The 61478-nt window shown below is 48.1% G+C and overlaps 1 protein-coding gene and 1 long non-coding RNA gene across 4 annotated transcripts; both read left to right on the top strand.

Annotated features, from left to right (window-relative positions):
- The first annotated feature begins 1325 nt into the window (after positions 1-1325).
- Positions 1326-44372, top strand: NT5M (5',3'-nucleotidase, mitochondrial). 3 transcript variants are annotated; one of them, XR_012492355.1, is made up of 6 exons: positions 1326-1743; positions 4987-5087; positions 15981-16041; positions 42140-42272; positions 42384-42497; positions 43615-43737. XR_012492355.1 is itself a non-coding variant. In XM_074320715.1 (5 exons), exons 1-5 carry the CDS (start codon positions 1474-1476, stop codon positions 43755-43757), a joined length of 708 nt encoding a protein of 235 aa, XP_074176816.1. In that variant the 5' UTR covers positions 1327-1473; the 3' UTR covers positions 43758-44372. The 3 variants fall into 3 exon arrangements, 2 of the variants coding, with proteins under 2 accessions (XP_074176816.1, XP_074176817.1); XM_074320715.1 differs by lacking the exon at positions 42384-42497 and having other exon boundaries at positions 1327-1743; positions 43615-44372; XM_074320716.1 differs by lacking the exon at positions 42384-42497 and having other exon boundaries at positions 1331-1743; positions 42140-42254; positions 43615-44372.
- A 2071-nt stretch (positions 44373-46443) lies between these two features.
- LOC141568997 (uncharacterized) lies at positions 46444-56004 on the top strand. The gene is made up of 2 exons (XR_012492356.1): positions 46444-48151; positions 49706-56004. It is a non-coding gene; the product is annotated as an uncharacterized LOC141568997 (long non-coding RNA).
- The last annotated feature ends 5474 nt before the right edge of the window (positions 56005-61478 follow it).

Raw genomic sequence — 61478 nt, 5'->3', positions numbered from 1 at the left:
GTGTTTTCTTGCTGGCCCTTGACCATCTCTCTGACCTCAGTTTGGATCACTCTACCCTTCCTTTATCATACTTTCAGAAGGATCCAGAAATGTCAGCCCATGAGCATGGGGACTTTGTTGACCACTTGGCATCCACTGCCCAGCACATAGGAGATGCTCAGCAAACATACGCCAAATACATACAAGAAGGAAAACTGGTCTCATTGGCCTTCTCGTCACTCCGAGGCTTCACTCCCTGCCTCAGACCTTTGAGTTTGCTGGTCTTGCTGTCTGGACCATTCCTCTCTTTGGTTCCTGCATACTCTTTCTCATCATTTATGTCTCTGCTCCAGCATCAGCTCCTACAAAGGGCCTTCCCTGACCACCCCGCCAATCCCTCCACTTCTCCATCAACCTAAACCAGGGTACATAACAATATATTTATTTATAGATTTTGTCATGCAGGATGTCATGCGGGGTCTCAGCTCCCGCTCCCCACATAAGAATGCAGGATATGGTGAGGCCAAAAAGGAATGCACACACGGAGCCATGGATAGGGGAGTCATACCACTATAGTCTTATTGGTGGCCAGGCGAGACACACGATCTGCAATCTGCCGCCCACTTCTTTGCCTGCCAACCAGCCAACCAACCAGCCAACCAGCCAACCAACCAGCCAACCAGCCAACCAGCCAACCAGCCAACCAACCGACCAACCAACCAGTGCACCACAGCAGTTACATCAGCAGCCAACTGACCAACCACCACTGGAGCCAACACGTCTCCACCGGAGGCCGGGAGCCTGGAAACTGCTCTCTGGGACTCCGTCCGCACAATATTTTTGAAAATCACCAGGTTTATTAAGGCCTTGTGATAGTTGAAAGTTTTCTTTTGTTTTTACTCATACCAACCTCTCCCCAGAGACACTATAAAAAAGAAGGGGTTTTCAGACTGCACACCCCCCTGTCTTGGCGCCTTCATACTACTGTCGCTCCCTAAAATGATTTTGCCTGTTTTGTAGGTACATTTGTTTTTTGTCTGTCTTCTCTCATAAAATGTAAGTTTTAGGATGGCAGGGGCCTCGTCTATTTGTTCACACAGAAAGGGCTCAATAAACGTGTGGGTGGCTACAGGCTGGCTCCATCGGCTGCCTGCGCCTCCATCGTGCGCTGCAGTGTGAGGAGGGTGCCAAGACCGGCGTCCGGCGAGAAGATGCGACTGCAGAGCCGGCGACGGTGCTGTCCCATCCCAGCGCACGGGGCAGCCCTCACACCCACGCCCTTCGGGCCCCGCCTCTGCGGGGGCGCGTGTCCCTTTAAGGGCAACGCGGCCACACGGTGCGTGGGGCGCGCGCCGCAACCTCGCTCTGGGGCCGGAGCCTGCGCGCTCGCTCCCGTCTGCCCGCGACCCCCGCGCGCTCCGGCCGGCAGGGCTTCCTCCTCCGGCGGTCATGTCTGGCGGCCCCGCCGGCCGCGGCGAGCGAGCGTGAGGCGCCATGATCCGCCTGCGCGGCTGGTGTGCTGCGCGGCCCCGCGGCTCGGCGGGCCCGGCGGGGCGGCGCGGGGCGGCCGGCGGCCCGGCCGGCGCGACGGGCGGCCGAGCCCTGCGGGTGCTGGTGGACATGGACGGCGTGCTGGCCGACTTCGAGGGCGGCTTCCTCAAGAAGTTCCGCGCGCGCTTCCCCGACCAGCCCTTCGTCGCGCTGGAGGAGCGGCGCGGCTTCTGGCTGTCGGAGCAGTACGGCCGCCTGCAGCCCGGGCTGAGCGTGAGCATCCCCCGCCCCGGCGCCGTGCCCGCCCCGGGGCCCCGCGCCCGCTGGGGCGGCTCCGCACGCCGAGGCCCGGCCGGGAGCAGTCGTGACCTTGGGTGGGTCACCGCCCCGAGCCTCGAGGGTCCGCTCACAAAACCAGGGCGCGGGGAGCGCGGGGGGCGCGGGGGGCGCGGCGCCGGGCGCAGCCCTGCGCTCAGCGTCTCAAAATTGGGGAGAACGTAGACCGTAACGTACCTAACTCTCTCTCTTCAGCTAACTTTAAAAGTTTGGGTATAGTTGGCCTCAAATCTTCTTTTTAAACATACAATACCGTTACAATGAAAGTCCCCTTTGACCTCTGCCACAGTCGCATTTCTGTTTCTCCATCCTCATGAAGTTGAGTGTCTTTACCATTCTTTTCCCCCCTTTTCCCCAAAAGCATAGCTCCCAGTGGTATTTGAAACCAGGAGAGACGGAGTGGCTTTCTGGACATCACGCAGTGAGTCCGTGGTCAAGACGGGGTGAGATCAACGCCTTGGTTTAGCTCCTTGCTCCGTGGGTCCCGCAGGACCGAGCGGAGGTCACCACGCCCCTGGGTGTGCTCCGCTCTCTGATGCTGGGGGCCCGCAGGGAATATCCGGGCAGCTTTGCAGACAGACAGCTTCGCTTGTAAATTTAAACCATTTCGTGAAAGAACAGCGTTTGTTGCCATGCGTAAACTTAACGAGGCTAGGTGTCTCCTGGCGTCCCCTGATTGGCCACCCGCGGCCACTACCGGAGGAGTTGATGATGGTGATGATTACTACATTAAAGCCTGTTCGGTAACCACAGGTTGGCCGTATTACCTCCTCTGTGAGGTAGACATTATGTCCAGCATGCAAGTGAAGAAACGTCCCAAGTGAGGAAGCTGGTAAGGGGCTCAGCCAGGATTCAGACCAGTCCGTTTGCCTCCGGGGCATGAGCACGTTTAGCTGCCCCCATCCCAAAGTGCTGTTCTCTGACATTCCTTTTGACTTACAATAGGAACCTCAGCAATAATTTGGTTTGTTGAGGGGCAGGTGTTAAAAAGAAAATTAAGTGCTATTTCTTGTCAGTAGCATCAGGCACTTCAGAAGGTGACTTTCCTAGAGCCCAGTGTGCTGACGTCTCCCAGTCCTGAGGCCTAATTAAAACTCGAAAGCAGAGGAAATACCCTAGTAATTTTTGCAACCTCAGTAATATGCACCCCTGCTCTGTGTGTGCTCATTTATAGACAGCGCACAGCACTGGCAATCTGGGAACCCTTTTTCTTCCCAGAAGTGTATTAGGGTGATGAAACTAAGCCCACCCCCAACTTTGAAAAGGAAAGTGGCTTTTCCAGTCTCATGTACAGATGTGCAGACTCCAGGTCTAAGGAGACAGTTGCCATTTTCCAATTACAAAGCAAAGAATAGAGATTCTGGGGCACTAAGGAGGGGAATGATCTGATTTCTGCTTCTGGGAACATTGCAGAAAATGGGATTTTTTTTTTAACTTCTCTTTATTTAAATGTGTTTTTGCGGGACCCATCAGCTCCAAGTCAAGTAGCTGTTTCAATCTAGTTGTGGAGGGCACAGCTCACAGTGGCCCATGTGGGGATCAAACCGGCAACCTTGTTGTTAAGAGCACCGCACTCTAACCAACTGAGCTAACTGGCCGCCCCTGGGATTTTTTTTAAATAGATGAACACATGTGCGTTATCACCAGCACAGCTCACAGCAGGACATCCTAGAGACTCCCCTTGAGCCAGCTAACCCAGCATCTGGTTAAAAACAACCAACCAACTCACCAACCCAGCTTACATATGTAGGTACTTCTTTACAAAATAACACTATCCATATTCCTTCTGAGCTTCACAGTTCCCTGAGAGGTAAGCGTGGCAGAGGTGGAAGGCAGAGTTCATTTGAACTGACTTAGAATCTCACACTGTTAGGACAGTTGAGGAATTGAGCCCAGAGAGAGGAAGTGCCTTGACCAGGGTTTCAGAGCAAGTTAATGAAGGAGGTAGGGAAGGGCGGCTGGGATGCTGATCACTGAGCTGAGACGGTTAGCCCAGGGTCACAGCAAGTGCCAGGACTTCTGATGCCCCCACTGGGCATGTTTCCCCCACTCTACATGCCTCTGTGTGAGGGGAAGCCCCAAGTTTAAGTTCTGACAGTATCACTCATAAGTGGCGTGGAAAAAATCCGTGAGCCTCAGTTTTCTCATCTATAAATTGGGATAGCAATTTTTACTCCGTGTGGGATGTGAGGGTCAAAGAGGGAATATATGTTAGCAGAAGCACTATTTGCTTAACCCCGAGTAGTTCACAAGAGTATTGCCAGTGTGATCTCAGTGCATCGCACCCGTTCATGTGTGTTGGTGGCTCTTGACCTGGAGTGTGTAGCTTCTGACCTGGCGGAGGCCCTTCCTGCACAGTACTTCTCAGAGGCGGGTTGTCTCTCCTCCCAGTGTCACTTTCCCCGTGGCCTGGCCCTGGAGAGGTGTGGCACCCTGTACACTTGGTTTTGGCTCAGCAACAGGAGGTTGGAACTCCTAGCCTGGGGTTTGGGAGATGGGGTTCTCCCCGCTTGCTCACCATTCTGTGTAACATCAGGTGAATCCCTTCCCCTCTGAGCTTTAGTTTTCTCATAGGTAAAACAAAAGTCTGAGTTTTTGACTTTCAAACTTTAAAAGCAGCAGACTTCTTTGTTTTAAACAAAGGCATCCCAACGCGTAACACAGATAAAAGAGCTGCTCTGGTTGATGTGGGTAAGGAGCCTGGAGCTCTGCCCCAGTGCCCCCCCCCCACCCCCGGGAAGCAGTGCTCTTAAGGATCTCTGAGTTCGTGCAGTTCTGGAATGTATGGACTCTAGTGCCATGGCAAGACCTGGTCCACCTTCAGAGCCTCCAGCATGCTCCTGGCCATAGAATCAAGCAAATGTGGTTCCTGAAGACTGGTCCCAGGCAGGGCCAGCTGTGCCTCCGGCAGACCAGGCCTCAGAGTTCACAGCCCCTGCTACCTTAGCTGGTCTCTGCTGGATCCTTGCAGAAGTCACATCCCTCGTGGAGAAGGGCTGGAACACAGACATCCCCTCCTGCTCTGAAATATGTCCTTGGGTGTGTGGGAAGGGGTGAGGGGAATGTGGAAGCCCCACCCTCTTCTTGTCAGTAGCCTTTTCCAAAAGCTGTGACATCCGCCCTGCCATGAGGCAGGGTGCTGAGGACCCTGGCAGTTACCTGCTTCTCTCCTCTTCTCAGGAGAAGGCCATCAGCATATGGGAGTCAGAGAATTTCTTTTTTGAGCTTGAGCCTCTACCAGGAGCTGTGGAAGCTGTGAAGCAGATGGCCAGCCTGGAAAAGTAAGTTTGTCTTTCTGCCCCAGTGCCTGCACCTTCTTGCCACCCCTCTCTTGCTTCTGCCCACTCCCTCCGCCCTCCCGTCTCTCTCCTCGCCCCCTGCACAAGGCGTGCCCATTCCATCCTTACTGGACCCGGTAAAACCCTAACTGAATAAAACAGACTCTGCTTGTAGGCTATTAAGATGTTTTGATTCAGTAACTTGAGAAAATACCAAGTCTAATTTGACATGGTTCACTGGATGTGGAAAGTTCATTTATTCCGCACATATCTGAGAACTGACCTTTAGATACTGCTGGGCACCAGTGATACAGAAGTGAACGAAACATGGTCCTTGCCCTCATGGAGCTTACAGTTCAGCCAGAGAGCAGATATTAAGCAAAGAATCATGCAAATAAAGATCATCACAGATTGTGATAAGTGCTGAAAAGAAAGAGTAAGCTGTGTACAGAGGTGTTACAGGAGACAGGATGAGAAGGTGGTAAGGAAGCAGGAGGGGCGTTGTGTGAGGTGTTACTGTTTTGTTCTGGTGACATGGCTACGTCTATGGGCTAGAGCCACTAGTCCACAACCCGCATACCATCCACTGAAATGCATTAGCAGTTACAGACGATGTGCTGCCCTGAGAACTTGATTTAAAAACGGCCTTATGGAGCTGTCATTCACATACCCCACCCCATTTAGAGTGTACAGTTCTATGGTTTGAGTATGTTCACAGTTGTGTAACTGTCATAGTCAATTTCAGAACATTTTTATCGCCTCAGAAGGAGCGCTATACCTGTCAGCAGTCACACCCTATTCCTGCCTGCCCTCTGCAGCCCTGGGCAACCACTATCTACTTTATGTCTCTGCAGATTTGCCTGTTCTGGACATTTCTTATAAATTTCAGACAATATGTGGTCTTCTGTGTCTGGCTTCTGTCACTCAGCATGGTGTCTCCAGGGTTCATCCATGTTGTAGCACAAATGAGTACTTCATTCTTTTTGTTTTTAAAAATGGAATCTGTATTTAATGAGGCGTTTAGATTGAGAACCGCGGCATTTCCAAACAGAATTCTCTCCTCTGCTGAGACATAATTTTCTGATTTGCATACCCTATGTAACTTGTTTTTAAAAATTGAGGTATAATTGACATATAACATATTTGTTTCAGGTGTATAACATCATTTGATATTTGTGTATAGTGTGATCATTCCTTTTCATTGCTAAATAGTATTCCATTGTATGGATGTGCCACATTTTGTTTATCCATTCATCAGTTGATAGAAATTTGGGTTGTTTCTACTTTTTAGATACTAAGGAAAATACTGCTGTGAACATTCATGTATAAGTCTTTTTGTAGTTGTATATTATCACTTCTCTTAGGTGTATGCCCAGGAGTGGAACTGCTGGGTCATATGGAGAATCCATGTTTAACAGCTTGAGAACTGCCAGACTATCTTCCAAAGTGACTACACCATCTTACATTACCACTAGCAATGTTTTCGTGTGTTTTTTTTAAAGATTTTATTGGGGAAAGGGAACAGGACTTTATTGAGAACAGTGTGTACTTCCAGGACTTTTTTTCCAAGTCAAGTTGTTGTCCTTTCAGTGTTAGTTGTGGAGGGCACAGCTCAGCTCCAGGTTCAGTTGCCGTTTCTAGTTGCAGGGGGCGCAGCCCACCATCCCTTGCGGGAGTCGAACCAGCAACCTTGTGGTTGAGAGGACGCGCTCCAACCAACTGAGACATCTAGGAGCTCAGTGGCGGCTCAGCTCAAGGTGCCGTTCAATCTTGGTTGCAGGGGGCAGAGCCCACCATCCCTTGCGGGACTCGAGGAATTGAACTGGCAACCTTGTGGTTGAGAGCCCACTGGCCCATGTGGGAATCGAACCGGCAGCCTTCGGAGTTAGGAGCATGGAGCTCCAACCGCCTGAGCCACCGGGCTGGCCCACCACTAGCAGTGTTTGAGGGTTCCAGTTTTTCCACATCCTTGTTGGCACTTGTTAGTGTCTTTTATATTCTAACCATCCTCATGGGTGTGAAAGGGTATTTCATTGTGTTTTTGATTTGCATTTCTCTGATAGCTAAGGTTGCTGAGCTTCTTCTTGTGTGCTTGTTATCCATTGTATATCTTTTTTGGAGAAATGTTTAAGTCCTTCGCTAAGTTTCTCACCTGGGCTATCTTTTTTATTAACTTGTAAGAATTCCATATATATTCTAGATAACAGCTCTCTTATCAGAGATATGATTTGCAAATATATTCTCTCATTCTGTGGATTGTTGTTTTACTTTCTTTCTTTCTTTTTTCTTAAGGAGGGCGCAGCTCTCAGTGGCCCATGCGGAGATCGAACCAGCACCCTTGGTATTATCAGCACCAAGCTCTAACCAACTGAGCTAACCGGCCATCCCTTGTTTTACTTTCTTGATGGCGTCCTTTGAAACACAAAAGTTTTTATTTTGATGTAGTTTAATTTCTCTACCTTTTTCTTTCGTCACTTGTGTTTTTGGTGTTGTATCTAAGGATACTTGGCCTAGTCGATGGTCACTAAGATTTGCTCCTATGTTTTCTTCTAAGAGTTTTATAGCTTTAGCTTTTACATTAAGGTCATTGATCCATTTTGACTTAATTTTTGCACATGGTGTAAGGAAGAGGTCCAACTTCATTATTTTGCTTGTGGAAATCCCGTTGTCCCAGAACCATTTGTTGAAAAGACTTTTCCTTCCTCTATTGAATTGTCCTGGCATCCTTGTCAAAAATCAGTTGAAGGGACGGCCCAGTGGCTCAGGTGGTTGGAGCACCGTGCTCCTAACACTGAGGTCGCCGGTTGGATTCCCACATGGGCCAGTGAGCTGTACCCTCTACAGTTAAGATTGTGAACAACGGCTCTCCCTGGAGCTGGGCTGCCGTGAGCAGCCATGAGCGGCTGTGAGTGGCCGACCAATGACCGGTGACCGACTGCCTCAGTGCGGGGAGCACAAGGCTCATAATACCAGCAGGGGCCAGGGAGCTGTGTCCTACACAACTAGACTGAGAAACAGTGGCTTGAACCGGACGGGTGGGGAGTGTGGCGAAAGAAGGGGGGGGAAAATCATGTGACGATGATGTTAGGATTTATTTCTAGACTTATATAACTTTTATTGGTCATAAGTTTGCTTGAATATAGCAACCTGAATGACAAATCAAACATAAGTATGATTGGCCTTCATTGTACCATATAAAAACCTCCAAAAATTATCCACTTTCAAAGTTCTAACATGATAAATAGGCATCAGAGAAACACAAACTGCTTCGAGTTTGAGTTGTATCATAGAGTTGTTTGGTCAATAATTCGCATTTAGATTTGAGTCCAGGTCCTGCAGAGTAGTATACCTTATGCTGGTTCACCATTGGAACTTGACTTATGGTAAAGTAGTGTTGTATAATTTCTTCCATCTGTCGCAAGAGCCTGGAGAGGCAAAGAAAATGTGTACTGCACTGATGCTTTTCAAAACTGTATTCTTATCTAGATCAGTGTTTCCTGGCCCACATTCACCTGGCTGTATTCTGGGGAGCTAGTAAAATAGTGGTTGAGATTAAGTCTTAACTGCAGTTAGGCTGCTCAGGCTCAGATCTGGGCTTCTCTAGACTCTGCCAAATGTTGGGCAAGTTTTTAAACTTTCTGGGTCTCAGTTTCTTTATCTGTAGAATGAGGGTAATGAGAAAGTCCTCAGTTTAGTGCCTGACATGAGCAGGTGCTCAGTGAATGTTAGCTGCTGCTGTTACCATTCTGCAGGATTTACTCGGTATGCAAACAGAAAAGGATTCTTTAACCAGAACTGGGGGGGAAACGCTGAATCAAGGTTTCTTTACTGTAGGACTCTTCAGAGCTTTTCGTTTGCTCGTGTGCATTGTGACTCTTCATTATAGAGGATGCAGCTTTCTTCAAATGTTTTCTAGCCTGGAACACTTCATAGCTTCTCTATTAAGACTTCTGCAGAAATTCTAGTCTGGGAAATGCAAGTGTGGACTACGGTGGTCCTTTACCTCCAGCTTGGCTCTTCCCTGGGGAGAAGATTTCTACAGCCAGTCAGTGCCCAAAGTTTGGACAAAGAGAGGCCGCTGGTCAGTAGCTAAGCGGACAGCTGTGTGTCTCGTGCTAAAGCAGGGCCAAGGTTGCAAACGTGACAATGAGGATGTGTCTGCTCCAGGTTAGGCCTGGACTGTAGGATAGGAGAGTTCCTGCCTTCACAGAGCGCACTAGTAAGCAAGTGACTGGAACATCACTGTGAAAGTGCTGTAGTAGATGTGTGCGTGGAGGGCGGGAGTGCAGCAGGCAGCAGCTCCCTCCCCAGGGACTGCGGGGACATTGTGCTGTGTCTAGAAGAAAGAAAAGGAATCTGCCAGGTGGAGAAGGCAAGCGGGTTTCAGGGAGGAGGGGAACCGTGTGAGCCAAGCCCTTATCTGCTCAACCAAGGGACTGGTCTCAAACAGCCTCCTTGGCGAGGGCGGAGACCCCCGGGCATCGCCTCACACCCTGAAGAGTTTGCTGGGAATATCTTCTGCAGCGACTAATTTTTAAAAAATTATTCAGTAATGTACAAGTATATTCTTATGAAAAACTCATACAATGTGAAATATGGGGAAAAACGTGAGTTGCCTATTCCCCCCCACCAGACATCCCCCTCGATCCCACTCTTTTTGCCCGAGTTAATAATTTGAGGTGTGTGCTTCCAGACCTTTTAAAATGTATTTACATACGTGTTTGTACATAGATTTGTAAATTCATATGTCCCACCCAGCAGCCAGTGATATTTTTAAGCCAAATTCCGGTGATGTGGATCCTCTCTTAAACCTCTCTCTCGGCTTCCTATTGCACTAAAATAAACCCCTAACTTAGCCACGTCCAAGCCTGTGCCACCTGGCCCTCCTGCCCTCCGACCCCTTTATACCTGCCCCGGGCACACTGGCTTGCTTTCTGCCCCGTGGACTGTGGAGCTTGTTTCTGGTCTCACAGCCTTTGTTCTGATTATATCATCTTGGAATGTTTTGCCCCAAGTTCTTCGCATGGTCACATTATTTTTATTCGTCAATTCTATGCACCTCAAATATCACCCCCTTAAAGAGGCCATCCCTGACCACTGCAGCTGATCGGCCACTGTCCCCTGGCAGTCACTGCCCATTACCCTGGGTGCGGTGTCCAAGCTGAAATTGTGTGTCTGCGTTTGTCCCTTTCTCTTCTGAATGTGAGCTCCCTGAGGTCAGGGATTGTCTTAGTTATGGCTGTGTTCTCAGTCCTTAGAGTGATACCTCGCACATGGTACACACTCTCATTTTTGATCTTTTGAATGAATGTTCACATACTAGTATTTTTTTTTTAAAGCAGTAATGAGGTCATCTATGTTATTTTGTAGGTTTCTCTTTTTCACTTAACAATATGTTGGCTATCTTTCCACATCAACACTATATAACTATCTTACTCTGTTGAACTGCTGCACACGTACACCATAATTTATTGAATGATTTCCACATAGACAGTTAAGTCATTTCTCCCTTGTTCTTGCATATCAGGGCTACAGTGAGAGCCTTGGTGCACACGGATACCAGCGATGCTTTTTATCCTTTTATAACAGACACCCCCCCCATGACAACTAACATAGTATATTCCACATAAAGTGCCCTCAGTGAGTGTGAATTGTCCTTTACACTTATTTGGAGTCAGTGCCAGCAAATAAATGCGTTATATCCAAACCTCCCTCGTGTTTAGAACAGAATGCATTTCAGTGTGTGCTGAATAAAAGACAGTCATGATTTCTAAAGCAATAAGTGCTTTCTGATGTGATTGTAACTGGTTCCCGAGGTTAGTCCTTAAGAGAAGGTTGAAAAATCCTTGCTTAAAAAGTATATAGCAGGGGCGGCCGGTTAGCTCAGCTGGTTAGAACGCGGTGCTCTTAACAACAAGGTTGCCAGTTCGATCCCCACATGGGCCAGTGTGAGCTGCGCCCTCCACAACTAGACTGAAACAACTACTTGACTTGGAGCTGATGGGTCCTGGAAAAACACACTTGAATAAATAAAACTAAAAAGAAAACAAGTATATAGCATATGTTTAATTTTGGAAAACTAAAATACAAGATAAAAAGTCATTTATAATCTTATCACTTTGAAACCACCACTCTCTGACATTTTGGTGTTTATGCTTGAGTTTTCTTTCCTATTTCTTTTTCTATAGTTGTTATCATATTGTATATAACTCCAAACATGTATTAAGCAGTAGCAGTATTTGTCAAAATAAGTCTTTGACCTCCTAGGGGACTACTTTTGAAGGAAACACCTCGTTTAGAAGGATAAGTCCAGATGTGCTTAAACCTGTGTTTAAACGTGGCTCTCATTGCTCTGTTGTAGCACCTAGAATGAGGCAATTGGTTCATTCATTTACTGAACAGATATAGTTTTGATCATTCTGTGCCTGGCACTGTGCTAGCACTGGGGATGTACTTATAAATGAGACACGTGAGGGCTCGGGCCTCAGGGGAAGGCCTTACAAGGGGGAAGACGAAAACATGTAAACAAAATAATTTCAGATTGTAATAAGCTTTGTGAAGGAAATAGACAAGGTGATGTGTTCGGGAGTAATTGGGGAAGGGGCTACTTCAGCAGGGGTGGAAAGGTGTCTCCAAGGAGGTGACATTAGACCTCAGGCCTGAAGGGTAAGAATGACCCGCAAGTGAAATACCAGGCTGGGGTCCTCCTGGCTGAGAGAAGAGCAAGAGCAGAGGCCCCGAGATGGACAAAAACGTGGCTTGTTTGAACGACATAAAGGAGACCAGTGTGGCTAGAATTAGGTCAATGTGGAGGGACGGGATGGTGGGGTGGTAGCGATGGGGCTGAAGAGAGAGTCGTGATCTGATGTACGTTTGAAAAACCTAGGCTCGGGACGATGAGTTTGGACAGATATTTCTCCAGAGAAGATGTACAAATGGCCAATAAGTGCATGAAAATTTGCCTTGACATCGTTAGTCATTAGGAAAATGCAAACCAAAACCACAATGAGAAACCACACCCACTAGAATGACTATAACAGATAAAATACGGGAGATTATAAGTGTTGGAGAGGATGTAGAGAATTTTGGAACCCTCATCATTCCTTGTGGGATTGTAAAATGGTGCAGCTACTGTGGAGAACACTCTGGAAAATATCTCCTCAAAATGTTAAATATAGAGTTACCATAGGACCCAGCAACTGCTCTCCTGGGAATGTACTCGAGAAATAAACACACGTGTCCACAGAGAAACTTGTTCCTAGCAGCACTGTTCACAGGTAGAAACGACCCAAGTGTCCATCAATGATAAATGCGTAAACAGAGTGTGGTGTGTCCTTATAATGGGGGATTACTGAGCAATAAAAAGGCGTGAAGTACTGACACGTGTTACAAGGTGGATGGCCCTTGAAAACATTATTTTGAAGGAAAGAAGCCCCTTACAAAAGACCATGTATCATAGGATTCCATTTATATGAAATTTCCAGAGTAGGCAAGTCCACAAAGACAATAACTGCTGTTGGATACAGGGTTTCTCTTTGGGGACATGAATGTATTCTGAGATTGGTGATTATCGTAAAGCACGATAAACACGCTAACATTCATTGAATTATGCAGTTAAAATGGGTTGCTCTCATGGTATGGGAATATCTCAATGAAACTATTTTATAAAATCAGTCTCCTCAATTAAGAAAAGGAACAAACTTGATACATTTAAGAACGTGAATGAATCCCCACAATAACGTTACTGGAATGAAAGAAGCCAGTCCAAAAAAGAGTACATACTCCATGATTCCATTAATCTAAAATTCCAGAAAATATCGTCCGATCTTTGGTGGCAGAAAGCAGATGAGTGGTCGCCTGGGGCCCAGGAGGTGGGGCAGGGCAGGGAGAGACGGCCGAAGGGCGCCGGGAAACTTGGGGTTGGTGGGCATGTGTATTATCTTGGTGTGGTGTCTGTGTTTCTTTCACACATGTCAAAATGTACCATATCGTGCCCTTTTAAGCATGTGTGGTTACTGCTTGTCAGTTACACCTCAGTAAAGCGATTTGGAAATAATCAGTGTAGATGCTGGGTGGGGAATGGCTTCGGGGCGCAGGAACCAGTGGGTGTTTGCCCTGAGAGCTGGCTCTGTTTTGGGCGGCGTGACGACCAGGGACAGCAGTTGAAACCTGCTTTGGGGGAGAACCCAGAGGACCTGGTGATGGATACTGGGGGTGGAGTAAAGTTAGGAAAAAGGGTAATTTTCAGTTTTTCTTGCTAGAGCAGTTAGGTATATGTAATAGTGCCATTAAGTGGGGAAGACAGGTTTGGGGGGCCGTAGGGAGAATCATCTGTTCCGTTTTGGAAATGCTGAGTCTAAGATGCCAGTGTGATGTCCAGGTGGAGATGCTCAACAGGAGGTAAGGATGTAAGCCTGGTGTTCAGGGCAGATGCGAGGTAACAGAAAATACATGTATTGGTCTCTGCCCCCGGCTCCTGGCACACGGCTCGTAACACCCTTGTGATTTCCTAAGTGATCAGAGCACTAGGAGCATCTGTTGTTCTAATGAGGAGACTCTGGGTGGGCCCCTGGGTGGCTCCTGGGTGGGGGCTGCTCACCAGGAGACCTAGCCATGATCAGAAGCTGTAATTGTCAGCCCCACCCCCCACTTCTCCAGAGGGGCGGGGGAGGGCCTGGAAATGGAGCTAATGATCGATCGTGCCTATGTGAGGAAGCTCCGTAAAATCCCAACAGCACGGGGTTCGGAGAGCTTCCAGGTCGCTGAACACAACCACGAACCAGGGGGGTGACACACCCCAACTCCACAGGGACAGAAGCCCCTGAGCTCGGGATCCCACCCCCCCAGACGTCACCCTGTGTATCTCTTCATCTGTCTGTTCAGCTGTGTCCTTTATCACAGCGTTTATAACCGTCTGGTAATAGTAAGTATTTCCCTGAGTTCCCGGAGCTGCTCTAGCAAATTAAGGGAACCCTAGGAGGGGGTCTTGGGAACCGTGAATCTATAGCCAGTTGGTCACCCGCACAGGTTTGACAGCCTGGCCTGTCAGCTGGCGTCTCAAGGGGGCAGGCTGAGCCCTGAGTCTGTGGGACTGACACTCTCCAGGTCGGCAGTGTCAGAACTGAGTCAGATTCTAGGACAGCCAGCTGGTGTCTCAGAACATTGCTTGGTGTGGGGAACCCTCCCCCCCACATCGGGCGTCAGAAGTGTTGTGAGTGGTAATAGGGTGAGCGTGTAGGAGACACACAACATGAAAAGACATGAGGGAAGAGCTGGCTGGTTTTTCGTACAAAGGAGAGAGCTGGATCGCAAAGGCAGAGTGGGGAGCGGGGGGGAACCAGCCTCTGGCCAGCGTTTAAAGACCTCGGCCTGGGTGACACCATCGAGCAGGGAGCGTAGATGGGGCACCACAGGGGTGAGAACCCCCAGAAGCTGGGAGACTAGGCTGGGCAGCTGGCTGAGGGCTGCAGTGGGTTGTCTGTCCGGACGCAGTTGCAGGGTTGAGTGGGAAATGTTAGAATGTGTTTACTGGGAGGATAGTTGGTGGTGGTCAGAGGCAAAGCATGGAATTGAGACTGTGGCAGAAGGGAGTATAAGCTCAGGGTGTGGCGGGAAGAGGCGTTGGAGACGGAGTGGAGGAAGCTGCTTTGGAGGTGAGCAGGCATAGGACCTGAGAGCCCAGGGGCTGGGTCTGCACGTGTGTGCAGTGTTGGTGTCCATGTATGGTCATGAGGATGGTGAGAGGAGTGGGCATGGAGCGGCGACGGTGAGCCCGCGACGTGGCGGAGGCAGCAGGGCAGTAACGGGCAGGTGGTAGGTGACAGCAGCAGGAAGGGTGGCGGGAATGGCCGTAGGCATGGGCTTCATGGAGGCAGGGATTTGGAAGGAGCAATGGAGACCAAGGGACACTGTCCTCACCTGGCGCCTCTGAGGCGTGTGGGGGGAGGACAAAAGGACTGTCGCTCGGAGGCAGGGGGACGGTGGGCTTCCCTGTGAGGCCAGGTGTCAGCGCAGGCAGGAGGTGAGAGTGAGAAGGAGAGGCTTCATACCCAGGCGCTGGCCGGCAGGGGGAGGGCCCCCAGCGTGGCAGTGGCAGTGCTCAGGGGTTGAGACGGGGGTCACCGGAAGGCACATGCTTTCTGCCCAGGCACAGGGCAGCCTCACGTGGCACGCTCAGGGAACGCCTTTGCCAAGGAGAGACGGAGCGGGAAACTCCTGTCTTCACAGGCCTGGTTTGATGAGCCAGTTGTCGATTCCAGGGGCAGATGCTGGCTTTATGAGGAGGTTTGGGCCCAGATGGCTCTGTCGTTGAGTGACTGGGGGCCCTTGGGGCCGTGGGGAGAAGCTGGCTCCTGGGAGGCCCTTCCGGGTCAGGTCCACATTGACTCAGCGCAGAAATACAGATTGGGGAAGGGGCGCACCTCAGCAAAGCTGCGTCCGTCTGAGGGGACTCCCAGTGCCAGGGAGCTTCGCTGGCGGATCGGGGCTCCCCCTCGCTGCTCCTCCTGCCGGAAGGCTTGGCTGGACACTTTACCTGAAGTCTTGTCCTCAGGGTTTCTTTACTTTGCATTGTACAAGGCCCCAAGTCTCCCTCAATAACTTGCCTCCCATCCTTCTAATGCCTCTCGTTTTAAGTGCTTCTGCCTCAGTAGCCCAGGTAACCCTTTGAGTCCAGTCATGCAGAATTGCCATAATTCAGATGCCACCCCTGAGCTGGTTGCCTGGGCCGGGGGTGGGGTCCCCTGGGGCTGCCCAGGGCAGTGGCACAGGGCAGATATCTGTGGTATGGAGAGCAACGCAGGGCAGTGGGCTTGCCCAGGCCAGGTGATGGGCTCAGGCTCTGAGAGGGCGGGCGATGACGACTGCATGTGCCTCACCCTCCTTCCTCTCCCGCAGTACTGCCGTCTTCATCTGCACGAGCCCCATCAAGAAGTACAAGTACTGTCCCTACGAGAAGGTAAGACGTGCGGCTTGTCAGAGCGGCCGGTGCTTTGCCTCGCTCCCCTTTACCCGTGGGTCGCAGGTAAGGGCTGCTGGCTCTCGGCACGCCCAGCGGAAAGGGCACGGACCGTCAGAGTGCAGCTGCCGCCGGCTGGGTGGCCTCGTTTCTGCGCCTTCTCCCAACAGTCCCTGTCTTGTGCCTTGGTCTCTTCTCCTGAACACCTTCTCCAGCACCGGTCTGAAACCCGTCACCTTCGCTGGATGGGGCCTGGTGAAGATGCCGGGTCATCTGGGAAGGGTGACCACCACATTTCAGGGAAGTGGTATTTGTGAAGCATAGGACAAGGAGAGGAAGTATGTCTGCGGAGGGGCTAGAGGAAACCCAAATTCAAATATTTGGGCACATGAATTTATTTACACGAAAAGTCTTACGAAGGTGCAACAGTTGAGTTTTGCTGCACATTCACCTTATCACCTTTATTGAAAATATTAGAATTACTTGCAACTGAGACTTTTCTGGAAATTGAGTACCTGTGGTTGACCAAGCCAAGAGTTGGGCATTCACACCGGAGGTGGGTTCAGGGCCCAGCCCCCTCCCCTCGGGCGTTTGCGCAGCCCTTCCCAAGCCCGGAACCTCCCTGCTCCGCGCTCAGCTCAGACCTTCAGCGTGAGTTCTCTTGGGAGTCTTCATATTACCTCTCCCGTCACCAGCTCCGTACTAGAAACAAAATGTACACAGCCAGCCAGCATTGAACGCCTTCTGTGTGCTTTACAGGGAGCGGGGCCTCACACTTACCGAGTAGTTGTTAGGTATAATGCGAGCCACTTGGCGTCCGTCACGGCATTGCCTGCGCATAGCCCCACTCCGTGGTTACCCTTACACCCTTTTAACGTGAAAAACACGACTTTAGTTAGACTCGGGGGTTCATGACTTACCACAGTCAGTAAGTGTGGGGTTAGGACGGAGGGCCGGGTCCACTTTCTAGCAGAGCAAGGATCCGAAGTCAGGTCCCCAGACCAGGATCTGCACCCCCAGGACACTTGAATAGAAGTGGATGCTTTTTGGCCTCTCCCGAGACCTGAATAGAATCTCTGGGAGTAGCCAGGTGTATTAAACAAGCCCGCCGGGTGCACCCTTAATTTTGAGAAATGCTGGCTAGAGTAGCTATTCCAGCCGAGGTTGTACGGGCGGTCAGGATGATTGTCCAGTACGTACTGGAGGAAGACTGGTAAGATGGCTGTCATTCATCCGTCCCCATGGATTTATTGTCATCTTGATACCTGCCATCCCACCCAGGGCTCTCCTCTGAACTCTGGACAACTCAAACCTGCTAGGACTGTCCTGGGCACTGATGTCCCCATCCCATGTCTGTCCCTCCCCTCTCGGGCTGGGAGCAGGGGCCCATCCTGGTGACACCCTTCTTCTTCCCCCTCAGACCCAGCGCATCAGCGAGTCATAGTTCCTATTGATGTGTTTCTAAAATATATCTGGCATCGGCTTCTGTGTCATTCCATTACCATCACCTCAACCTTCTTTCCAGAATGAAGATAGCCTCCTAAACTGTCTTCATTTCAATTCCATACAGAGCCAGAGGAGGTCTTCATAAGCAGATCATGTGAACCTCCTACTTCAAAACATTTTAATAGTTTCCCACTGCCCTTACACTAGAATTAAGGGGAAAAAATACATATGCGAGTACACGCGTATACACATATCCTTTCCATAAGCTACAAGGCCTTGCCTGGCCCCCTCTCCCACCACCTCAGTTCCTGTGCTCTCCCTTCCTCATGCTCCGTATTCCTGTTTCCTGAGCTGCCGGCATTCTTGCCTTGTGCCCTTACACGTGCCGGGCCCTCCGCCTGCCTGGTTCCTCCTCACCCATCAGGCCTCAGCTCAGCTCCTCCCCACAGGTTCCTACCACGTGTAAAGGACATTCTTCCTTCGCCGTGTTGTTCCATCTCTCAGCCCCTCTGCCTGTGTGAACACTTACCACCATTTGAAATGGGGTATTTCTCTGTCTGTGCCTCGTTGTCTGTTTGTCTCCTTCACTAGACTGCAGGGTCTGTGAGGGCAGGGACTGTCTCGCCTGCTGTTGACCCAGCGCCTGCACAGGGCTGCGTGCTGTAAGCTCTCAGCACGTGTTGTTGGATGAAGAGATTCTCTCGTTCAACAGCTATCAAATGTTTTCAGTAATACTGTTCACCATTTATTTGATGCCCTGAATATGCCGGGCACGATGTTTTGTTATCATTTTTAAGGCTTACAGGAACTCCCTGTGAAATGGGAGCAACTCGGGAGTTAGGAGCACCCCCTAGCCTCACCCCGCAGTTGAAAATCTGCATATAACTTTATTTTTCTAAAAATAAAACACAAGTTTCATTTTCCATGTAATATTAACATCTTGATGTCTAAGATTCTCTACTTTCACACCTGTCTTTCATTTTCTCTTGTTTTTTTTGCCCTGTGCCTCCGGTTGTTTGGCCCATTAGTTTCCTCCACGTTCAGCTTCTCTGCTCCTCGTGCTGCTCACCCTTTGCAGTAAAGCACCTGATAACCTGCTCCCTTTTAGCACCATGTGGCCCTCTCACTCCACCCATGAGCTCTCCACACTCCATTCTGCGTTCTGGAGGTGCCTGTTGATTCAAGTATGGGTTTAACTGCTCTTGGGTTCTCACTGCTTGTCCTATATTTTAATCATCGTTTTTTGAGTCCTACTTCATGTTAGCCAACACCACATGGCATAAGAGTGTACCCCCAACCCTAACCCCAGTACTGACTCTCACTCATGCAGATGATTTTTTCTCACATTAATCACCAGATTAATCACCAGCAAACATCTTCTCTGATTTCATCATTCCCCTCTTCAGAAATTTTCAGTGACTCCCCATTGCTGTCTAAATCAATCACAGACCCTCAAGGCATGGCCCTCACTTATGTTCTATTTTTTTTCCAGTTACACTCGGGTAGAGCTCACTGTTTTCTGAACATCCCCTTGTGACGTCCACCTAAAAAGTATTTTCCCTGTTGCTACCTGTTAACATCCTACCCACCCTCCAGTGCCCGTCTCAGATGCTGCTTCCATGATTATCCTGTCTGTGCATGTCCTTGTCTGGTTTTGAATCCCAAGAGCACTCAGCAAGAGTCCTTTAAAGTCTTTACTACCGTGTTTCCCCGAATAAGACAAGGTCTTTATTAATTTTTGCTCCAAAAGACGCATTAGAGCTGATTGTCTGGCTAGGTCTTATTTTCGGGGAAATTGTACCTACATTTCAGAGTTTATTTCCCTCCCTGCCCCAAGACTGTCACTTTCTTGAAAATATGGTCCAAATCTTATTCATCTTTGTACCTTGCTCTACCTGACATAGTAAAACTCAATAAATATTGGGTTAGTTAAGTTCCTGGAAGTCATTGTTGTTACATCTCTATTTTCATCTCAGTTATTAAATAATATACCAATGTTACATCACTTAAGAAAAACCAATAACCACTCTTTTTTTTTTTTTTTTTTTTTTTTAAAGATTTTATTGGGGAAGGGGAACAGGACTTTATTGGGGAACAGTGTGTACTTCAGGACTTTTTTTTTTCCAAGTCAAGTTGCTGTCCTTTCAGTCTTAGCTGTGGAGGGCGCAGCTCAGCTCCAGGTCCAGTTGCCATTGCTAGTTGCAGGGGGCGCAGTCCACGATCCCTTGTGGGAGTCGAACTGGCAACCTTGTGGTTGAGAGGACGCGCTCCAACCAACTGAGCCATCCGGGAGGCAGCTCAGCTCAAGGTGCCGTGTTCAATCTTACTTGCAGGGGGCACAGCCCACCATCCCTTGCGGGACTCGAGGAATTGAACTAGCAACCTTGTGGTTGAGAGCCCACTGGCCCATGTGGGAATTGAACCGCAGCCTTCGGAGTTAGGAGCACGGAGCTCTAACAGCCTGAGCCACCGGGCCGGCCCCCAATAATCACTCTTGATATTGTTTCTGAGAATGATATTTAAAAAGAAATAAGGAGCATGTATACATGTGTTAACTGTTAACCAAGAGATTTCATATATTTTATCTCATTTGATCCTAAAACACTCTGGTAAGGTGGGTATGAGCCCCCTGTTTTGTTTTGTTTTCTTAAATTTTTATTAGAAATATAGCTAAAGTACAATGTTATATTGTTTCAGGGGCGCACCATAGTTATGTACCTAAGGAAGGGATCCCCATAAGCGCAGCAGCCATCTGACACTCCCACACTATCAGTGTTACTGACTACATTCCCTACGCTGTACATCACATCCTCATGACTTACTTGTTTTATGTCTGGAAATTTGGATCTCTTATTCCCCTTCACCTTTTCCCTCTTCCTTAATTTTTCAATGATAGTTGACATTCAATATTATTTTGTATTAATTTCAGGTGTATACATAGTGGTTAGATATTTATATAATTTAAGAAGTGATCCCCCCGATTAGTGTAGTACCCACCTGGCACTATATATAGTTATTACCATACTATTGACTATATTCCTTATGCTACACCGTACATCCCCATAACTACTGTGTAACAACCAATTTGTACTTCATAATCCCTTCCCTTCTTTCACCCACACCCCCAGCCCCACTCCCGTCTGGCAACCATCAAAATGTTTTCTGTATCTATGAGTTTGTTTCCCTTTTGTTTGTTTACTTATTTTTTTTCTTTTTTTTTTAGATTCTAGATATAAGTGAAATGACATTGCATCTGTCTTTCTCTGTCCTACACTCCATTCAACACCATACCCTCCAGGTCCATCGATGCCACTGCAGTTGGCAAGAACCCATTCCCTTCCATGGCCGAGCAGTAGCCCATTGCATATACAAGTATGCACCACCTCCTCTTTATCCATTATTCTATCTACAGACACCCAGGCGGCCCCCACATCTTGGCCATTGTAAACAGTGCTGCAGTGAACACATGGATGAACATGTCCCCTCGAAGTAGCGTTTGGGTTTCTTCAGATAAATACCAGGAAGTGGGATTACTGGGTCCTTCTTTGTCTCTTGTTATAGCCTTTGTTTTAAAGTCTATTTTGTCTGGTGTAAGTATTGCTGCTCCAGATTTTTTTTTTTTCGTTTCCGTTTTCATGAAATAATCTTTTTCTATCCCTTTGCTTTCCATCTGTGTGTGTGTTTCAATTTAAAGTGAGTCTCTTGTAGGCAGCATATGTAAGGGTTTTGTTTTATTCTCCATTCTCCTATGTCTTTTGGTTGGAGCATTTAATCTATTTACATTGAAAGTAATTGTTGATAGATATGTAGCTATTGCCATTTGATTATTTGTAATTTTGATCTTTTTATTTTTTTCTGTCTTAAAGAAGTCCCTCTAAGAGTCCTTGTAATACTGGTTTGGTGGTGATGAACTCCTTTAGCTTTTTCTTGTCTGGGAAGCTCTTTATCTCTCCTTCAATTTTAAATGTTAGCTTTGCTGGGTAGAGTACCCTTGGTTGTAGGTCCTTGCTTTTCATCACGTTGAATATTTTGTGCCAATCCCTTCTGGCTTGCAAAGTTTCTGTTGAGAAATCAACTGACAGTCGTACAGGAGCTCCCTTATAAGTTACTGGTTGCCTTTCTCTTGCTGCTTTTAGGATTCTCTTTGTCTTTAACCTTTGTCATTTTAATTATAATGTGTTTTGGTGTGGGCCTGTGTGGGTTCATCTTGTTTGGGACTCTGTGCTTTCTGGACTTGTATGTCTATTTCCTTCTCAAGTTAGGAAAGTTTTCAGTCACTATTTCTTCAAATAGATTCTCAATCCCTTGCTTTCTCTCTTTTCCTTCTGACACCCATATGATGTAAATGTTGTTGCACTTGGTGTTGTGTCAGAGATCTCTTAAACTATCCTTATTTTTTGGATTCTTTTTTCTTTTTGCTGTTCCTATTGGGTGTTTTCTGTTACCTTGTCTTCCAAACGCTGTGTCAATTTTCTATGCTTCATCTAGTCTGTTGGTGATTCCTTCTAGTGCATTCTTCATTTAAATTATTCTCCACTTCTGACTGGTTCTTTCTTATGGTTTCCATGTCCTTTTTTATGCTTGGTGTCTCTTCATTGAAGTTCTCACTAAGTTCCTTGAGTATCCTTATACCCATTGTTTTGAACTCTGTTTCTGGTATGTTGCCTGCCTCCATTTTGCTGAGTTTTTTCTTTCTGGAGTTTTCTCTTGTTCTTTCATTTGGGACATATTTGTTTCTTCAGTTTTGATGCCTCTCTGTTTGTTTCTACATGTTCGGTAGCTCTGCTACGTCTCTTGCTAGGTGGCCTTATGTATAGGTGCCCCGTGGGCCCAGTGGCATAGTCTCCCTGGTCACTTGAGCTGGGTACTCTAGGAGTGTCTCTTGTGTGGGATTTGTGTGCCCTCCTGTTATATTTGAGCCTTGATTGCTATTGGCACGTGATTGATCCTCAGGCAAACTGGCTGTGGGGTTTGGCCACATCCACAGCGTATGGGCTGCTGTGTGGGGGCTTACTCTACTGAGTGGGCTTTGCCCCAGTGGGCTCTGGTGCCTGTTGAGACCACCCATTGCGTGTGCCACTTGTGGGGCTAATTGGGCAGTACTCTGCTGTGGTCTGAACCCAACCTCCACGTGTGTTGGTTCTGGGTCCGCTTGGGAGGGGCTCCAGTGCAGGCCCAGGTCACCCACTGCCTGTGACCAGCCAGAGACGACCTGGTAGGAGATACAAAGTGGTACGCAGATGTTCGCTGCCTGTGCTAACTCTGGAGGTGGGTGGGAGAGGCCACACTGTGAACTGAGAATGGCTGTCACCAGTACCAGGCCTGGAGTAGCTCTGCAAAAAGCTATGAGGCCTGCTGTCACCTGCTAGTTCCCTTATAGTTCAGCCACTGATAAAACCTTGTGTGGTATGCAAGTTAGGTGAGGCAGGATATCAGAGAGTCACTAGAGTGGGAAGAGGTGTGGTCACCAGGTTAATATAGGTTCTGGTTTAGTGCCAGTGCCGAGCCTGGTGCTACTCAGCAAAAGTCTCAGAGCTCACAGAGGCCAGTCACCACCCACCTGGGGCCCTCAGACGCCTATAGTTTTCCAAGAAAGAGTGCAGTGTGGGCGGGGCTGGCTGCTCACTGAGAAAGTGCCTCTGGCACTTTCTGGGGAAGTTGGGTGGGGAGGGGTCCTAGAGAGTCAGCAGGGTGGAGCTGTGGAGCTCACCAGACCAATCAGATTCAGATTTGGCCTGTGGGGGAGGGCTCAACACAGGAAAGATGGTGCCTGCCTGCTGGCTGCATGTGAGCAGGACCCCACACAGGGAAAATGGCGATTGTCTTTCAGCCCTTGTCCTAAAGCCACACACTAGTCTGCCCACTATGTGCCTGCAATGCCCCATGCCCCAAGTTAGTGTCCCTCTACCAGAGCTCAGCGTGAGTTCCTGTGAGTGAGTGACTCGGTGTGTGGGCCCTTTAAGAGATCGCTTGGGTTTCCCGCAGCCTTCTGTCCCACCTGGATGGTTGAATCCCCACTGTTTTTCACAGCCAGATGTTGTAAGGGCTCTTCTTCCCAGCACCAGTGCTCTGGGCTGGGGAGCCTGGTGTGGTGCTAGGGTCCCTCACTCCTCTAGGGGAAATCTCCGTGGCTGAGATATTCTTCCTGATTCTCAACTGCCACATGGAGGTCTGGGGCCAGCCCGTTTCACGTCTCCACCCCTCCTACCCGTCTCTACATGGCTTCTTCTTTATATCCTTAGTTATAAAACTTCTATTCAGCCAGACTTCAGATGCTTTTCCAGGTTGACTGTTCTATAATTTTAATGTGATCATGGGAGCAGGCAAGCACAGTGTTTATCTACTCTGCCACCTTAGATCTCTCTCTTGCGTATAACTTTTGACTCCCTCAAAACTTAAGTTGTCCCTTGGTATCTGCAGGGGATTGGTTCCAAGACCCCCCTGCAGACACCCAAATCCACAAATGCTCAAGTCCCCCTATATAAAATGGCATAGGTCAATACATACAGTCAGCCCTCCGCATCCATGGACTTTGAACCACGGATCAAAAACAGTGCAGGTATTTATTGAAAAAGTCCATGTGTAAGTGGAACCGGGCCATTCAAACCCAGGTTGTTCAAGTTGCAGCTGTGATCTTCAGATGAAGAAAGAGGCGGAGTGAAGTGAGGCAGCTCATCCCCCTGGTCTAATGATCACACAGGCAGTGGGTCTGTGTGTCCTGGGGCCCACGCCTTCAGCCACTCCTGCAGCGAGGTGCCCCCTCAGCTATTGAGGGTTCGGAATACAGTGACTGTGTAAGAAGAGGGTGTTAGTTAAGACTCTTGAGTCACAAGCAACATCAACAGCATCTAGATAACTTACAGCAAAACTAGAATTTATTAGAAGGATGTTGCTTTGCTCAGAGAATCTGAAGAAGTGGGCCTTCGATCAGCGGCTTGGGAGCCAGAGCTGCAGCTGGTCTTTATTGCTTTGCTTGCACAGCACTGCGTTCTCCAGCCTGGATTTCTTTGCCCAAGATTCATGTTCCCAGGAGAGAGAGGGAAGCAGCTGAGCTCAGGTCACGTACCTGCCCGTGGCTAGGGGAAGGTGGGCATCCTGGCGGTCGTGTTAAGGATGAGGTGGCTCCCCAGAAAACAGCTGAGGTGCTCACTCCAGAGGAAGGGGCACAGTGATGGTGGAAGCCTTGATTAAAATAAACGAAGGAAAAAAGCAACAAAACCCCACTTCTTTGATGCTTCCACCTAGTGATAGAAGCACTGTTAAAATTTGGATATGTTTCTTTCTACCCCAGAATTGAACCCCTTCGTTTAACCTCAAATAAAAAACGTAGGCCTTTTTTTTTTTTAATTTAAGGAGCTAATAAATTTATTAATTTAGCAAACGTTTACTGTTCACCTGCTATAATTAAAAAACACTTCATCCCTGCTTTCAGGAGCTGATGACAGTGTGGTAGTCAGCTGGTTATCACTGTGTCACAGGCTCCGTGGTCACAGGAGGAGGAAGCCAGGCAGACGTCTTGGGGAAAGGAAGACGTGAGTCAGTTTATGGGAATGAGTAGGCAAAGAAGTGGGGAGACTGAGTTCTGGGTGTTGGAAATAGCATGTGCAAACACAAAGAGGCCTAACGGAGACCTTTTGGGGTGGGGGTGGCAAGAGGTGGGAGAGGCTGGAGATGAGCTGGATAAGCAGGCAGGGCCTTTCGTGATCAGGAGTTTGCAGTCCAAGCCTTCGCCGGGTTTTTAAGCAAAGCTGTGTAACTCCACTGGTGTTTCGGAAAACTCCCTGCAGCCGTGTGGGGGTTCACTTGGTGGACTCCACCCCAGCCTGCAGGCCGCATGGAGCCTCCTGCAGTGATCCAGGTGGAATATAGCGAGGACCTAAACCAAGACAGTGACAAAGGCCCAAATGGGCTGAGCACGCATCATGGGGACGACTCCTTACACCCATGGGAACGGTGAACACGCCGTAGAGAAAGGGGCATGGATGTGAATAGAAAGTCCCCTGAAAGTACAAAACCACAGACAGTGAACAGATGCACAGATTACTTAACTTTGTTAGTAAAGACATGAGACTTGAAATGATTTTACCTATTAGAACAATAACCATTTTAAAATTACATAACTACTGTCAGTAAAGATTTGGAGAAACCAGCATGTTCAGACATGGCTGGTGGAAATAAATAAACTGATAAAACCTTTCTGGTTAGCAATTTGGCAGAACACTCAAAAGCCTTAAAAAGTGCCCTTATTGCTTTTTGGTATCAGGTTTATGAAGACGTAATGTAGACTCAGTGAAGCTGAGCTCCTTAAAGCCTAAGCACCACTAATCAAGACAGAACATTCCCACACCCCAAAGCACTCTCTGTGGGCCCAGTCATGGGTCCCCCACACTTTTTATGAGTTTTACTTTCAGGAGCTCCATCAGGTTCTCACAGTAAAGTTTAGGAAAAGAATCAAATTGTGCTTCTAGCAGCAGGAGGAAAAAAGTAACTATTTTGAAATATGCCAGAATATTCTATTCTTCTTAACAAGGCCCGCCTTCAAGAGAAGCAATTGTATCAGAGCCTAACTTGCTAGGGTTTTTCAGAGGCTAAGTGACCTAGGGGAAGGGAAATGCCCAGCTCTAGCCCCCCTAGCCATCCTGTCCCACCTGAGGCGGGGAAACGCCTGAGAAGCACTGAGGAAGTTCACAGACCAGAAGCGTTGGCTCAGTAAGAAACAGACCTGCACAGCAAAGGGGACCATCAACAAATGAAAAGGCAACAAATACAATGGGAGAAGGGATTTGTAAATCATGTATCTGGTGAGGGGTCATTACCCAAAATACATAAAGAATTTATATGACTCAATAGCAAAAAAAAAAAAAAAAAGAATCAAATAATCCAATTTAAAAAATGGGCAGACGTTCTGAATAGACATTTTTCCAACGAAGACATACAAATGACCAACAGGTACATGAAAAGGTGCTCAACATCACTAATAATCGGGGAATGCAAATGAAAACCACAGTGAGATACCACCTCACACCTTTTGAATGGCTGTTATCAAAAAGACAAGAAATAACAAGTGCTGGTGAGGATGTGGAGAAAAGGGAACCTTGTGCACTGTTGGTGGGATGGTGAGTTGGTGCAACCACTGTGGAAAACAGTATGGAGGTTCCTCAAAAATATTAAAAATAGAACTACCTTATGATCCAGCAATTCCACTTCTGAGTATTTATCCAAAGAAAAGCACTAACTTGAAAAGATATATGCCCCCCTATGTGCACTGCAGCGTTATTTACAATAGCCAAGATATGGGAGCAACCTAAGTGTCCATACTGGATGCATATAAAGAAAATGTGGTGTGTGTGTGTGCGCGCACGCATGTATATACGCGCACACACCCCCAGAAATATTATCCAGCCATAGAAAAAAAGGCAATCTTAACATTTGCAACAACATGGATGGACTGTGAGGGCATTATTGAAATAAGTCAGACAGAGAAAGACAGATATCGTATGATCTCACTTATATGTGCAATCTAAACAAACAGACAGACAAAAAAAAACAACACAACCCTTTAACTTGTGGATACAGAGGAAAAATTTGTGGTTACCAGAGGTGCGGGTTGGTGTTAGGGATGGCTGAAATGGGTGAAGGGGGTCAAAAGGTACAAACTTCCAGTTATAAAATAAATAAGTCCTGGGGATGTAATGTACAGTTTGGTGACTATAGTTAATGATACTGTATTGTGCAAAATAGAGTAGATCTTAAAAGTTTTCATCACAAGAAAAACATTTGTACTATACTCATATATAGTGATGTATGTTAACTAGACTTATTGTGGTGATCATTTCTCAGTGTATACAAATATTGAATCATAATGTTGGACACCTGAAACTATAATGTTGTATGTCAATTATACCTAAGTAGAAAAAATAGTAGTACATATAGATAGACGGTAAAAAAAAAAGTCTTAGGCAATAAGTAGATTGTCCAAAATAATATAATTAATAAACAGTGAAATGAGTAATGGCATATTTATTTTTATTTCACTAAAGCCCTTGCTATTTTTGACGTAAGTCAAGATATGACTTGAGACAGGCCATAAGGACCTGGACGTTTGTGAGTACAGCCATAACTCATTTTTTTGTGCTTCACTTTATTGTGTGTCACAGATGTTGCATTTTTTTTTACAAACTGAAGGCAAGACCCTCCACTAACAAAAAAAATTGCAACTCGTTTTATTGTGATAATTGTTTTATTGTTGTGGTCTGGATCTGAACGGCAATATCTTTGAGATATACTGTATAATACCAACCTTTTTATGTCATGGAAAAATATTTGCCAGAACAAGTTCCTCAGCAATAAAAATAAAGTAAGAGCTAACACTTAAAGAGTTAATTACTATGAGCCAGGTACTATTTTAAACATATCATATTAATTCATTCATTTAATCCTCATGAAAACCCCAAAAGGGTGAATGCCTGCATTTTACGAATAAGGCTTCCACGTCACCTGGTATTACGCCTTTTGGAACAGATCCTTGGTTGGAGAGGTCCCCAGGCCAACCCCACATTGTTGCAGTCAGGATGGTCATACACTTTAGGTAAGTGAGGTTTCAGAGATGGCTTCCCTTCATACAGCCTCGGTAGTCTTGACCTGTGAAATGTAAATTTTCATATAGTTATGTTATAATGTATTAGACTTTATCTTTTTCCCTATTTCAAAAACCAAAAGCTCTCCCAGTCCATAGCTCAAATATTTTCTTGTGCAGTTTCATGTCATACAAAAATGTTTTCTTCAACTTTCTGATTTTGAAATAAAAAACATGCCCATTCACATAATTACTACTAATAATTTAAAAATCTAAATTTTGATTCTATAGAATAAGTCCATTTCACTTTTTTTCAATCCAAGCTTTCATCCAGTAAAACATTAGTCTTGAGAAATATAGAGACACTTCAATATCAGACCAAAATGAGAAAAAAAGACTGAGACCTAATCATAGGCCTATAGAACACATGCCCTCTTCACACACCTCACCATCACACTACTTTTACCTGGTACATTGTGTACAAGCATCAAGAAAAAATTACAAGGCAAACCAAAAGGCAAAAAACACAGTTTGAAGAGACAAGCATCAGAATCAGACATGGCAAAGTTGGAATTATTAGACTATAATTAATTATTAATTATAATATAATTAGATGATAATTAATATGCTGAGAACTCTAATGGAAAAAGTAGACAGCTTACAAGAACAGATGGATAATGTAGTAGAGAGATAGAAATTCTAAGCAAGAATCAAGAAGAAATGCTAGAGATCTAAAACACTAGTAACAGAAACGAAGAATGCCTTTGATGGGTTCATTAAGTAGATTGGACATGGTTGAGGAAAGAATCTCTGAGCTTGAAGATACCACAATAAAAACTTCCAAAACTGAAAAGCAAAAAGAAAAGAAGACTGAAAAACAAACAACTACAAAAGACATACCATATATGTAATATGAATACCAGAAGGATTAAAAAAAAAAAGAAACAGAGAAATTGCTGAAGCAATGACTGAGGATTTCCCCCAAATTAATGTCAGACACCAAATCACAAGTCCAGGAAGCTCAGAGAACACCAAGTAAAAAAACACCTTACCAATAACAAAGATAAGAGTTACATCTGACTTCTCAGAAACCATGCAAGCAAGAAAGTAGAGTGAAATATTTAAAATGTTGAGAGAAAAACCCCACCTATCTACAATTCTGTATCCTGTGGAATTATTCTTCAACATAGACTTTCTCAGACAAACAGAAATTGAAGGCATCTGTTGCCAGTAGACCTGCCTTGCAAGAAAGGTTAAAAAAAAAAAAAAAAGTTCTTCAGAGGGATGGAGAAAGATACAAGTCAGAAACTCAGATCTATAGAAAAACAGGAAGAACATTAGAGAAGAAATAAGTGAAGGTAAAATAAAAACTTTTATTTTTCTTACTTTTAATTGATCTAACAGTTTGGTCAGAATATTAGCAACAATATATTTGATGATTAAAACTTCTATGTAAGTGAAATGAGTGACCTCAGTGACACAAGGGATGGGAGGGAGAAATTAGGAATACTCTGTTATTATAAGGTACTTGCACTACTTGGGAAGCAGTGTACTGTAATTTGAAAGTGGACTTGGATTAATTGTACATGTATATTGTAAACTCTAGGGCAACCACTAAAAAGAGTTTTTAAAAAGTAAATGCTTCTTGACATGCTAAGAAAGGATAGAAAGTGGAATCATGTAAAATGCTTAATTAAAACCACAAAAGGTAGAGAAAGAGTGGAAGATAAAAATAGGAACAGATAGCAAGGGCAACAAATAGAAATCAGTAACAAATACGGTAGATATTAATCCAACTATATCAATAATCACTTCAATGTCAATGGTCCAGATACGCCAAGTAAAAGATAGAGATTGTTGGTGTGGATCAAAAAAACAAGACCAAATATATGTTGTCTGTAACAAACACGCTTTACATATAAAGACACATATGGATTGAAAGTAAAGGATGTGAAAAAGATATACTATGCTAACAACGGTCAAAAGAAAGTGAGAGTAGCCATGTTAATTTCTGAACAGACTTCAGACCAAGGAAAATTATCAGGGATAAAGGACATTATATAAAATGATTAAGGGGTCAGTTTTCCAAGAAGACGTGACAGTCCTTAATGGGTATGTGCCTAACAACAGAACACAAAAATATATGAGGCAAAAACTGTTAGAACTGGGCCGGCCAGGTGGCTCAGGCGGTTGGAGCTCCGTGCTCCTAACTCCGAAGGCTGCCGGTTCGATTCCCACATGGGCCAGTGGGCTCTCAACCACAAGGTTGCCAGTTCACAAGGGATGGTGGGCTCTGCCCCTTGCAACTAAGATTGAATACGGCACTTTGAGCTGAGCTGCCGCTGAGCTCCCAGATGGCTCAGTTGGTTGGAGCGCGTCCTCTCAACCATAAGGTTGCCGGTTCAACTCCCGCAAGGGATGGTGGGCTGTGCCCCCTGCAACTAGCAACGGCAACTGGACCTGGAGCTGAGCTGCGCCCTCCACAACTAAGACTGAAAGGACAACAACTTGAAGCTGAATGGCACCCTCCACAACTAAGATTGAAAGGACAACAACTTGACTTGGAAAAAAGTCCTGGAAGCACACACTGTTCCCCAATAAAGTCCTGTTCCCCTTCCCCAATAAAATCTTTTTTAAAAAACAAAGCACACAAAAAAACACAAAACTGTTAGAACTGCAAGGAGAAATAGATGAAGCCACTATTACAATTGGAGACTACAACACTCCTCTATCAGAAATGGACAGACTTAAAAATAAGGACATGGTTGAACTCAACAGTACCATCTGGGTATAATTCACATCTAATGACTATTCAACAATAGCAGAATACAAATTCCTCTTAAGCTCGCCTGGGACATTCACTAAGACTGACCATTTTCTGGGCCATAAAACACAATAAATTTAAAATAATAGAAATCATACGATGTATGTTCTCACACCACAACGAAATTGATCTATACATCAATAATAGAAAGATATCTGGAAAACCCAAAAATTACTTGGTGATTAAACAACACACTTCTAAATAACACATGGGTCAAAGAAGCATCCCAGCAGGAAATGTGAAACACCTAGAAGTAAATAAAAATGAAAATACAACTAACTTATCAACACATATGGGATGCAATAAAAGTAGTGCTTTGAGGGTAACTTATAGCATTGAATGCATATATTAAAAAATAAGAAAGATCTAAAATCAATGATCTAAGCTTCCATGTTAGGAAACTAGAAAAAGAAGAGTAAATTAAATCTAATGTGAGCAGAAGAAAGGAAATAATACAAATTAGAGCAAAACTCAATTAAATTGAAAACAAGAAATCAATAGAGAAAAACAACAAAAGCAAAAGCTGGTTCTTTGAAAAGAGCAATAAAATCAGTAAGCCTCTAGCCAGACTAAGAAAAAAAAGACACAAACTGCTAATATTAGAAATGAAAGAAGAGACATCACAATAGATCCTGTGGATATTAAAAGAATAATAAAGGAATACTATGAACAACTCTGTGCTCCCAAATTTGATAACCTAGATGAAATCTACCAATTCTTTGAAAGACACCATCAGCTAAAATTCACACAAGAATAAATGGACAATATCACTAGGCCTATACAGATGTTTCCTGGTTACAGTGGTTTGACTTATGATTTTTTGACTTTATGATGGTAAAGCAATACATATTTAGTAGGAACTTTACTTCAAATTTTGATCTTTGCCCGGGCTAGCAGTCTGTGGTATGATACTCTCTCATGATGCTGGGCAGTGGAGCTCTCAGCTATGTGATCACAAGAGTAAACAACCACTGCTCTACACCTTAAATGTATTTTTGTAGTATTAGATGCATTTTGACTTAAGAATGCACTTAAGATTTTCAACTTAAAATGGGTTTATCTAGACATAACCCCATGATAAGGAGTAATTGTATCTATTAAAGAGATCAATAATTAATAACTTTCCAAAACAAAGCACCAGGCCTAGATTGGATTTACTGGTGAATTCCACCAAACGTTTAACAAATAAATTATACCAATTTTCTACAATCTCTTCCAGAAGATAGATGTAAAGGGAATACTTCCCAACTTACCTGTCATAGGTGTAAAAATCCTCAACAAAATATTAGCAAGTTGGATCCAACAATGTACTGTATTTCCTCGAAAATAGTACCAGGTCTTATATTAATTTTTGCTCCAAAAGGTGCATTAGGGCTTATTTTCAGGGGATGTCTTATTTTTTTCATGCCCAGCTTTCTACATTTATTCATTTATTCATGTACAAAAATCTGCATTTATTCAAATACAGTCATGTCATCTTCTTCTGGAACATTGTCATAACTCTCCAAACCCCGAATTCTGGCTTGAATTTCTTGCGACTCCATTTCCTGTAGAACCATTGGCCCCAATCTCTCATGTCCAGCAATAGAGCTCTCCTTAAATGAGCACTTCTTGTCCATGTAGCCTGCTTGTAGTGCATTGGCAACATAGCTGTCAGTGATTTTATCCCATGAATTCTTCTCCTGAGTCACGACCACTTGCAGACTAGGCTTCACAAAGTTTCCACGCTGATTTCTCTCCATTCTATTTTCAGGGTAGTCATTGATTTCCGTGCACAAGTGGCTCTTGAATGGATTGTATTGCAATGTCAAGAGTCTGGAGATAGGCAGTCATTCCTGCAGGAATCATTATTTGATCTATTCTTCTGTCTGCAAGGAAGTTCTTCATGTCTTCACTGCGATGAGTGCTGGCTGAATCCCAGACTAGCAGACCTCTTTGGCCACCTCGCAAAACAAGTGGCAGCATTAAATCGACCCACTTCCTTATAACTGCTTGTATGCACTAGGCTATTTCGATTTCAAGAACATAAATGCCTGAACACGTTCAACCTTACCTTTCTTGCCTTTAGTGATGATTAGAGGTGGGGCTTTCTTTCCATCCAGATGAATTGCTAAAATACAGGTAACACGTGCACTTTCGTAACCAGTGGAGGGAATGTAGATTGACGGGGTACCTCTCATCAATTGTCCTTTGAGATCCTTGGCCCATAAACTCTGCAGTTTCATCCATAGCAATTATGTTGGAGAGTGGTATTTAGAAAAGTTGATGCATCAACAAAGGACTTGAATGCAAGTGCACGTTTAATAACTTCAGTATCTTCCAGCTTGAACAGTGTTGTCGATCTTAGAGACAGTTCATATTGCTGAAGGAAGCCATCCAGCCAATGTTGTGATGCATTGAATTCTTCTGAGGATATTTCTAACTGTGGTGCCATTGCGAGGGCAAATGCTTAAATATCAGCCCTGCGCACAACCAACGCCTCTGCTCTCCTGTCAGCAATCCATTCACAGATGATGTCTTCCAGCTCAGGAAATAATGGTTGCCGACTTGATCCATACTTGCTCTTCTTAGCATTTCCCTCATCCACCTGTTGGCTGAGGTTATGTACACTGCTCGCCATTTCCAGACCATTTGGAGATCCAACTTCTCTTTGCAGAAAGCCGTGAGATTCTTGCCCCAGGACTCCTCCACGATTCCTTTCTTGTACTCGATGGAATAGCTCTTTCTTTTTGCACTCATCTTGTCTGGGGGTCAAAATATTATTCCCTTTAAATCTACCATTAGATCAAGTGTTAATTGAAGACTTATGAGACCGGAGTGTCAAAAAAAGTGATGACAGTTAAGAATGATGGTCCACACAAAAGCGATGAAAAATTGCAGGCACCAAAATTCAGAAAACGTTTTTTTATTTCACACGAGTGCATTAAATACGTCCATTACAACACGCGACGTATTAATTATGAAGATTTGTATTAGACACAACCACATGCATTCATTATCGTCTGTACTCTGATTGGTCATTTGGTGATAAGTCTCGAGTTCATCTGTTTACATAGGCGTTTACCTCTCATCCAGAGGCGTCCGCTTGGGTATTTACAAATATTTAGTTATAATTTGTATTATCGTTTATTTTAAGTATTAATGTCAATATTTATTTGTTTAATTGTATATTAATATTATTATTTTATAATTCAGTACTTCCATTGTGTGTTGCAATGGATGTACTAAATGCGTCTGTCTGGCTGACGATCTTAATGGGCTTATTTTTGAGGTAGGGCTTATATTACGTGCATTCTGAAAAATCATGCTAGGGCTTGTTTTCAGATTAGGTGTTATTTCGGGGAAATATGGTATAAAAAATAATTATACACCATGACCAAGTGGGATTTATCCCAGGCATGTAAGAACATTTGAAAATCAATTAATGTAATCATGCTGGAGGTGAAAAAAATCGCATGATCTTACCAATAGATGCAGAAAAGCATTTGATGAAGTTCAATACCCATCATGATAAAACTATCAGCAAACTAGGAATAGAGAGGAATTTTCTCAATTTGATAAAGGATATCTACAAACAACCTACGGCTAACATTGTAACTTAATAGAAGTGTTTCTGCTAAGATCAGCAGTGACGCAAGGATGTCCCCTCTCACCACTCCTTGTCAACCCTGTATTGGAAGTCCTGGCTAATGAAATAAGACAAGAAAAGGAAGTGAAAAATATACCGATTCTGAAAGACACAAAACTTTGTTTGTAGATGACATGATCATCTATGTAGAAATCTGAGAGAATTTACCTGAAAGAAAGAAAGAAAGAAAGAAAGAAAGAAAGAAAGAAAGAAAGAAAGAAAGAAAGAAAGAAAGATCTCTCCTAGAATTAACTGGCGATTATAACAAGGTTGCAGGATACAAGATCAACATGTAAGTCGATCACTTTTCCTGTATACCATCAATGAACAAGCGGATTTGAAGTTAAAAACGATGCCATTTACATTAGCATCCCCAGAATGAAATACTCACATATAAATCGAAGAATATCTGTACAAGATCTATATGAGCAAAACTACAAAACTCTGATTAAGGAAATCAAATAATAACCAAATAAATGGAGAGATTTTCCATGGATAGGAAGACTGTATTGTCAAGATGTCAGTTCTTCCCACCCTGATCCAGTTCAGTCAAAATTCCAGCGAGTTATTTTGTGGATATTGACAAACTGATTCTAAAGTTTATATGGAAAGGCAAAAAAACCAGACTAGCCAACACAATATTGAATGCGAAGAGCAAAGTTGGAGGACGGACGCTACCTGCCTTTGACTTCCTATAAAGCTATAGTAATCAAGACAGTGGTATTAGTGAAAGAATAGGCAAATAGATCAATGGAACAGAATAGAGAGTACAGATAAAGACCAACACAAATCTGATCACCGGATCTTTGATAAGGGTTGAAGGCAATACAATGAAGCAAAATAGACACTTCAACAAGTGGTGCTGGAACAACTGTACATCCATGTGCAAAAAAGAATCCAGACACAAACCTTACACATCTTATACCTTTCACAAAAACCAACTCAAAAGAGATCATAGATAGACCTAAATGTAAAACACAAAACAAAGTTCCTCCAAGATAACATAGGAGAAAACCTAGATGGCCTAGTGATGATTTTTTTAGATAGAATACCAAAGGCACAACCCATGAAAGAATTCATAAACTGAACTTCTTTAAAATTAAAATCTTTTGCTCTGTAAAAGGCATTGTCAAGAGAATGTGAAGACAAGCCATAGATTGGGAGAAAGTATTTGCAAAAGACACAACTGATAGAGGACCGTTATCCAAGATTTACAAAGAATTCTTAGAACACAACAGTAAGAAAATGGACAGCTTGATTAAAAAATGGGCTAAAGATCTGAACAGACACCTCACCAAAGACGATATACGGGTGGCATATAAGTCTATGAAAGGGTGCTCAGCATATGTCAGTAGGGAAACGCCAATTAAAACAACAATGAAATGCTACTCTACACCTATTAGAACGGCCCAAACCCAGGACACTCATGGCACCAAATGTCGGCGAGGATGTGGAGTAACAGGAACCCTCATTTACTGCCGGTGGGGATGCCAAATGGTGCAGCCACTCGGGAATATAGTTTGGCAATTTCTTACAAATCTAAACATACTCTTTCCATAGGGTCCAGTAATCACGCTCCTTGGCATTTATCCAAACGAGTTGAAAACTTATGTTCATACAAAAACCTGCACAAGGATATTTATAGCAACTTTATTCATGATTGGCAGAACTTGGAAACAACTAGACGTCCTTCAGTAGGTGATGGGTAAGTAAACTGGTCCATCTAGACAGTGGACTATTATTCAGCACTGAAAAGAAATGAGCCATCAAGCCACAAAAAGAAATGGAGGAACCTTCGATGCCTATTTCTAAGTGAAAGAAGCCAATCTGAAAAGGCCACATGCTGTATCATTCCAACTGCATGGCATTCTGGAAAAGGCAGAATTGTGGAGACAGTAAAAAGATCCACGGTGTCAGGGATGAATGGGCAGAGCACAGAGGCCTTTTAGGGCAGTGAGACTAGTCTGTGTGAGACTGTAATGGTGGGTACGTGTCATTACAGGCTGACCTCAGAGAGATTGCGGGCTCAGTTCCAGGCCACCCACAATAAAGCGAGTTGTAATCTTTTTGCTGGTGGAGGGTCTTGCCTTCAGTTTGTAATGAACACGACATCTGTGAAGTGCAGTAAAGTACGCCTGTATACGTTTGTCCAAACCCATAGCGTGTACAACACCAAGAGTGAGCCCTAAAGTGAACTATAGACTTGGGCTGATGATGCTATGTCATTGCAGGTTCATTGAATGTAGCCAATGCCCCATTGTTTCAGGATGTCAACAATGGGGGAGGTTGTGCATGTTTGGGGGTGGGAGGCCTATGGGAACTCTCTGTGCTTTTGCAGTGAACCTAAAACTGTTCTGACAAATGAAGTCTGTTTTTAAAAAAGCACTCCTTTGTGTCCCTTTGCAGTCAGGTCCTCCCCCCACCCCCTTGCAGGGTGTGGTTGGTATGGGTGAACTACTGATACCGTCTCCGTTCCTATAGTTCTGCCTTTTCCAGAATGTATAAATGGAAGCAGACAGTATGCAGCCTTTTGTGTCTGGCTTTCACTTAGCATAATACTTTGGAGGTTCATCCATGTCGTTGCATGTATCAGTAGTTTATTCCTTGTTACTACTGAGTAGCATTCTGCCATATGGCTGCATGTACACAATTTGTTCATCCATTTGCCAGTTGATGGACATTTGGGTTGTTTCTAGCTTTTGGCTTTTGTGGAAAAGTTCCTGTAAACGTTCATGTCTATGTGGTTAGGTGGACACAGGCTTTCTCATTTCTCTAGCACTACCTAGAGTGGGATGGCTGGGTTGTGTAGTAGGTGTGTATTTAACTGGTCAAGTTATAAGCAACTGGCAAACTTTTTAAAAGCGGAGACCCCACCTGGCGCTCCCACGGACGGTGTATGAGCTGTGTGTTTGCTGCACATTCTTTTCTGCATCTGGTGTTGTCAGTCCTGTTCATTTTAGCTCTTCTGGTTGGTACCTACTTACATCTCACTGTAGTTTGATTTGCATTTTCCTAATGACTGATGATGTTAAACGTCTCATATGTGCTTATTTGCCCTCTATATACCTTCTTTGATCGAAGTACTCACATTTTCGGAATAATTTTTCATTGGGTTGTTTGTCCTAGTACGGAGTTGTGAGAGTTCTTTATATATTGTAGATATAAGTCCTTTATTAGATAACGGGTTTTGCAAATATTTTCTCCCGGGCTGTGGCTTGTCTTTTCATTTTCTTAACAGTGTATTTTGGAGAGCAGCAGTTAGTTTTAATTTTTGTATTTAGGTTATTATCCTATTTGAGTTCATCTTTATACATGGTAGGAGTTAAAACCAGAGGCTTTTCTGTTTCCCCGCCCCCATGGATGTCCAGTTCTTCTGTTGGAAAGCCCATCCTTCTGCCGTTGAGATTACCTTGGCACCTGGTGTCTGTTTCTTAAGTATATTCTGTTCCTTTGATCTAAATATCCTTATGTGAATACCACATTGTCTTGGTTACTGTAATTTTATAGTAAGTCTTTTTAACATAGTTTTTATAGTAATTCATTTGAGTTCTCCCAACGTTAGTCTTCATTTAAAAAATTGTTTTGGCTATTGTAGGTCCTTTGTATTTCTATATAAATTTTAGAATCAGCTTGTCAATTTCTACAAAAGCCTGGTTGGAATTTGATCGGGATTCATGGTAACTGCAGAGCCGAACAACTGAATCTTCTGATCCATGAACATGTATACATTTTCATTTATTCAGGTTTTAAAATTTTTCTCTCAGCAATTATTTGTAGTTTTTAGTATACAGGTCTTGCACATATTTTGTTGAATTTACTCCTAGTTCATGGTTTTTTTTTTGCATAGATAGAGCTTATTTTAAAATTATTTTTAAATGTTTAAAGATTATAGTAAAGTACACATAGCAAAATTTACCATCTTAACCATTTCTAAGTGTACAGTCAGCCCGTTTCATATTTTTGACACTATTAAAAATGTATTGTTTGTTTCATTTCAATCTCCAACTGTATAGAAATACTAGTGAGTTTTGTATATTGACCTTGTATCCTGCTACTTTGTAAATTTATTAGTTCAAGTAGCTTTTATATGTTGTTTGAAGCTATGGAAGTTTAGCTATAGTATTTATTGAGTACTGACTATGTGCCCGGCATTACTCTGAGTGTCATACATTTAATGAGACCCACAGCACTGTGAGGACGCTGAGTCTTAGAGAGCTAAATGGCTCGTCCAAGGTCCTGCAGCTCAGATGCATCAGACCCGCAGGAGAGGAGCGCAAGACCGAAAGCTAGAGCTCCTGTCCGGCACTTTCCTGAGCGCTTTCTGCATGCCAGGCGCCGCGCCGAGACTTACACGTACATTTTCCCACTTAATCCCTACAGAAGTGCCATGAGGGATCTCTGTTATGCTGAGGCCTGGCTACTTGCTGAAGAAGAGACTCAATGATGAGAAGCCAGCACTGCCTTCAAGTGGCCATACTAGGTTGCAGCCTGCAGGCCTGCATGGGAGGGGGCGGCCTGGGGGTCGGAAAGGCAGGGGGCGCAGGGTGGGGGGGGCGGGGGGCTGTGAGACAGGGCCTGGGCAGTGGCTAGAGGCACAAACCCAGTGTTCATAGAGGCTCTGTCCCTTGCTGAACCTCGCTGAACCTCGCTGAACCTCGCTGTCTCGGCTGTTTTATCTGTACGGAATCTCTGCGCCCCTGTCACCCTTTAAAGATGTAAGTCTAGTTGTGTCATTCCCTGAACAAAACCAGTTGTTTGGAGCTGCTCCACTTGCCTACAGACAGGTGCTGGCCCAAGGCAGAGATGCAGAAACTGGGTGTGTGTGATTGGGACTTGGGGGCCGTTTGACACGGATGCAGCATCCAAGCACATGGCTGGATTGGAGCTCTTACAGAAATATCGGTCCATGAGCAATTGGAAACTTAAAAAAAGAAAACAAGTGGCCCTTCTCCATAGACAGTTTGTGAAACCTGACTCCTAACGGCCCGGCCCGGCGCTGCCCTCCGCCCGCCCTCCTCCCCTGCTCTCTGCTCCAGCCACACACACAAACACCAAAGCGTGTTCCTGCGTCGCAGCACCCTGGGATTTGTTGTTCCCTCTGAATGCGACGTTCTTCTCTCAGACCTTTAACGCCAGGCTCTGCCGTGTCACGCAGCTCCAGTCACAGGCGTGTCTTCTCAGAGTGGCCTTCTCTCACCGCCCTGTGTCTTAGCTCCTTGTTTTATTACCTCTGAGCCCTTGTCCCACAGGAAATTGCTTATCTGTCTGTCTGTTGTGTGTCTTCTCCCACTGAAATATGGATTCCATCTCTCGTACGCACCATCATCTCTCCACTTCTAGAATGAACCTCACGCAGTGGGTGCTCAGTAAATATTTGTTGAATAACGGAAAGAATAGATTGTTGTGACGCTTAAATGAGCTGATGGCAGATGAGTGCCCAGGGAGCAGCCAGGCCGGAAACGTTAGCCTGAGGCCGTTCCAGCTTCCGCACCGTAACGCACGCCCATCCCGCGTGCCTGGCCTGGTCCTCCTGTGCCCTTCCTCCTGGAATGCTGCCTGGGAAGGTCCATGCCCTTGCCCATGCAGGTGAGCGGCTCGTCCACTGTCCACCCACCTGGGGCACAGTGACTTGAGCCACACTAGGCTGTTCTGTGCACTGATGGAACCCCGTTATTTTATAAAAACTGCTGACATCCTGATGGTCTTCCTGAGAGGATGGCTAGCATGGGGTCCTTTGTCTGCTGGGGGAGTCACTGAGGAGAAGGATGTTTGGGGAAGTGGGCCATAGAGAGGCAGAGGGGGCACACCTGGTAGCCAGCAGGTGGCTGAGGGGCCACTCTGCGAACTTGGCCATGCGGCCTTCAGAATCCGAGCAGCCTCTCCCTGGGCAGGGCTGGTGGGAACTCACCCATTCCTCCCCATCATGTGCCTGTTATTTGGTTTGTTGGGTCATTCAGCAAGTATTCATTGAAACATGGTCCCTGACCGACCTCAAGGAATTCACAGTCAAGTGAGGCAGATAGAGGTGAAACAAATAATTATACAAATACATAGCTACAGCCGCAACCCCTGCTAGGAAGGGCAGTGAGAGTGCGGTAAGTCAGGGAGGGCTGAGGAAGTGGCAGCTTTAGAAGGATGAAGAGCTCACTCGCCTGGGAGAACGAGTGTGTGTGCACTTGTGTGCGTGTGTGTGCGTGTGTGCACGTGTACATGTGGCAGGAAGTGTTCCGGTCAGAGGGACTATCCTGTGTGAAGCTGCTAGGCGGGAAAAAGCGTAACAGTCGAGAAATCAAAAGGAGGGGACCTAGAAAGGGAGGGGGTGACAGGAAGTTGGAGCTGGAACAGCAGGCAGGGCCACTCTGAGCGCTGCTGCCCCCGGCAGGCATGGCAGGGGCTCTGTGGCACTGTGTGCCCACCGGTGTCTCCACTTTGCCCTCAGTAGCTGGACCCTCTTTGAAGGAGACTTTATAGGGCTGTTGTGGGGCTTAGCACAGTCACACTTTCAGCAGACAGAGGCAGTGCCTAGCAGTTGTGGCCTTATCCCTCACTTCACACATGGGGGGCCCACGGAGGCCTTGTTGCGGCTCCCTCTGAAGCCTGGGGCCCCCTCCCAGCTGTGCTGTGGCTTCTAGTTGTTCTCCAGCCGGAACAAGAGGGAGACTTTGGAAAAAAGCACTCTCTTCCCTCCACTGCTTGAAATCCGTCTCTGGTTAAATAGTCCTAACGGGGGCTTGTTTGCAAATGGCAGGAATTAAGAAAGACATTGAAGTTCATGCTGGGGAGCTCCCTGCTGCGGGCTGGCGGGGAGGGGTGCTTGTCTCTATCCTCGAGGCTCCCTCATGGTGTTCGCTGACCCACAAAGCCTGGTGGTGGGGTTCAGGCAGCCTGCCCTCTGCTTGGCTGCAGTGACGTGGTGAGAGGTAGGAGGGCCTGCAGGAAGCAGCCAGGATTCATTTCTGCTTCTGCTATGGGAGGTCATCCCCCCCATCAAGACCACACCCCACAGGGAAAGGGAGAGGATGTGGACAGCCCGACAGCAGCAGCCGAGCCGGCTCTGTGCCCCACAGGTCACTGCGCCCCTCAGGTCACTACGCCCCAGGTCACCTACTTTCTGTCAGCTCCCAAGACACACCTGCCCCTTAGGCCTTAGCAACTACACTCGTCTGCCATCTGCTTTAGATGCTGTCCCTGTGGCCTTATAGAATCAGTTTACAAGCGGCTTCTGAAGAAAGCTCACCCTGGCAGGATAGGTGGGCCGGCTAGATCAGGGCCTGCAGACAGTGCCTGGGGGCACTTCCCAAGTGTCAGTTACAGAACTGTTTCAGTGTGCCTTTGAGCTTTGTCCCCGCCCGCCGTTCCTGTGTCCCCAGAGTCTATGCAGGCACACGTGCGAGGGCTGCATGGAGGGAGGAGGCCACTGGTCGTGTGTCCAGGGGGTGCTGTGCAGGACCGGAGCTGGGGGCATCTGCTGCTTCCTAGCACTGCGACGCGGACAGGTCACACTGTCTCCCTGAGAGTCGGTTTCCTCCGCGGCCAGTGGGATAATCGCTCCCTCGTGGGGCCCCGGCTGGGTCTGTGCCCAGGCCTGATGGCACTTTCCCCCCTCTGCCTGCTCACTGTGCAGTACGCCTGGGTGGAGAAGCACTTTGGCCCTCACTTCCTGGAGCAGGTCGTGCTGACCAGAGACAAGACCGTGGTCTCCGCCGACCTTCTCATAGACGACCGGCCAGACATCACAGGCAAGTGGCCTGCGGCAGGTGAGGAGCGAGTGCAGACGGCCCAGTGCCGCTTGGACAGACAGCTCGTGGGGCTTGGCCTCACCCGCCCCATCCTGCGTGGCTCCCACTTAACCACCTGATACGTGTCAGGTGACCGGCGCTGAGACTCTTCCCCGTTGGGAAGACAAGGCTCTTCTCAGCATTCACCTGGGAGCCCGGAGAAGTGGCTCCCAGCTCCGGGCAGAACTTGCAGGGTGACCTTGGGTGAGTCCCTTACACCTGAAAGCTTTGCCTTCCTCATGTTAAAGGAGGCCCCAACTATGGCTTCACAGTGTTTGTTTTTAGCAGAAAGACCTCCTTTTTCCCCCTAAAAGCAGTTTGAACTGAACCTAATATATAAAATAGAAAAGTGAAGCATAATTTCTCTAGTTGAAGGTGGTTTGGGAGCTGTATTTGTCCCTTTTGCTAATGGATGCCTCCTCACCCAAACAAACAAACAACAAAAATCCCCCAAAACCCTTGAACTGGCTTTAAAGGAGAGGGGAAATTCATTGGTGCCCCTAACTGAAAAGGCAGGACAAGAGGCCTTCAGGCATGGCTGAATCTAGGAGTCCAAATAATGTCGGTCAAAATTCAGTTTCTTTCTCTCCTTGTTTTGCTCTGGTTTGCTTTTATACTTAGGCAGCCTCTTTCCTCCTGGTAACCACCTGTAGTTTCAGGGTTAAATCCTAATCTTTTGGACCCCTCAGTGGCACAATACAGACTATTTCTTCACTCACGACAGGTGGTTTGGGAAACATGCCCATCTGTCTACTAGTCACTGTGTCCAAAGGGTAGAGTCCATGGCATGCCCACTCTGGCCTCCCAAACCATGCGGTTTCTCAAGGAGAGTCAGGGCTCAGTGCCAGGGGGACTGTGACCCTGAGGGTCCCAGAGACCCACTCGGCTTCCATCTCCAGCCAGGGAAGAGGCCGCTGCAGGAGGAGCGCGGCTGGCCGTAACCCGAGGGCCAGTGCCAGTGTGGACATGTGCACACGAGGGGGCATGTGGGTCCCGGGCCAGCAGCTGGTGAGCTGCAGAGCTGATGCCAGCCCATGCAGGATGCCTGGCGTGGGAGTGAGGAAGGGCAGGGCGTGAGCACGGCACGGCTCCACCGTGACCGGGCTGGTCACAGCCTCCGCAGTCACTGCTTGCTGAGCACTGCATGCTGGGCCACTGCTTCACGGGGGCTCGTGAGACAGGTGCTGGGGCAGTCACTGCTTTACTGAAGGGGAAACCGAGTCTCAGAGTGAGTTGCTTGACTGAGGACACTTGGGAATTGGTCCCAGGTGGCCTCTCCAGGCTCCTGACACAGGACTGACTGCTGCTTTCCTGCCCACAGGGGCCGAGCCCAACCCCAGCTGGGAACACGTCCTCTTCACAGCCTGCCACAATCGGCACGTGCAGCTGCAGCCCCCCAGCCGCAGGCTGCACTCCTGGGCGGACGACTGGAAGGCCCTTCTGGACAGCAAGCGGCTCCGCTGAGCCGGACTGTGCTCTGGGCTCCTCTGCGGGGCTCCTGACCTCAGGGCCCCCAGCCCAGGGCCTGGGGGGCTGGTGCTCTGGCCTGAGGGCTTCCTCTCAGGTGCCCCAGGCCCACTGCGTGTCTTCTCCCTTCCCCAGCCCTGCCAGGCCTTACACTGATCTCGGGGCAGGACTGGCCTTGGACCCTGGACTGGGCCCACGCAGCCAGGCGGCGGAGGCTGACCTCAGGCCGAGGCTCCAGTCGGACGGGAGGAGCAAGGCCGTGGGCCTCCCCCTCAGGGAAGTCCCCTTCCCTGGCTTGTGCCTCATCCGGGAGGAGGCAGCAGCAAGATGGCTGAGGTGCTCCCGGTCTGAGAGGGTGATGAGCTGGCCCAGGTGGGGTGAGCCCGTCCGTTCCCAGCCCGGTGTCCCCAGTGTCCTGCCGCGCGTTGCACACTCGCTCACCGAGTTCCAGCACGTGCCAGGCTGTGCTGGGCGGGTGCCGCACACGGCCCTGCCTCTGACCCGCGTACTTGGTTCTGGTACCTTGTGCTCGGGCCCTGGTCAGGGCTCAGCAGAGTCATCAGGCTTGAAGGTTGATGGAAGGCATGGAAAATAAACGCTGTTTACGTGTCACCTCAGGCTGTGGCCTCCTCTAGCCCCCACCCTGGGCACCAGCTGCACATCTTGTAAGTACCTGGCCCAACCCCCCTGCACTGATGAGAAGCTGAGGAGAGCGCAGCTTCTCCCGCCCCAAGCACCGGGCCCCGGTGGGGGCGGGCCGGGCTGGCCCCCACCCCACAGCCCACACTGATGGCGAAGTTGGGCAAATGCTCTCCACTCAGGCGCCTCTTCCCCACGCCTGCCCCTGGTTCTCCAGCCCTTCCTGGCCCACAGGGTTCCCCACCCTCTGCTCCTCTCCCATGGCTCAGTGTCTGTAGGATCCCAGGAGCCGTGTGGAGGTAGCAGGTTGATGTTATAGTCTCAGCATTTGTTCCTTTTGACCCACTGGGAAGTAAGTGGCAGCTTGAACAACCACCTCCCTGTGTTTCTCAAGAGGTCTCTTCACTCTTCCTGCTCCCCCGCTGTCCTCCCCATCATTGCCCTTGCAAGGAACCCCCTAATTTGGGGCCTGGCAGAACTTTCAGCCCCCTGTGGCAGGCCCTGCTGCGCTACCCGGGGGTAAGTCAGCTGGGAGAAAAGATAAGGGCAGGTGCCTGAGGCTCAGGGCTGGCATTCGCGACCTGCTGTTCTGGCTCTGGGCCTCTGGAGCTTGGGCTTGGTCACTCCAGATTAGGAAGGAAGGACTCGGCTTGTCCAAAGGCTGGCAGAGTCGTGGGCTTTGCACTCCTGACGAGGAGTGTGGTATTTGGGGTTGTATCACATGACCCAGAGGCCACCTGGCCCAAGCAGGGGAGTGTCCAGGTCCCAGCCGTCCTGACCTGAGGCCCTGGAAGGAAGCCAGACCCGGGTGTGCTGGCTTCCTGGCTGCTCCCCGAGACCCTCTGCACTGCTCACAAGAGGACACAGCCGCTGTCTAAGGGCCAGGAGACTGTGTCACATGCACGATGCAGTCCTGCCCTTTCCTGCAGCTCGTTCACGCTGCCCTCTTCCACCTGGTCCCCAGCAGCGCCTGCCCTTCTGGTCTAACATACCCTCTTCGAAGAGCCTCCCAGGCTTAGGGTTGTCAGGTCGAGACTTACCCAGCTCTTCCGAGAGCCCGGCTCTGGACTGCCTGGGGCCCGGCAGCCTCTGGCCCAGTGGAGTTAGCCTCCCGGGGCAGGAAGAGGACGCGCCAGTGCCCGCCACATGCAGGATTTGTGCTAGCCCCAGGCCACACCGCAAACCGGGCCCACCGGCCTTGCCCTCAGAACAGTGTAGACTTTGCAGACCTTAATACAGGGGAGCAGAAAACACCGTAGTTCGTTTCTATCTGGGGGGCCTCATTCTGCTGACAAACGTAATCCCACCTGGTCCCCTCTGGGTGGACCCCTTGGGGGTCCCCTTGGGAGTGTCCCAAGCTGGGGGGCTGACTTCCTTCGTGCAGGGATGTCAGTGCTGAGGGCATCTGGTCTCTCATGGTCCTTATCCTCACACTGGTGTCTGCGGACCAGTGGGACAACCTGTTCCCTGCGGTCAGCTTTGGGACCCCACATCTGGTGGATGGCCCCCTCAGCCCATCCACGGGAGACAGCTGCTCCAAAGGGGGCGGTGACATCCCTCTGCCTGCTCACCTCCTGCAGTCATTCCTTCCTGCCCACCTGGCCCCTGGTGAAGTCGGGGCTCTAGGGCCTTGGGCATGAGCAGGGTGGGGCAGGAGGCCAGGGCACAGAGCCCCACTCAGGGACAGTCCCGCTTCACGTCTGCCAACTCAGGCTGCCCGCTCCCAGCCCATGGGAGGCCTGACTCTAACAAAGCTAGAGCAAGGTTGTTCTGCCCTAGGTCCTCAAGGGGCTGATCCGCTAAAACCTTGAAACGGTTTGCTGCTGTAAGTTTTACAAGCCAGTCTAGAAACTCTGATGCTTCCCTGTTTCTCCGAAAATAAGACCTAGCCAATCAGCTCTAATGCGTCTTTTGGAGCAAAAATTAGTAGAAGACCCGGTATTATATTATATTATATTATATTATATTATATTATATTATATTATATTATATTATATTATATTATATTATATACCTCGTCTTATAGTAAAACAAGACCCGGTCTTATAGTAAAATAAGACCAGGTCTTATATTATTTTTTGCTCCCAAAGACGCATTAGAGCTGATTGTCTGGCTAGGTCTTAATTTCGGGGAAACGGTATGATGTTCTCTGCTCAGCTCGAATCACTCACCCTGAGGTAGCAGCCATTTCAGCTGCGTATAATTTAAAGGAGAAAACAATAATTGCGGGGGTGTCGTGCGGGGAGTCCGATGGGGTCTCTGCTCCCGCTCCCCACATAACGCAGGATATGGTGAGGCCAAAAAGGAACACCCACGGAGCCATAGGTAGGGGAGTCATACCACTATATTCTCTCTGGCGGCACTATACTCTCACTAGAGGCTGGATCCACACTGTCCGCAAACCGCCATCCACACTTGCCAGCCCAGCCGCCATCTTCCTGCTAGCCCCCATCTTTTTTTTTTCTCTGCTAGCATAGCCACAGCAGTTATATTGTGGCCAATGGCTCACTGGTTACAGCTGACGGCCAACTAGCCACAGCTGATGGCCATCCAATCACAGTTGATGGCCATTTACTACCTGAGCCAGCACCTGTCTATGTGAGGCCGAGAGCCTGGAAACTACTTTCTGAGGCTCTGCCCCCACAGGGGGTGAAGATGCTTCAGAATGCGGCGCAGCAGGCAAGCGGTCAATCACTAATTATGAGGAGAGCCAAGGACGTCCAGGGACTGGGAGCAGGCAGAGTGGGGTCCAGGACGGCCCTCCCCGTGGATGGCCTGGACTGAGGCCTGGGGAAAGGAGGGAGAGCCCTCCTGGCTGAGGGAAGGCCGTGCAGAGGCCCCGGGGCAGGACGGGGCTGCTGAGGACCTAGGAGGGAAGAAGGCAGCAGGACCGGCAGCCAGAGGAAAGGCGGGAGGTGGGAGGTGAGTTCTGCCCCCGGGCACTGCACTGTGGGCCGCACTGCCCTCATGCTGGGAAGGGAGGGATGCCTGAAAGAGCCCATGAGGCTGGTCGGGCCACAGATCTTTGACTTTCTTTTTGTCAAACAGGGTACACCCAATTGAAATGAAGGTGACTTTCTTCAAAGCTTGAGAAGCATATGTTTTGCTTCAGAACCGTTTAATGCACCACAGAAAAGGAAGTCACCTCCCAGTAGGACAGCCGTCTTGTCCTGCCCCAAGATGAAGTGACATGTCAGCTTGGTCCCTCGTCGTCTTCACTGGCTGGCGTCAAAATGCCTTAGCTCTTGTCGAAAGTGAAGACTTGCCCTGTGAAAATACTGGAAATATTCAGGGCTTCAGGACTGGAGCCCCTGGAAGGAGTGGTGGTGGCCTCCAGCTTAGCCAGCGGTTTTAGGCAGAAAGACTTCGTATAGCTTCTTCACTTTTCTGGCTTAGGGTTTCCCAGTTGAGAGCCATTCCAATATCACAACAATAACAACCATTTTCTTCTCACTTACAGTGTTCTGGACACCGATGAGCAATTTACAGGCCTCATAACCACGCTCTTGTGGTCGCTCCCACTTAACCAGTGAGTCTGTTTGCCTGGCAGGGTCGGGACCTGACCGAGGGCATGCAGGTCAGTGGTGCCAGGATTTTAGCTGGATAGCCACGCCTGGGGGCTTACGCTTGTGACCTCCACACAATCCTGACCGCTCAGGTGTCCATGGGGAAAGCAGCCTCGCTCGGCCGGGATGGGCCTCCATCTGAAAGTGGCTGTTCAGGCTCCCAGCCTCCAGCAGAAGCAGGCAAAGGTAGGAAACCGTTGGGTGATTCCTAGAAACCAGAGGTCTGGCTGGCATGGCATCCCTAGGAGGGAATGGGAGGAGGGACGCTCGCTGATTCCCTGTGGGCCAGGTATAGGGAGGACGTGTGTCATGCAGACCACGATGCTCTGTAAATGCTCCCTGTTCCCCCCAATTTGCCACTGTCCTCCCCTGCACTCCTGCCATTCAGACAATAAGTCTCAGCACCGCCAAGGAACGGTATAGGGCAGATGCCACCTAGAGCAGGAAGCCTGTGGGCTGAGGAAGAAGAGAATGGCGTGGGTAGGTCCCCAGGAGGAGGCCACTCCACAGCAGGGGAGCCGTGAGCATGAGGGGGTATGCCCCAAGACCCCGCCTCTCCCGCTGGCACCGAAAGGAAAGGATTCAGAGGCCCTGCAGCCTGTGGAGATGGGTGAGGACACTGGCCAGGAGCTCAGGAGGTGGCCACCAAGGAGGGGCAGAACGACCCTAGGGCCGAGGGCTGCGGGGGCGGCCCGATCTGGCTGGGCTGAGAGCAGACCTCGTCCGTTACCCCTGCTGCAGAAGCTCACCAGTGAAAGCAGGTAGGGCAGAGGCTGCTCCTGCCCACCCCCACCCCACCCCACACCCAAAACTGGGCCATGTGACCAGTGCACCAAGCAGAAGCCGCCTCCTGGATGCAGATGTCCCCTTGGCAGGGACAAAAACGAGGGAGAGTGAGGGGATATCAGCCCCTCCAGGGAGTGGAGACTCTGAGCTAAGTGAGTCTACTAGGTTGGTGCAAAAGTAATTGCAGTTCAAAAAGTTAAAAATAATTGCAAAAACCGCAATTACTTTTGCGCCAACGTAATAGAGCCTGGGTTAGAGACCAAAGATGACCATTTTAGGTGGAAAGAGACTCAGTTTTAATTGGAAATTTAAGAAAAAATACTGTAGTGATAAGTTATTAGTGACCAGTTCTAGTTAATAAACACATACCTGGTCTTTCCCACATTCTGCAGAAAGCCAGGGCTCAGAGCGGTACACTGACAAGCCCCAGGCCACCAGCAAGCAGGGCTGGGTTTGGAACTCAGCTCCCAAAGCCTACAGGGAAGATCCAGAAGGCAGCGGGGCAGTGGGGAGGGACTCAGAACAGGGAGCTGGAGTGGGGCCCACGTCTGCCACGGCTTGCTGCGTGACCTTGCCTGTTTCCAGAATTGATCAGCTTCCATGAGAAAGGGTTGCAGGAAACGAAGTCGTTTATTTAGTTCAGAACCTTGCTGCGCAGTGGAAGAAACTGACTTGCTCTGTGAGACATGGTGGTGGGCTCGTCAGCACTGCATCGGGGAGGAGCGTGGGCTTTGCAAGGTCTGATGGGAGCCAGGGGCTCCTGTCCAGGTCTGGCCGCCAGGTGGCAGCACAGCCCACTTGAAAGGCAGTGTGCCGCTGATAGAGGCAGAGGGACAGGGGAGGGGGCGTGCTGGTGATTGGTGAGGGCACAGGCAACGGCAGGGGAGGAGGGAAGACCGAGTTCCCTAAGCTCCCTCTGGCGCTCCTGGACCAGCTTTCTGCCCCTCTTCCCAGGCTGCCGTGACAGGTGTCAGCCAGGCTGATGATGCACACCCAGCCTGCCTGGCCAGCACAACACCTTGTCTCCAGCCACAAACCTCAAACACCCACCAGCCTCAAGATCTGAAGTTGTCCTGAGGAGAAGTCATTTTACTTCTGAGTTGGGAGTTTGTGCAGGTCCCAGGCTGGCCCTGGCCTGTACCTAACCCGTCCCTGGCTCCCTGTTGCACTGAAGATGATACGGAGACTTCTCAGCACGCACGCAGGAGGGTCCTTCACGACCTGCCCCGCTCCCAGCCCTCAGACGCCCTGGTCTCCTTGCAGTTCCTTGAATGCGTCTTACCTGTGGCTGCACATGCTGTTTGCTTCCATTGCCAGAGGGTGTTCTTTCTGCACCAACCCCGACCTCTGACCTCCTGGTGGGGAGTCAGGTTGCTGTCTCCCCAAGCCCTGTGCCATCCCAGGAATCAGGGCTGGTCTGTGGCAGCAACTGCATTTGCAGGGGTTTTTTGTCCAGAGCTGCCCAGGCTTTGGGGCTGGGCCTTGCAGAGGTAGAGGCCGGCCTGAATCACAAAGCAGCAGTCCTCAAAAGGCTAGGTGGGGTTGTGATGAAATGACTCTGAAGGATAGAAATAGGGGCCAGATTACCTGTCTAGTGAACACCTAGGCCCTGTTGGCAATTTGGATGCAACAAAATTTTAAAATCTTTGATTAGATTCAGCAAAACTGGTTTGGGTGCACAGGATGAAACCTAAAGGGGGCCAGAAGTGGTCAGGGGGTTCAAAATGTAGAAGCTGGGAGACAAGTGGGGCTGAGACGCAGCCTGTGATGCAAACATTGTTCTGACCCTCCCAGGCCGCACTTGGTGAAAAGACCGGTAACGGTGATGCAGGCTGCGCGGTGGGAGCTGCAGTTCACATGTATGGCCACAGGATGACAGCAGAGGACCAGTTCTGGCTGCTAGCCGCCTCCCTGGGGCCCTGGAGCCCTGGAGCCCATAGTCACCCTCCTGGACCAGACTGGCCTTGTGTTCTGGTCCCATACTGGTGGTCCCAACCGCTAGCATCTCTGACCCCCTGTACATTCTGGAAACTCCTGTGGGCAGGGCTTGGGCCACGGCTACTCATTGCTGAGTTAATGGGTGAACCACATTAGCCTTAACCCCCAGCTAAACGACAGAATGTGTGTGGGCACTTCGGGCTCCAGGGACAGACCCAGAGGGGCTGTAGTTGGTGGGCCTGGCTAGGGGAGAAGGCAGGCACTGAAAGCCCCGTGGGTCCCTGTTCTCATGGAGATGCCATTGCCGTGGGGTCCCATCCATGCTTCCTGTCTCCCCTCCTTCACAAGGGACTCCATACAAACCAGAGGTGCAAACTGGAGCCCTCAGACAGATTCTATCAGGTGATAGTGTTTTTTCAGGGGGACTTTTATATCCTGCCACTGCAAACGCCCAGGAGTCTGGCCGGGAGACAGCTGACGGCTGTTCTGCTTGGGCAGTGCTGAATGGGGCCTTTGGGTCGGTGTCCTGCGTGCCTGCTGGCACACCCCTCCATGGCGCAGGCCTGTTCATGCGTTCGTGTTACTTCCTGAACCCTGGTGACATTTTAGTCCCCGACCTCTGACCTTAAACAAGACATACTATCGTACTGTTTATTGTTTGCTTCGACAGTCCCCACACTCCACTGCCCTGTTCCTCTGCCCAGCCCACCCCAGCCGGCAGTCCCCCGTTTCCTCTCCGCATAGCTCACCCCTGCTTGCCTCTGTCTTCCAGAGAGTTCTCCCAGGTTGCCCCAGCCCCAGGCCATCTCCCTTCCCGACCTCCTCAGCACTAACTGCCTGGCCTGCTAACTCCATGCTCAGACGTCCCGGGCAGGCTCTTCCCAGCTAAGTGAATGGACGGAGAATGGGAGAAAAGGGGAAGGACCCTACATTTATTGAGCATGTGCCAGACCCTTGATTATGTAATAATATTCCCACGTGACTAGGAGGTGAGGTAAAGATAAGCTCATTTTAATTTTGTGAAAATTGAAACTGAGAAAGTGGAGCCTGGGCTCTATTTGAGTCCCAAGACTTTTTTGTGCTTCAAAGCCGCCGTGAGGCTGCAAAAACGAAGAAGCCCAGAGGCACCAAAACGGGTGTCAGGTGGGACGCTGGCTTGCACTGAAGCCTCCCTCACTGTCCCCAGGCCCAACCGCATTGACAAAAATGGTGCTGCTCGTGACCAGGGACTGTGCCTTAAAGGTGGAAGGCAGCTGGGCAGGATGGAAGGAGAGAGTTGTGGGAGGCAGTAGCTCTTGCGAAACGTGACAGGGAAGGGAGGCCTGGAGGGGTGGGGCCAGGGACTCAGCGTGGGTAATTGTTCAGGTACCTCAATAAGGAGCTGCCAGGTGAGTTGAACCCTCTTCCATACCACATCCACGTGTGCACACACACGTGCGCACGCACACACACACACACACACACACCTGGGCCACGCAGAGAACGCAGGTTTCTGTGTTTTGGGGTGTGGGAGGGATGAGTGAGGGAGCTACAGCTGTCGTGTCCAGGAAGGCTAGTGACACCCATAGAGAAGGGAGAGCCCCAAGCACAGGACACGGGCTTGTCTATTGGTGCCATCTACTCCCCCCTAATGAGGGAGGCAGGCAGGGGAAAGTGGGAAACGGATTGGATACTTGCAGCTAAATGAACCTCAGCTACCAAGGGAGCCCGTGACTGATGGCCATCAAACTCCTAAAGGAGAGAATTGACACCCAAGGAGAGGGAGTTAGTGTAATCCGAGCAAGACTTTAGAACATGTTTGATCAATGTCCTTAGATGTCATAGAATATTGGATCCTCAAAAAGAGCAACTAGAGAATTTGGAAAATCAAAATCTGGCCCTTGGGGGAGAAATAATAAAAGGGCTGAATAGCAGAATAGACATAGCTGAAGAGCAAATAAATGATTTGGAAGATTAAGCTGATGAGTCATCAAATGCAGCACAAAAGGACAAAGAGATGGAAAGTACAAAATCAAAAGGGACGTGGAGGACAAAAGTTTGTTTCCTAGTCTACGAGGAGAAAGAATGCAGGGGAGAGATTTTTCAGAGCTGAGCTGGAAAACGTCCCAGAATTCTGATTAAAAGAGACCACCAGTGCCAGCCAAGATGCATGAAAAGAGATGCACTATTGTACAGTGTTGAAATTTTAGAACACGGGATAAAAAGTTCAAAATATTACCGACAAAATCCAGACGACTTGCAAAAGAAGGTAATACTAGAAGTAGGAAGAAATTGAAGTACTTCAAATCCTGAGGGAAAATGATTTTAAACACAGAATTCTACACCTAGCCAAATGTAAGGATGAAAACATATCCCAAAGGTATGTTGTGTCTCAGAATGCTTAGCATTGAAAAAAAATCTGTTTTGAAAATATTAACTGGCATGTTCTAACAAGAAGAAAATTTAATCCAAGAAATGGAATACAAGAAACAGTGGTGAGCAAAGAACCAATGAAACATTAAATCCAAGTAAGTGCTGATTGCTTAACAATCTGGAACTAAAATCGTAGATATTAACAAAGGAGTTAGGAGTTTGCGGAATAGAGGAGAGTAAAAGTGTGCTACAGCTCTTGTCTTGTGGGAGGGGAATGTAGATTCTGATTAATTTTAGTATTGCTAGAATAAGACTAAGTATGTGTGTGAAAATGTTAAGGGAAATTTCCGTACACATAGAAGTAGAATGTACACTATGAACTATTAGAAGAAAAAACCAAAACGGAAAAAATAAAACCAAAACAAATCCAACTTTTCTTTCTAGTAGAGAAGAAAAACAAAGTATAGGAAATAGAAAACAAAAGTAACATATCAGGAATAAGTTCAAACATTTCAATAATTGCAATAAATGTGAAAGGGTTAAATTCACCTATTCAGGAGAAAATTTCCACAAACAAAAAATAAAATCCTGTCTTTAAGAGACCTATAAGTGATCCCCAGAAGGCTCTAAATAGAAGAATGGGGAAAGAGACATTGTTGCTAAAAGAGAAAATCTACCAGCAAAATAAAAGTTATGAAGTTTTATGCCCCTAATAACATAGTTTCAAAATTGTTAAACACCCAAGCTAAACTATAAAAAGAAATAGGCCATTTTTTCCAGAAATTGACAAAGAGACAAAAATAAGACACACACACACCGTGCCAAAAAAAATGTATACACATTTTAAGAAAGGAAAACTGTTAAAATTGTTATACTCAATATATACCGATAACAAAAGATGAATACAAGTGACATTTGACTTCTGCAGTTATAAGAGGTGCTCAGAGTGGTTACCATCAGCGTCCAGACACTTCTGATTATGGCAAAATACTGCTTGAGCAACGTTGACGAAAGTGTCCACTTGCATACATTTTTTGGCACCCCTGGTCTAATCCTTGAGGTGGGTGCTATTAATACACCTATTTCACAGATGAGAGCCCTGAGATGTACACAGGCCTAGAACATTCTAGCAGGGCCAGGATTTGGACTTGAGTCCATCTGATGCCAACACTTCCATTAACCTCTAAACAAGGTAGAGAATGTAAATCACCTTGCTCTGGGTCCCTTCTAGGGACAGTCTTACCAGTTTTATCCAATTCTCAAAGACGTCCATGATCCAGAGAATATTAAGAATCCCTGACTCAAATGTTGGGATATTTTCCGTGATTGGAAATGAGGGACTCTGGAAGCCTGGCGTGGGGGAGGTGCTGGCTCCACAGTCCCTGGAGCCATTGGAAGCCCGGGTGAGAGGTCCTGGGATAGACTGAGCTGGCCGTTCCGATGCTCCCACGAGTCATGACAGGACATCTGGTTTCACTCAAGCTCTCAGAGAAAGAACAGACAGACTGTCCTTAGATCATCTCTCTGGTCCAACCCTGCTGTTTTACAGAAAAGACCTGAAACCCAGAGGTTGTCCAAGTCACCATGGTCCTACAGCTGGTTGGTGGCTGATGACCGGAGATGTGGAGCAGCCAACACCCTCTTGAAATGGCCCAGCCTCTCTGTCCACAGCGCGACTCCCAGGGCTGAAGGAAGAGCCCGGTCCCCCCGGCCCCCAGGAGCCTTTGAGGCAACAGGGGACCAGAAACTTTCAGTCTATGGCCAGATGGTGTAACTTGGGTGGATTTTTTTTTTCAGTTATGGTAAAATACACACAACATATTACCATTTTAACCACTTTTAAATGTACAATCCAGTGGCATTAAGTACATTCACAGTATTGCGTGACCAGCACCGCTATGTGGTTCCAGAATTTCTTCATCACCCCAAACCCAGTTGCAGTCGTTCTCCATTCTCCCCTCCCCCGGCCCCTGGAAACCACCAATTTGCTTTCCATTTCTGTGGATTTGCCTGTTCTGGATATTTCATATGAATAGAATCAGACACTTGCCTTCTGTGTCTGTTCCTTTTTCACTTAGCATAATGTCACCAAGGTTCATCCCTGCTGTGGCATGTTGCAGGACTTCATTCTTTTTTATGGCCAAATAATACTCCATTGTGTGGAGAGACCACATTTTAGTGGTTTCCCATCCATCTGTTGATGGACATCTGGGTCATTTGCACCTTTTGGCTGTTGGGAATAGGGCTGCTGTGAACAGCGGTATACAAGTTCCTATCTGAACACCTGCTTTCTGTCTTTTCGGGTATATACTTAGGAGCAGAATTGCTGAGACATATGGTAATTCTGTCTTTAATGCAAGGAGCCGCCAAACTGCTTTCCACAGCACAGAGCAGGTTTTATTGGCTCTTCCTGTCTGCATGGAGCACATCCCCCCAGACGTCACTCCCTCCAGCTGCACCCAGATCTTTACTGCAGTCCCACCTGCTGTCCTGAGTTCCAGACCTACAGCTGCACCTGTGTGACCCTTGGGGCCTCCCAACGCAGTCTGTTCCTCCAGCCATGCCACTGTGCCTGCCCCTTCGCTCTGACACTGACACGCCTCCACTCAGAGCCTGCAGTGTGGGTCCCAGCAGATGACGAGCCTCCACCTCAGGCTGGCACCTGGGCCACAGGTCATGAGGGTGACGGTGATACACCTACTGTGTGTTGCAGGTCTAACTACAGTTATGTGCTGTGTAATGACATTTCAATCAATGACAGACTGCATATACGATGGTCCCATAAGATTATAATGGAGCTGAAAAATTCCTATTGCCTAGTGACATCGTAGCCATTGTAATGTCATAGCACAACGCATTACGTGTTTGTGGTGATGCTGGTGTAAACACCCTATTGCACTGCCTGTCATATAAAAGTACGGCACATGCAGTTATGTACAGTACATAAGACAATAATGATAACGGACCTGTGTCACCGGTTTATGTATTTACTATAATGTACTGTTACCGTTTTAGAGTGTGCTTTTTCTACTTATAAAAAGTTTGCTGTAAAACAGTATGCCAAGTGATGCCAGGAGCAGCCGCCTGCATCTTCTGTTCACCATGCCTCTTGATGGCATCATTTTCTCTGTGCTTGATCTAGTTTCATATTGTTTTGTACAGTGACATGCTGTACAGGCTGTAGCCCGGGAGCAAGAGGCCGTACCATGTAGGTTTGTTAAGTGCACATTATGACGCTCACCCAAGGATGAAATCGCCTAACGATGCATTTCTCAGAACATATCCCTGTCCTTAAATGGCATGTGACCTTACACATATTATCCCATTTAATCCTCGTAGCAAGCCCAAGAGGCAGTTACTAATATTGTCCCCATTTTTTGGATGTGGAAACAATGGCTCAGAGAGGTTCATTGATTTTCCCAAGACCACACAGCTAGTGACTGGTGGAGTGAAGGTTTGAAACAGTCTGCTTGGGGGTTAAGACATATCCTTGGGCTCCTGGGAACAACAGAACCCCCCACCTCGGCTTTGAGAAAAGAAGGTCAGCGGTTAAGACTTGGGCTCTAGAACAGACAGATGTAGGACAGATGGTGGCTCTCGGGACAAGCGACTCTCAGAGGTGACGTCAGACTGAAGGTCCCTTCGGGGGTGGTAGTGATCCAATCCTGCATTTCCTGGCTTCTGAGGGCCTGCTGAGCCTGGGGGAGTTGACAGACAGACGCTGGTGCAGGAAGCACTTTGGAGCTGAAGGATGGCTCAGAGATTATGGTGGTGTTCCCATGCCGTTCATCAACTTGAAATTTCTTAGTGACGTGGTTTGGGATTGGCAGGCTGGGAGCAGAGGGGTGCACCCAGGCCCAGGGTATAATCTGCAGCTTGATTGTACCTCCTGGCGGTGGGCAGAGCCCATAAGCCCACGTGCCACGATGAACTAGGCTCCAGGGGCCAGCAAGGATGGCTCCTGTGTCCCCAGGGCAGAGACAGCCCCTTGGATGGCCTCCTGCCCTAGCCAGGTCCCTGTGGGCTGCACCGCCCTCCTTCTTGAGCAAGGCCTGGCAGGAAGCCTGGTGTCCCCTGCGGCTGCATTAGGGCCGAGCGAGGCCTTGCAGTGCCTCTTTGCCTCTGGTTCGAGCTGACCTCTGAGGGCAGAAGGCAGAGGGGTCATCGGTGAGCCAGGACACTCCAGGTGCAGGGCCGTGCTGGGAGGCCAGGCCCCGTGTCTACCTTCCTGATCAGGGGCCACACAAGCAAAAAAGAAGATGGGCACAGGCTGTGAGGACCCCCACTCTCCTGCGTGGATTCCAAGTCGGCTGTACCAACTCTCAGACCCTGGGCGCCTCAGGCCAGCAAAGAATGGATGCCCGACTCGCACCTGAGCAGGTCAGCTGTTGGGGGACTTCGGCTTTCCTTGTGGGTGCACTGGTCTCCTGGTTCCTGCCCCTGAGCCCCTTCCCGACTGGGGCCTCTAGAAGACAATTTCTGGGTTCACGAAGCTGAAGATCAGGTTTCTAATGGTGAAGACCTTGCTGAGTAGCCAGTGTTCTGTGAACCCTGGGAGGGAGAGACATTTCAACTGGGACAAGAAGGAAGAGTAGGAATTAGCTAGGCAGTGAGGTGGTAGGGGTGGTCGGAATAGGAACAATGTGTGAAGTCCCCAAGGCAGGAGGGAGATGGCCTTGGATGGCTGGTCAGTCGCGATGGCTGCAAGTGGAGGCAGGGACGCGGAGCAGGTGTGGGAGGAGACAGAGGTGGCCTCAGCTTGTTACGGCACCAGGGGCCATCAGCCTGCTGTCACAGTGACCTGCGCATACCCTGGTCCCCTGGGTGACTAAGTGTCTACAAGGTCACAGCCTGCCTTTTTCAGCTTCATCTGTACCCAGCATAGGGATTGGTTGGCACCCAGTGAGTGTCTGCAGGATGGGTAAATAAATAGATGTGCAAATCAACCAACCAGTCTCAGAGCCACAACAGCCAGGGTTAAGTGAGGTCTGTGGACCTGTGTGCAGCCCTGCTTTAGCCCCGAACTCCCAGGAGGGGTAAGGCAGCCCCCTGAGTGGGGCTTCCAGAAGGCAAAGGATGTACTTAAAGGGGCCAGACAGGAAGAAAGGGAAACTAGGTATCCATAACTCTCCTGGGAGGTAAAGCACCCTCTTGAAAACTTGGAGGGCTTCCTGGAAGAGGCAAACGCAAGGTAGCTGGCTCGTCCCACTCCACTGGGGGCTTCTGACCCATTTCTCCTGGAACCCAGAGACCTAGCCCATTCCCCTTCCAGCAGGGACTCTCCTCCCCTGGTCCTCAAGCGTGGGAGCAAGCCACAGGAAGTGGGGCCGAGGCAGCTGACCTTGCTCAGGGACACTGGCTCATGAATTCATCAGGCTTTGCCACTTTCCCAAGCTCTGCACCGTCCGCGGAATATTCAGGCCAGCTCCTGGCTCATCCCCGCCTGCGTCTGTGCAGCTCTATTTTTATAGCCCTGGGGATGACTGGTGAAAACATTTAAAAAGACACACACACAAAGATAAAATAAAAAAATAAAAATGAAAGCTTGGTGCCAGCTGTTTTGTTCAGAAAGCAGGATGACATCTGCGTTCTGTCTCATTGATCTGCCCCTGCCCTTCCCCCCCAGAACTGGCTCCCCCTTTCCTGCTTACTGCCTGTGTGACTTTGGCCAAGCCCCTTTCCTGTCCTTGTGCCTTAGTTTCCACTATGTGAAAAAGAAGTTTGGACAAGTCGATTCTCATTGGACTCCGGGTGATTGGAGAACCTGTAGGGGCTGGGTGCGGTGGGGAGGCAGCCCCTCCTGTTCCTCACGCTTGTGACCAATTCCCCTAAAGCAGTTCCACTGTTTGTCCCAAAGGAAGGTCCCACTAGGCCCCTGGTGGATTGGGAGGTGTGGGGCTGGGATTTAGCAGTGCTGAGTCCTCGTCGTGACGCTGCAGCTCGTGTGCACTCTGGGCAACACACGTAACCTTTTGAGTCTCAATGTACGTGTCTGTTAAGGGGGGTAATGTCCACCTTACTACCCTCACACAGTCAGGATAAATGCATATAGTTCACGGTACTGGGAGTCCCTTCAGTGTCCCTCAGTGCCACCATGTTTCATGTTCCCCAGTCCAGATATTAACTGAAAGCACTCAGGGTGTCAGAAAACACATGGGGTGGGGCAGCTACCTGGGTGAGGTGACTTATGAGATGCCCGGCAAGGGGCCACAGTGCCCCCAGTTCTCCAGGATGTGCTGGGGTTCACCCACATGACCTCCTCTGCACGGTGTGGTGGCCACACGAAATATCTCTGTCCCACATGTTCTCTGCAACGTGACTTTCCCTCTTCCCTCTAGTCTGGGTGGATGTGTAACTCACTTTGGAGCAATGGGATGTGCAAAGCTACGTGAGGCCAGGACAGAAACGGCAATGGGGTTTCTGCTGCTTTGCTGTCTGAAGCCACCATGCTGTGAGGAAGCCCAACTAGTCCCTGTGGTGAAGCCTGCAGGTCACACCAGGAGAGAGATGTGCCTGGCCTGCCCCAGAGGCTCAGGGCCCACACTGCAGAAAAGATGGCCCAGTTGAGCCCTCCCAGAATTCCTGACCCACAGCAATTGTAAGACACAAAGTGTTGTTATCTTAGCCATTAAGTTTTGGGGTGCATTGTTATGTAACAATAATAGCCGGTTCAGACTGTGAGCGCAGGGTGGAGAGCAAATTCTCCTTCTGAGATCATGGGAAGGACCATGGTCCAGAGTTGCAGTGGTGGCTTTGGCCTGGGTCGCTGTGAACCTTTCGCTAAGCTGGCCTCTCTGGGCCTCCGTGTCTCTTCTGTCAAACGCAGCTGATGGTTGTGATCCGCTGTACTGGTGCTCACCAGTAGTTCCGGCCCCCGCTCCTGGGCACACAGGAGGGCTGCACTCCCCCTCCCCACTCCCTAAAGCCAGCTGCGGCCACATGACTTGTTGGGCAACGAAATGAGAGCAGACGCGATAGGCGCCACTTCCTGGAGGAAGCGCCCCCGTGTGGTTCTCTGTGTTCTTGTCTCTGCCTGGGCAAACCCTGAGGCCTCATTCTGAGCCGGTGTCGTAAGACAGCGGCACATCACTTAGTCTGCGTCCCTGCACGTCTGCAAAGACAGAGGCCCCTCCCACTAAGCCAAACCTTGGTGGCATTAAGTCACTGTGATTTGGGGCTCTTTGTTGTTGTTGCTGCAGCATAAAATAGCATCTTGAGAGCTTCTTTAGAGGTTCTAGCAGGGCAGCGCAGCTACTCGTCTACCTTTGACGAAGAATGGTCCTCTCCTCTATCGCGGAAGGTCGTGCTCTTTGACTGCTCCTGCAGCTTTGGGAGGGACGCACAGGACGCGGTGGGGGTGGAAGGGGTCACCGCCCAGCCAGCCACATCAGCCAAATCAACCCTGGCGATCAGTGGGTGACAGATGTCGCAGCCAGATCACCCTCACATCCTAAAATAACTGTCTTGACTGGTTCAATGAAAGGACAACAACTTGGGAAAAAATCCTGGAAGTACACACTGTTCCCCAATAAAGTCCTGTTCCCCTTCCCCAGGAAAATCTTTAAACAACAACAGCAACTAATGAGAACTAAAGATTCCTCGTTTCAGTGCTGAGAGCCTGGGTCATCGCGGGCACTCAGTTAAGTGCTAGCTCTTAGTATAATGCTAGTTCTTATGTCTTAGGTGCGTTTTCTGCCAAAACAGATCTGACATGAAGATTTGAATGCAAGCCATTTACTTGGAAAGTGATCCCCAAAAGTCTGGATGGGGGAGTAGGGAAGTGAGACAGGGAAGGAGAAGGGGCCCATTTGTGGGGTCAGGGTGAGTCAGTGCCCACTGCTGGCAGCCGGGGCTCAGTCCTGCGGGGACGTCTGGGTGACGGTGCTCAACGACGGTTGTCTCAACCCAGAAGGTCAGGGAGCTGAGGATTTGCCATCAGCTCCCCTCAGGCAGTGGGGGTTCAGAATGAGCCACCCCAAGCTGTGCCTCAATGGTATGCAGATTGTTCTGAGCTGAAGGCAACTTTCTCCAAGGGCTCAAGAGAAAATTCTGACCCCCCTTAACTAAGTGCCTAGAAGAACTTGAACTAGGGTCCTTGCCCATAATAAGCGGTTATCAGAGATAACATTTTTTGACCTACCTATAGGTCAGGACAACATCTATTTACTCAGCATCTGCTCTTCTTATCTTTGGCAATGACCCTTTGAAGCCCCCGAGGTGCATTACCTCATCCCTAGCTCAGAATGTCTTTTATACGTAGATCTCTCTTTCTAGCTCTGGACCTCCTGTGCACGTGGGGTCTCTGACTCACTCATGTATGCGGGGTTTCCATACATAGGTATGTATGAAATTTGGTTATTTTCTTGTGCTAATCTGTCTCATGTCTGTTTGATTATTAGACCAGCCAGAAGAACCTTGAAGTTTGTTCTTCCCCCTC

The sequence above is a fragment of the Rhinolophus sinicus genome, linkage group LG15 (genome assembly GCF_036562045.2).
Source record: "Rhinolophus sinicus isolate RSC01 linkage group LG15, ASM3656204v1, whole genome shotgun sequence".
Lineage (NCBI taxonomy): Eukaryota > Metazoa > Chordata > Mammalia > Chiroptera > Rhinolophidae > Rhinolophus > Rhinolophus sinicus.
Note: the sequence above shows the minus strand (reverse complement) of the source record. Positions and strands in the feature narration are given on the sequence as shown.

Coding starts and splice junctions, on each gene's coding strand:
- NT5M (XM_074320715.1), top strand. CDS start 1,474: ATGATCCGCCTGCGCGGCTGGTGTGCTGCGCGGCCCCGCGGCTCGGCG. Junction 1,744..4,986: donor GCCTGCAGCCCGGGCTGAGC/GTGAGCATCCCC, acceptor TCCTCTTCTCAG/GAGAAGGCCATCAGCATATG. Junction 5,088..15,980: donor CAGATGGCCAGCCTGGAAAA/GTAAGTTTGTCT, acceptor CCTCTCCCGCAG/TACTGCCGTCTTCATCTGCA.